This window comes from Strongylocentrotus purpuratus, unplaced genomic scaffold (genome assembly GCF_000002235.5).
Source record: "Strongylocentrotus purpuratus isolate Spur 01 unplaced genomic scaffold, Spur_5.0 spur5_scaffold_3, whole genome shotgun sequence".
In the NCBI taxonomy this organism is placed as follows: domain Eukaryota; kingdom Metazoa; phylum Echinodermata; class Echinoidea; order Camarodonta; family Strongylocentrotidae; genus Strongylocentrotus; species Strongylocentrotus purpuratus.
In genome coordinates, this window is record NW_022145609.1 from 12,663,720 (window position 1) to 12,724,128 (window position 60,409).

The following is a 60,409-nucleotide window of genomic DNA, read 5'->3' on the forward strand; positions in this document are numbered from 1 at the left end:
ATTTTGAATTGATGCATTAATTTCACTTTTTAAAGAGATACAGTATTAGCCTCAGTATTGCTCTTCCGGCATAATGTGATAAAAAAACTGTTGAGATAGCAAGAAAACAATGCACAAATAAAAATAGAGACACATCACACATATTTCTAGGCAAATATGGTACATGATTTAACGTATTTTAATGTCATTTTATGTCCTCCAGATTCAATTTTTTTTTTTCTTCTCCAGAATGCGGGAATATCCCGCAAAAAACAGGGCACTTGGCAGGGCTGCATTTATTAGCATGTAAAATGTCAAGGTTATGTCCAAGAAAATGTCTAAAATATTGTCTTTCATCACTAATTATGTGCAGTATTACAAATTTATATTACATGTACATTGTACATGTAGATTGTCCGTATGTACAGAAATCAGTTTTAAAGTGTAGTTACACATTGCATCTAAATGTACATAAGTAACTTAGGATAATAAATATGACTACTACAGGGACATTCAATGGTAGGTTGAATGGGTGAAAAGAAAGATTTTTAGGGACTTTTGGAAAATAGAAAGAGCTGGTGAAGCCAGAATACATGGAGGGAAATCGTTCCAGAAGCATTGGTGAGGGTGACTTTGTCTCCCTCAAGTGCGAGAGTCCTCACACTGTCTGGATTATACTTTGCAGAATGTCTCAAGACTCTAAACATAACGAATATGAATTGTCTATACAGTAGGCTTGCGGGTGCACCATGTGAGATAGAGAGAGAGAGGGTTGAGGAGTTCTGAAAAGGACTCTGACTCGGTAATCTTTCTTGGGGATGTGTAGTCCTGAAAAGGACTGTTTGTTACCTTTCTTAACTTATAGTTCTAAGGAGAACTATAGCGCTTGGAGAGAATGAGTGGCTCGACATTTCGAACAGGTCGACTATCCGTCGTCAGATGAATTGTTTAATTAGTGGTTTCTGAGATATCACAAGCTTGGGTCTGTTAAAGCTCATGTATAAGGTTATTATTATAACAGCTACATATACACTCCCCTAAACTATCTCAATGCTTTGCTTCAGACAGCATGTGTGTATGTAGTTAATGCAAGTGTAACAGTCTCAGTAGGTTTTACATGTGTGTTGTGCAGGTTGCCATTGTTATAATTTACATCCCAGGACAGGTACCGGGTGTCTAAAATTTTTCCTTTTGCCAACCTCTCGTATGTTTAATATCGCACTTGAGGGGATAACAAATTCACAGCAGCTTGGTATTGCTTTAATCTTCCTATTTGTCATGTAAAATCAAAGAAATGTGAAAAAAAAAAATTTAAGGGCTTACCGAATGAATTGAATATAATCTTGAATACTTATTGGCATAACGTAAATATTTGTATAGGTTACTTAATACTTCTCATCGTTTATGTATTTTTAAATCTTATTAATAAGTATTTTATGCTGTTATAATTGTTTCATCATGGAATAAATGTTGGTCAGGAACCTTGTAAAAAAACAGCATATGGGCCATTCCATGAGAAGAAGGACATGACATCAAAAAAAGAAATGTACCTCTTATGTTAATTCTTTGATTTATCACTAACCTTATGCCATGGATGTTCATAAAACATTAGGGCCTTTCAAATTCAATACAATTTTTTTTTCATTTTTGTTGATTTCCTAAGATCTCAAACTATCATCAAAAACGTACATGTGGGACTGTAGCTGAAAAAAACCAATTTATTGCAGATTACACAGGATTCTTGTAATATTTTTTCCTGAAAATTTCGCTAAATGGAAAAAGATGAATATATTTCCATATTCTAAGGGGTTCTGTGATATTTAATCTATTACATAGGGGTGAAAATGGCCTCCGGACAAAATGTAACGCGAGTTACCGTAACGTGAGTTACCGACATATTTGCTTCCTGCATTTTACTAGTCCATTGTTTCTTATCTTTAATATTGTGATCTTATACTAGTAAGTCACAACCTACTATCAAATTAAAGTAGGAAAGATTTTGTCAAGATTGTCTAGTAGATGAGGAGAAAAGAGGGTCTCGTAGAATTGACCATGTCCTTTTTTTGTAACGCGAGTTACCGAAATTCAATAATCCAAGAATCTAAAAATGTTTGTTCTTCAATTTTCTTTTTTGTTTCATTCAGTTGTTCTATATCTACCCTGTCCATGTTTGAAAAAAGTATCTTGTAGATCCTAGCAGTTCTAAAGATATAGGCACATTATCGTGTCAATGTACCCATTAAGTGTAACGCGAGTTACCATGGAATGGCCCATATCAGTCATGAGCTGAATCAATGTCATGACAATCCAAAACTGCACTTTTAAAAATGAACACTTGTAGTATCCTCTCCTGAATAAAATCTATTTGCAGCAAAAACTTAAACGGTAAATGCCACTAACGTGAAGGTACCAAAGGCGAGTTCATTAAAGATAGCACTAAATCTTACCATTTGTAAACAAACATCCTCTCACCCTGAGCCTCAATTACATGTAATAGTGCTTAGGCACCCTCAGTTAAGGTGTGTAAATGTTTTTCAAGTACCATGTTATGGATGGTATTCTCTTCATGAAATGTCTTGTAAATGTGCCAATGGTATTGGGGTAACTGTAAAATAAGACCATGTGATGGTGCTGGCTATGCTAATTATGTTTGTCTTGCAATCCTGTATTAAATGTGTGTTTAATTTATTATAGAATATAGAATATTATAGAAATTTGATGTGATCAAAGTGTGTATTAATTATTAGATTTGATGTATATTTGATTTTGACTTGTAATTGTATTGATTCGCATGCATTATATGTATACAGCATTTATATCCAAGTACTTCAATGAAAAAAAGATATTTCAACCCAAAGTAAATTATATCTCAGGACCTGTGTCACTTTTTGTTATATGGTGATTTAATGATCAGGAATTATCGCAGGATAACGAATAAACCATAAAACAATGTACATGTATGTCATATCTGTGCTCATTTGTACTCTGCATGTGGTATCTAATAAGCTGAAGAGTGGAGCAAGAGAAACAGGAGATTAGGTAGACTAAGTGATACAAAGAGAATGATAGAGAGAAAAGGGAGAAAGGAAAAGGAAAGACATAGAGAGGAAAATGGAATAATCATTCTGATTAGAAACAAGTAGCTCTTCAGTCTTGATTAAGTTCTAGCAGAAAGTGAACTAAGGGATTAAGTGGGAGGGAGAGATTTTGTTGTTGTTTTTATTTCCAAAATCAGATAAAAATATTTTACAAAGAAAAATATACAAAATTAAATTTTAATACATGTACATAAATAAAAATCGAAGGAAAGCCCAATTCAGCAATTTTTATGTAACTGTGTTCTTCCTTGAGGTCCTTAGAGAGGGATAGATATGTATACAATTTAGATCTTAGACAAATTAGAGAGCAAGAAATGCCATTAGAAAGGAAAAGGTTTTAGTCAAAGTACCATTTACATACGTGTACATGTAACAAAATGAAAACGGCTTAAACTCAACTTTAGAATGCATGTACTTGATCTACTAAGAGTTAGTAAAGAACATATGCTAACTTAATTGATCGTTATTGCATATGGATGCCTACAATATTTCACAATACACTTTATGGGGAGTTCAGAAATATATCAGATCAAATCACAAATCCGGTTCAGACAAGACACAGTAAACTACCTGCATAATTCAAATGCATCAAATTTCACCTATCGATGAAAGGGAAGGGAAAATATTATGGGGAGCAAGGAATAAAACTTCATGGAACAATATCCTGTATGCATACAAGATACAAACATGTGGAACACACACTGTTTATTTAAATTGCATTTATGTTGCTGCAGTATTTTCAAGTGGTTTACCTTTTACCAGGTTTGTATAATGTTTAATGAATTCCTTAAATTGGCTAATGTTAACATATGGAAGAAATAGTAGATTGCCACAGTTAGCTTTTTTTCACACATACAGTATACATATGCGAACCATAGACTCCAAACAATGTGGCAGTCTGGGGTGCAATCCACAGCAAATATATGGAGTTAAGAAGCTTAGAAATCCTTCAAGGTACAATCGAAATCAGTCAAAATATGATCATGAGCAGATTTTAAAAGTTTATTGTTGTCGTAGGATGCAGTTATCCACCTCAGAACTTTCTCTTTGGTCCATAGGTGCCTCCTGTTTGTGCATCAAGCCGCCTCTGTAGGTCAGAAATGGTTCTCTTGAGAGACGAGATCTGCTGGTCAGCTTCGGCTTTCACATTCGATAGTTTCTAAAATAAATCACAGAAAAGAAGTGGATGTATTTATTCCACTGTCTTTCCCTTAATAGAAGATTTGTTCCTTTATAAATAATGATAAATTTTATATGGTGCCAAATCCACTCTATGGAGTGCTCAAGGCGCAAAAGTCATAGGCATGTATATTTATTTTCTAATTAAGGATTGACGAACTACTATCTCTCTTGAGAGTCGAGATCTGCTGGTCAGCTTCAGCTTTCACATTTAATAGTTTCGAAGATTTGTTCATGTATAAGTCCTTGGCGTATATTTATTTTCTAGAATACTATCTAGAAATTCATCATTGATAATAATGGTCAATGTGTTTATTATAAATCAATCTACATATAGGTATGCAGGGAGACAATAACAGGGGGGGGGGGAGTTAAACACTTTGAAATTAATGATTCATATTATTATTTTTTTTAATTAATGTTTTTATGTTATTGTTTGAATGATGTATATATGGCTGAAGTCGCAACGTGCAGCATCTGTATATAATTCTAATAAAGAATCATACTTTTTTTTTCAAACCACAGCATGGCGATGAAAGGCAAAGTGATGGAGATAGTAAGCTCAATAATAGGAGAGAAAGAGAGAGAGAGAGAGAGAGAGAGAGAGAAAGGGAGAGGGAGATAGGGGAAGGGATACCGGTTGGTTTCTCCAGATGAGCCTGAAAAGAGACCCAGACATGTACAATATGAAGCCTGATAATATAAAGCCTGATATGTGTAGAAAGGTGTCAGGGCCTGAAAACTGGCAATCCTGGAAAGGGGTTATTAGAGAGTAATGGTAGAAGAGCAGAAGAAATAGAAACAGATGCAGAGATCATGGAGGGAACAGAAAGGGAAGCAGGAAGAGAGACTACATATCTAGGGTTCAGTGACATAAAGACGTAAGTGCGTATTTTGCCAAAATGAGTATTTGATATCAAAATGTTCAGAAAAATGTGGGCTTTCCAGGAAACACAAAGACTTAACTCCACCCAACACCCCATTGAAGTCAATGGCTAGTGAAACATAGACTTAACTCCTATAAAGGCCCAAGTGCTCAGCGACACATAAACCACTTTTTCTCAAAATGGCCAAAATGGAGTTACGTCTTTGAGTCACTGACGCCTCAATATGAAACGGAGAGAAACGGAGGCTAAATCACAGGAAAATTCTGAATCGTGCTTCTTACCTGTCTGAATATATCACTGCCTCTGTTTGCAGTCTTTGAAAGAGAAAGTGACGGAGATAGTAAGATCAATAGTAGGAGATAGAAAAAGAGAGTGGGGGAGAGGGAGATAGGGTTGAGAGAGTAATAGTAGAATTAAGAGCAGAAGAAATAGAAACAGATGCAGAGATCATGCAGAGAAACAGAGGATAAATCACAGGAAACTTCCGTTTAATATTTACCTGTCTGAATATATCACTGCCTCTGTTTGCAGTCTTTGAGCTCTGTTGCTGAGCTCTCGTGATTTCTTTCTGCAGCTTCAATAGTTTGGCATCATACTGTGACAAAAGAATATAATTAGAAGAGAGGACTGAGAGAATGCATTGAAAAGCTCACACGCTCTCCCCTCTGTCTCTCTCTCTCTCTCTCTCTCTCACTTATTTTGGGGGCTCTAGCTGGCACACACTATTATTAACAATCTTCAACTAAACTTCTCTTGATACAATATTTGAATTAATATTACACTTTTACATAAGCACTAGAAAGAAATGAAAAGTAAGTAACACAGAGAAATCATTTCCCTAGTTCAAATGACAGTTGTTCATTAAATACCAAGGAAAGGAAGTGACAACTTACATTATTTTTCACAGCTTTTGATTCTTCTCTTTTTAAAAATATTTTGTATAGAATTGTATTATCTGGAAGGGAATTTACACATCTTAATCGGATAAATGGGTCCTAGTTCAGTATTGCACAAGGGACTTTGGGCATAAATGTTGACAGGGGCGGATCCAGGATTTTGTAAATAGGGGGCAATAATGCTTGAAAATTCAGACAACCAACAAAGAGAAGGGATATTTTATTTTGCAGGTGGCTTTAGGGTTTAATATTTGAAGGGGTTCAAACCACAGTTCAGGATGTACACTTTTTTGTGTGTGTACTTTAGAACATTTGTGACCCCCTCCCCCCCCCCCCCCAAAAAAAAAAAAAAAAAAATTAAAAAAAAAAAAAAATGCCCCTGTAACATAGCAGAAATGTGTTTGATCTTATGCAGGATCATATTAACGAAGAATGCTGTTAATAAAAATGGATAGAAACTTACCTCCAGCCTAACTCTAGCCACTTCAGTCTGTTTCTCTCTCTCCAGCTCAGTTAGCTGCTTATGAAGTTTACCAATCTCATTCATCTTGGACTGTAAACTCTCTTGTAATAGCCCAACCTCCTTCTCTCCTACAAGAATTAAATAAATTTAATGACAAAGTCAATTCAGGATTGACTTAAAATAATGCACCATGCTAAAATACTACAATTTCCTTTTAAAATGATGTTAAATTTGAACGGGATGTAATATTATATTTCATACTAACAGATACTTATTGCAATACATTATATACAGAATTTATTACAAAGTTATAACAGAATGCAAATAACGGTCATCCAAATAAAAATCATTTGACTTTCATGACAAAACACAAAAGGGGCCTTTGTTTACCAATAACTGCAATCAGATTAAAAGCTTCTAAAAATTTAAACGTTTGTCTTGATACTTACAATCAACGTTAAATGTTTAAATTACCAGCCATTATCATCTATCACACATAGAATAACATCCCGAAAAGAGTATCCTCCTTTTGAAGATAACTGGTTCTTTTATATTGAATATGAAAAGGTAGTCTAACTCTAAATAATGTTGCAGTAACTTACTCTGTGCTGTGGTAGTCTCTAGAAGTTCATCTATTTCCTGTTTGTGACTTGCTTGGAGATCTTCCATCTTCTTCTCAGACATGGTCATGGCTAGCTTGTGTTCCTGATTAAAAACAAACAAACAAGAACACAAGCTTTACATTAAAAACAGAAATAAATATCTGATATGATTCTTAATTAATCTTCCCAGGTGGTCGGTGGAACGAGATGTAGTCTCAGTGCCAGTGGAACAACCATCGCTACTGAAGACTGAACTTCAGTGTAATAGGTGACTTGAGAAACTTGACCAATGACTCATGATAAGTGTCTGTAAAGGCTGCAGATAAGTTAAAGACTCACATTCTACAAAAACTTATAACATGGCAAATTGAGAAGCCTTTTTCATAAGCAGTGCATTTTGTATCTTGATTAAGAATCTTAAAAATCCATCAAGCTAAAAAGAATTCAAATCGATCTCTGATCTGCAGATGAGAATCATGTGTGAATGTAATGTAATACTTGCAATGTAATTTGACATGGTATTGTTTTAGTTGAAAAAACAAATATCTATGAGAGTCAAGCATTTCTGCCCTTCATATTGGTTGTAATGTTAAGTAAGTTTTTCAAAAACTTTCTTTGTAGGTAAGGATGGTTTCTAAAGCACTTACCTCTCGAGTAATGGCAAGCTCATCTATAACATTTGTGACTTTGTCTTTGAGTTCTTGGTTCTCATCTAAATGTTAAAGATAAAGACAGACTTGAAAATGTAGTATTTTCAAGAAGTTTTAAAATCATACTAACTAGAGATGATGGTAGAAAGAGATAGATAAAAATAAACGGAGAGAAAAAAGAGAAAGAGGGAGATCAAGAGAGGCAGGTAGAGAGAGAGGAGGGGGGCACAGATTGAGTATTTGTTGTAAAAAAAAGTAAACATATTTAATCTTGAATGCAATTCCGTCACCTGTCAATGTTTGTTTTTTCTATAAACCAGCTACACATTTTGAAAAAATCACTTATTTCCTGTCCATGACATTGCTAAATCAATGATAACAATTATGAGTGCAACAACAATTTCAAACAAATATGCAGAATGTATCCCTAATATTCATCATACATCATCTTTATTAGATGTGAATATATCAAAATAAAAAATTGTACAAGCCTAGAAGCCATGTTTTGTTTTCCTTTTCATCAATTCTAGTTACTTTCAAGTTGAGAGACAGTTACAAGAACATAATCCCAAAAAACATTTTAAAAGTCAATCAAAGGGCATTTTTATGTACCTTACTAGCATGTCTAGATTTACATAATAAATCCTTGTCATCTTTAAACCTATTTACGGATGAATGATGCTGAGCTATTCAAATTGCTTTCACATGTAGGTTGGCTTCTTGAAAGTGTTTGTGATTATATTACAGCCTTTATTTCATCAAAGTCCATTTTCTTAGAGTTTTATACACAAATACATATTGAAGATCGAGACACACTGATCAAGAACACCAAATACAAACATTTGGAATACAACCTTCAAGATTACACTTCAGCTTTAACATGTTCTGAAGCTTGGTAACCATCTCTTGAGCTTGTTTGAAATCTGAAAATAAATGTAACAAAATTTCACAAGGATTCTGATGTTCTCTTAAATTCATAGCAGTAGCCAGCAAGATTTTTATAAGCAAACTGTATATTAATATCTATACTATTTTATACCTTTCTAGATTTTTTTTTTAAAGGGACAACCTGTAACACAGCCTCTGAATTGAATTTGAGAAAACTGGACCAAGAAAAATATATATATCTCTGCAACAGATTTTTCAATATATTTAACTCCAATTGGCATCATTCTTAGTTCTTTTCATTTGCCAGATCCTGGAAAACAGTAGCATGATGACCCAAAGTGATGATTTCATTTCAATTCTCATAGAAAGCTATAACAATTTTTTGTTTGTTTTTGTTTTAATTATTAAAAAAACATGTTTAATCAGCTTACAGGTAGGCCTGTAAAATAGACATATACAGAATCAAAGCCTAACTTCTTATTAATAACAAGTTAAAATATCTGTTATAAGCTACAAAATCATTGCATTTCAGAACAAATTTGATTTAGAATTTTGGCCAATTTTTCATTTTGATAAGAATTTTCATGAAACAGGGCCCTAGGTGTTCTTTTGCATCAGTGATATCTTGAAGAAAATCAAGGAAAATTGCACAGACTCTGTGCCATGTTTGTTCAGGGAGGCAGGAAAGAATTCCTCTGACTAGAAAGTTCTCTAGATCACCTTAAATTGTGAGTCTGAGGGAATACCTTTCATTGTTCCTGTATGTCTCTCCTTGGATGATTCATACTCTCTTTGCAGAAGAGCAACTTCGTTCTCTAGACCTTCCTTCTCTTGGATTAGCTTTTCATGAAGCTGTTTGGGAAAACAAAAACATCATGAAATCAATGTAGGAACACTTTTCTTCATTATAAATTCTCAGACATTTATTTTCAGACTGTATGGTTGCTTAAATTCTTTTTCTAGATTATAAATTGGGTATTTGTTTTTTTTTGTATGGGGGGAATCTAGCATTTTTTAATTTGTTTTGAATAACAAAACAATAGATTAACTAATACTAGTACTGTATATATTAATTCAGGAAAAAAAAACCTTGAAGACTATGATAAAGCATTTAACTTAAGTACTGTACCAATCCAATACCGAGAGATTTAATGTTTGTATTATCAAAATATCAAACTTAAAAACAAGAAAAACCTTGACTGAAGATTTGTTCAATAAATTTTACTTGACCTCTAATAATATACTTTTGTCTAGTTCTGTTTCTTTGTTGTTGGCTTCTTCTTCTTCTTCTTCTTCTTCTTCTTCTTCTTCTTCTTCTTCTTCTTCTTTATCTTCATCTTCTTCCTCTTCTTCATCTTCTTCCTCTTCTTCTTCTTCTTCTTTTTCTTCTTCTTCTTCTTCTTCTTCTTCTCCTCCTCCTCCTCCTTCTTCTTTTTCCTCTTCTTCTTTTTCTTCTCCTTCTTCTTCTTCTTCTTCTTCTTCTTCTTCTTCCTCCTCTTCTTCTTTATCTTCTTCTTCTTCTTCTTCTTCTTCTTCTTCCTCTTCTTCTTCTTCTTCTTCCCCTTCTTCTCCTTCTTCCTCTTCCTCACTTCTACTTCTTGAATATTTGTGTGGGTGTTCATTACCGCTATTTGCATGGTAAGCTACTTAATACATACCCTGTGCAAAGAAGTAAACTCCTCCACCACTTTGTCCAAGTCGATGCCCTTTGTTGATGACATGACCTTTGATCTGGACTATCAACAAGAAAAAATATGACAATCTTGAGACTTTTTATGAATCCCCCAAGACCGGACAGAAATAACCCTCTGGTATGGGGAATTCTTTAATAAAACTGACATTTATCAACCTTTCCCAAACTCAGACGGTTGCCCTTGGCGCACCTCTAACAGATTAGCAATTTTCACCGAAATCCACGAAAAAGTTTGTCCCCAGTTTTTCTTTATCGAGATCTAAGAGTTTGATTCATCAATTAGACATGTGAAACAGTATAGATCTAATTGATATAATATAAGATTATAATTCTATTTGAAAAATGATTTACTAGGGGAACAAGAAGAATCATTTATTGTCTTGCCAGGGAAAAGGGTAAGAATTTACATGAATTCTGCTGCTGTTTTATAGTGACACGTCTTGGAGGAGTTATTGGTATGGGAGCCAGTGGAGTGCACATGGTTGCAGTCAGAGATGTAACTTGAGGCAGTCAGTGTACCCAGACGTAGTCTCAGCAGAACAACCATCGATATTGCAGACTGAACTGAAGCTTTCGTTCTACTTTTTGGACCTAATGTCATGAATCAAATTTTGGAGAATTTCCACCCGATTCTTTTCATTAAAAATTGGCAAGTCATAGGGATGAAAATCTCCCTCCAGGACATGCTTGAGGTAATTTCATCTTTACCCAACCCCCAACAAAAAAGACAAAATTCAGATAAACCTAAACCAGTTTGCACAAAAGTGCAAATGATATACTGGTTGCTAAAGCCTAGACTATGCCACAATAATGTAAATAATAAATTCTTCTAGATCAAAACATGATGATCTATTCGTTTTAACGCTCAAACAATCTAGCTCTACACCTACGGTTCTAGGACTAGTAGTCCGGGCCCGGGCCTAAGTCATGAAGTTAGGCCTAGATCTAGTTTCACTTTGTACATGTTGTATGTATGTACATGTAGCAGAGCTAGTTTAGAACTAGGGTCTACGCAAAATCTTAGTACAGATCTACATCAATATGGGACAGGCAGTGGCGTACGCAGGATTTTTACAAGGGGGGGGGGGGGTTTTAAATTTGGCCGAAAATTTTCCAACGACTCAGCCAGCCACTGAATAAGCGGGGGGGGGGGGCAAAAAAATCGCAACGACTCAGCCAGCGGCTGAATAGGCGGGGGAGGGGGGGGCGGGGTAAGAAATACCAAAGCAAACCGCAAACCGCCCCCCCCCCCCCACCCCTGCGTACCTGGGGACAGGGAAGCCTTATTTACAATTACAGTCCTCCCTATACAACTATTTCTGTGACTAGATCTAGACCACTGTGCAACGTCCAGGTTTAATTACACCAAGATACTTTTATTTACACCAAGATACTATTACTAGATCCGTCGAGCCCAATGACGGCACCGCAGCTCAGGCAGCTCGCAGATCCTGCCAGAGGGTCACCATCGGCTTGGACTCCCGAGCGGCGAGCCAGGGAATTTGTGACAGAGAGATAGTGTTGAATGAAATTTATTCACAATGTCAATACTTGTCTATTTTCAATAATTGTCCTCCTCTTGTTATCATTCTTTCCAATGTTGCGCGCGCTCTCTCTCTCTCTCTCTCTCTTTGCCAAATTTTGAATTTTGGATCGAATGCTATATACTTACAAGATTGCTTGCAAATATGGCACCTGTGCTCGGAGAGTTTAGCCAGCTATTAAATCAGCTAGCAAGCGATCGAGGGGACGGAGCCCGGCGCTTGCGTCCGCGGGGCTCGGGCAGGCCGCGAAACTGCGGGTGAGGCCCCATCTAGTACGAGGCCCATGCAGGCAGGTACCTGTGAACTCGTGATCTACCGTAGATATAGAACCACCATTTGGACTCCGTAGCTCCGGTCGGCTCGCGCTCCGCGTGGAGTGCCTAAAAGCGTATACCATTACCAATTGTTCCTAAGCTACGGCTCCCACCCGGCCCCCCCCCCCGGCACCCCCCCCCCCCCCCGGCACCCCACCTTGGCTACCCACTATCTACCAAAAAACACAACCACAACAACCCACCACCACCAGTCCACCAACCCCGACGGCCACCATCACCAATTACCCACCACCACCACCACCACCACCACTGCCACCACCAAGCCACCACTACCAACACCACCGCCACCACCAAGCCACCACTACCACCAAGCCACCACCCCCAAGCCACCACCACCAAGCCACCACCATGCACCACGTACCACCACCACCACCACCACCACCATGCACCCCATCAACACTCCAACCCACCACCAACAACAACCCAACCACCACTATGACAACCCCAACCACCATCGCTTTGACCGAGCTTCGCTGCCTCTTAAACGAATTGGATGTCAAATTATTTTTTTGGTCAGATTTTATGTATACAAAAATAGAATGTATTTAAACTTTAGTCAATTTCTATGTTTTTAATATTATTTTATTTGTACACGGCGGAGAATCTTTGTGCTACTCTGTTGAGATAAAATGAATTAATTGATAAATAACTAAACTGTTGTAAAGGGAACTACAGGTATAACAAGATTTTAAATAATCTCAAAATGCACAAAGCAACAGGAAATAAATTTATATCATCAATCAAAGTTGAGTCCATGAATTTTTTTTCGACGAATTTGTAGGCCTATCAGGCGATCAATGTTTAACAGAGGTGAAAGATTTTTATCACCATTGAAAATTGAATTTGACAGGTGGGCATGTTGACGTTAATATATTTCCTGTTCTAATGATTTTCTAAGGAATTGACAATTGAAATTCAGTCGTAGCAAGCTGTGCTCTTACGCTATATCTTAAGTGGTCTAGCGCCATCTCTTGTTTAAAACATTATAATTTAGTTTTTTTTTTTTTTTGCTTTTTTTACCTGACTGCTAGAAAGCATGTGTATTCTTGTAAGCAATCAACCAATCAGCGGACCTGATAATGAAGATTAATGCGCCTCACCAAAGCTAGGTTTCGAACTCATGACCTCCCGGTCATGACCAGGCTGCTCGACAACTGAGCCACTGCGTCTCCTTCAAATATTCTTAGTGTTTCTTTGTTTTACTCTCGTAAAAAGATATATCTGGTTCCAAAACATTTTGTCCCTCTAATTTAATAAAGTCGTCCTTCGTCTAGCGTCATCTATTGAACATTGTAATGACCATAAAGTTCTAAATACCGGTAGTGTTGTATAATTTTTAACCCTACTTTATTAACTATGCAATAAGCAAAACTGATATCAAAATTCGCACCTGCATGTGGTACCTTATACTTTACATAATACAATTGTCCCCCCGCCATCATAAAATTAAAAATAGAAAAATAACAAAACTCTCGGCGGTAATATCATAACTATACATCTGCGGGACCATATCTGCCTGCATGCTGCATGCCAACTGGAGAAGTAAATTGGAGACGAGGTTGTCGATAGAGCTACACGCCCTCTATCTATATCATTGAATGGAAGTTGGCCGGATTCCAGCCGGAAAACCAATTTGAAGAATGTAAAAAGTATAAGGGTCTTAAATTAAAATTTCAATAATGCAACTAAATAAATTATTTATTCACCTGATTTTGAACAAAAACGAAAAGTTTGCCAAAATAAAAAATTATATTATTTTTTTATATCAAACTAGAAAAATTAAGGTTAAAATAGACGGTCATTTTCCTATTACTCTCTATGTGTCATTAAGGAAAATTTGGAGGGGGGGGGGGGGTAACTTTGGATCGGTCCGCTAGCGCTCAGAGAAAATACGTATCAAAGAGATTAATGGAAGTTCAAGAACAAGGTCTAATCTTTCGAAAAAATGCTATTTTATCAAAAGTTAGATGGTTCTTCGATAGCAAACTAGTCTTCCTGCAGACAGTCATTTTCCTAACTCTAAGTGTACAACATATGGAAAATTGAAAGGGGGGGGGGGGGTAACTTTGGATCGGTCCGCTAGCGCTCAGAGAAAATACGTATTAAAGAGATTAATGGAAGTTCAAGATTAAGGTCTGATCTTTCGAAAAAATGCTATTTTATCAAAAGTTAGATGGTTCTTCGGTAGCAAACTAGTCTTCCTGCAGACAGTCATTTTCCTAACTCTACGTGTACAACTTATGGGACAATTTGGGGGGGGGGGGGGTAACTTTGGATCGGTCCGCTAGCGCTCAGAGAAAATACGTATTAAAGAGATTAATGGAAGTTCAAGATTAAGGTCTGATCTTTCGAAAAAATGTTATTTTAACAAAAGTTAGATGGTCCTTCGATAGCGGACTAGTCTTCCTGCAGACAGTCATTTTCCTAACTCTAAGTGTACAACATATGGAAAATTGAAAGGGGGGGGGGGGTAACTTTGGATCGGTCCGCTAGCGCTCAGAGAAAATACGTATTAAAGAGATTAATGGAGGTTCAAGGAAAAGGTCTAATCTTTCGAAAAAATGCTATTTTATCAAAAGTTAGATGGTTCTTCGATAGCGGACTAGTCTTCCTGCAGACAGTCATTTTCCTAACTCTAAGTGTACAACATATGGAAAATTGGAGGGGGGGGGGGGGAGTAACTTTGGATCGGTCCGCTAGCGCTCAGAGAAAATACGTATTAAAGAGATTAATGGAAGTTCAAGAACAAGGTCTAATCTTCCGAAAAAATGCTATTTAATAAAAAGTTAGATGGTTCTTCGATAGCGGACTAGTCTTCCTGCAGACAGTCATTTTCCTAACTCTACGTGTACAACATATGGAAAATTGGAAGGGGGGGGGGGAACTTCGGATCGGTCCGCTAGCGCTCAGAGAAAATACGTATTAAAGAGATTAATGGAAGTTCAAGATTAAGGTCTGATCTTTCGAAAAAATGTTATTTTAACAAAAGTTAGATGGTTCTTCGATAGCGGACTAGTCTTCCTGCGGACAGTCATTTTCCTAACTCTAAGTGTACAACATATGGAAAATTGAAAGGGGAGGGGGGGTAACTTTGGATCGGTCCGCTAGCGCTCAGAGAAAATACGTATTAAAGAGATTAATGGAGGTTCAAGGAAAAGGTCTAATCTTTCGAAAAAATGCTATTTTATCAAAAGTTAGATGGTTCTTCGATAGCGGACTAGTCTTCCTGCAGACAGTCATTTTCCTAACTCTAAGTGTACAACATATGGAAAATTGGAGGAGGGGGGGGGGGAGTAACTTTGGATCGGTCCGCTAGCGCTCAGAGAAAATACGTATTAAAGAGATTAATGGAAGTTCAAGAACAAGGTCTAATCTTTCAAAAAAATGCTATTTTATCAAAAGTTAGATGGTTCTTCGATAGCGGACTAGTCTTCCTGCAGACAGTCATTTTCCTAACTCTAAGTGTACAACATATGGAAAATTGAAAGGGGGGGGGGGGGTAACTTTGGATCGGTCCGCTAGCGCTCAGAGAAAATACGTATTAAAGAGATTAATGGAAGTTCAAGAACAAGGTCTAATCTTCCGATAAAATGCTATTTTATCAAAAGTTAGATGGTTCTTCGATAGCGGACTAGTCTTCCTGCAGACAGTCATTTTCCTAACTCTAAGTGTACAACATATGGAAAATTGAAAGGGGGGGGGGGGTAACTTTGGATCGGTCCGCTAGCGCTCAGAGAAAATACGTATTAAAGAGATTAATGGAAGTTCAAGAACAAGGTCTAATCTTCCGATAAAATGCTATTTTATCAAAAGTTAGATGGTTCTTCGATAGCGGACTAGTCTTCCTGCAGACAGTCATTTTCCTAACTCTAAGTGTACAACATATGGAAAATTGAAGGGGGGGGGTAACTTTGGATCGGTCCGCTAGCGCTCAGAGAAAATACGTATTAAAGAGATTAATGGAAGTTCAAGATTAAGGTCTGATCTTTCGAAAAAATGTTATTTTATCAAAAGTTAGATGGTTCTTCGGTAGCAAACTAGTCTTCCTGCAGACAGTCATTTTCCTAACTCTACGTGTACAACCTATGGGACAATTTTTTTTTGGGGGGGGGGGGTAACTTTGGATCGGTCCGCTAGCGCTCAGAGAAAATACGTATTAAAGAGATTAATGGAAGTTCAAGATTAAGGTCTGATCTTTCGAAAAAATGTTATTTTAACAAAAGTTAGATGGTTCTTCGATAGCAAACTAGTCTTCCTGCAGACAGTCATTTTCCTAACTCTAAGTGTACAACATATGGAAAATTGAAAGGGGGGGGGGTAACTTTGGATCGGTCCGCTAGCGCTCAGAGAAAATACGTATTAAAGAGATTAATGGAAGTTCAAGATTAAGGTCTGATCTTTCGAAAAAATGTTATTTTAACAAAAGTTAGATGGTTCTTCGATAGCAAACTAGTCTTCCTGCAGACAGTCATTTCCTAACTCTAAGTGTACAACATATGGAAAATTGAAAGGGGGGGGGGGGTAACTTTGGATCGGTCCGCTAGCGCTCAGAGAAAATACGTATTAAAGAGATTAATGGAAGTTCAAGAACAAGGTCTAATCTTCCGATAAAATGCTATTTTATAAAAAAGTTAGATGGTTCTTCGATAGCGGACTAGTCTTCCTGCAGACAGTCATTTTCCTAACTCTAAGTGTACAACATATGGAAAATTGAAAGGGGGGGAGGGGGGGGGGGTAACTTTGGATCGGTCCGCTAGCGCTCAGAGAAAATACGTATTAAAGAGATTAATGGAAGTTCAAGATTAAGGTCTGATCTTTCGAAAAAATGTTATTTTATCAAAAGTTAGATGGTTCTTCGGTAGCAAACTAGTCTTCCTGCAGACAGTCATTTTCCTAACTCTACGTGTACAACCTATGGGACAATTTTTTTTTTGGGGGGGGGGGTAACTTTGGATCGGTCCGCTAGCGCTCAGAGAAAATACGTATTAAAGAGATTAATGGAAGTTCAAGATTAAGGTCTGATCTTTCGAAAAAATGTTATTTTAACAAAAGTTAGATGGTTCTTCGATAGCAAACTAGTCTTCCTGCAGACAGTCATTTTCCTAACTCTAAGTGTACAACATATGGAAAATTGAAAGGGGGGGGGGGGTAACTTTGGATCGGTCCGCTAGCGCTCAGAGAAAATACGTATTAAAGAATGGAGGTTCAAGGAAAAGGTCTAATCTTTCGAAAAAATGCTATTTTATCAAAAGTTAGATGGTTCTTCGATAGCGGACTAGTCTTCCTGCAGACAGTCATTTTCCTAACTCTAAGTGTACAACATATGGAAATTGGAGGAGGGGGGGGGGGGGGGAGTAACTTTGGATCGGTCCGCTAGCGCTCAGAGAAAATACGTATTAAAGAGATTAATGGAAGTTCAAGAACAAGGTCTAATCTTCCGATAAAATGTTATTTTAACAAAAGTTAGATGGTTCTTCGGTAGCAAACTAGTCTTCCTGCAGACAGTCATTTTCCTAACTCTACGTGTACAACCTATGGGACAATTGGGGGGGGGGGTAACTTTGGATCGGTCCGCTAGCGCTCAGAGAAAATACGTATTAAAGAGATTAATGGAAGTTCAAGAACAAGGTCTAATCTTTCAAAAAAATGCTATTTTATCAAAAGTTAGATGGTTCTTCGATAGCGGACTAGTCTTCCTGCAGACAGTCATTTTCCTAACTCTAAGTGTACAACATATGGAAAATTGAAAGGGGGGGGGGGGTAACTTTGGATCGGTCCGCTAGCGCTCAGAGAAAATACGTATTAAAGAGATTAATGGAAGTTCAAGAACAAGGTCTAATCTTCCGATAAAATGCTATTTTATCAAAAGTTAGATGGTTCTTCGATAGCGGACTAGTCTTCCTGCAGACAGTCATTTTCCTAACTCTAAGTGTACAACATATGGAAAATTGAAAGGGGGGGTAACTTTGGATCGGTCCGCTAGCGCTCAGAGAAAATACGTATTAAAGAGATTAATGGAAGTTCAAGAACAAGGTCTAATCTTCCGAAAAAATGTTATTTTATCAAAAGTTAGATGGTTCTTCGATAGCGGACTAGTCTTCCTGCAGACAGTCATTTTCCTAACTCTAAGTGTACAACATATGGAAAATTGAAAGGGGGGGGGGGGGTAACTTTGGATCGGTCCGCTAGCGCTCAGAGAAAATACGTATTAAAGAGATTAATGGAAGTTCAAGATTAAGGTCTGATCTTTCGAAAAAATGTTATTTTATCAAAAGTTAGATGTTCTTCGATAGCAAACTAGTCTTCCTGCAGACAGTCATTTTCCTAACTCTACGTGTACAACCTATGGGACAATTTGGGGGGGGGGGTAACTTTGGATCGGTCCGCTAGCGCTCAGAGAAAATACGTATTAAAGAGATTAATGGAAGTTCAAGATTAAGGTCTGATCTTTGGAAAAAATGTTATTTTAACAAAAGTTAGATGGTTCTTCGATAGCAAACTAGTCTTCCTGCAGACAGTCATTTTCCTAACTCTAAGTGTACAACATATGGAAAATTGAAAGGGGGGGGGGGGTAACTTTGGATCGGTCTGCTAGCGCTCAGAGAAAATACGTATTAAAGAGATTAATGGAGGTTCAAGGAAAAGGTCTAATCTTTCGAAAAAATGCTATTTTATCAAAAGTTAGATGGTTCTTCGATAGCGGACTAGTCTTCCTGCAGACAGTCATTTTCCTAACTCTAAGTGTACAACATATGGAAAATTGGAGGAGGGGAGGGGGGGGGGGGGGAGTAACTTTGGATCGGTCCGCTAGCGCTCAGAGAAAATACGTATTAAAGAGATGAATGGAAGTTCAAGAACAAGGTCTGATCTTTCGAAAAAATGTTATTTTATCAAAAGTTAGATGGTTCTTCGGTAGCAAACTAGTCTTCCTGCAGACAGTCATTTTCCTAACTCTACGTGTACAACCTATGGACAATTGGGGGGGGGGGGGGGTAACTTTGGATCGGTCCGCTAGCGCTCAGAGAAAATACGTATTAAAGAGATTAATGGAAGTTCAAGATTAAGGTCTGATCTTTCGAAAAAATGTTATTTTACAAAAGTTAGATGGTTCTTCGATAGCAAACTAGTCTTCCTGCGGACAGTCATTTTCCTAACTCTAAGTGTACAACATATGGAAAATTGAAAGGGGGGGGGGGGGTAACTTTGGATCGGTCCGCTAGCGCTCAGAGAAAATACGTATTAAAGAGATTAATGGAGGTTCAAGAAAAGGTCTAATCTTTCGAAAAAATGCTATTTTATCAAAAGTTAGATGGTTCTTCGATAGCGGACTAGTCTTCCTGCAGACAGTCATTTTCCTAACTCTAAGTGTACAACATATGGAAAATTGGAGGAGGGGGGGGGGGGGGGGTAACTTTGGATCGGTCCGCTAGCGCTCAGAGAAAATACGTATTAAAGAGATTAATGGAAGTTCAAGAACAAGGTCTAATCTTTCAAAAAATGCTATTTTATCAAAAGTTAGATGGTTCTTCGATAGCGGACTAGTCTTCCTGCAGACAGTCATTTTCCTAACTCTAAGTGTACAACATATGGAAAATTGAAAGGGGGGGGGGGGGTAACTTTGGATCGGTCCGCTAGCGCTCAGAGAAAATACGTATTAAAGAGATTAATGGAAGTTCAAGAACAAGGTCTAATCTTTCGAAAAAATGCTATTTTATCAAAAGTTAGATGGTTCTTCGATAGCGGACTAGTCTTCCTGCAGACAGTCATTTTCCTAACTCTAAGTGTACAACATATGGAAAATTGAAAGGGGGGGGGGGGTAACTTTGGATCGGTCCGCTAGCGCTCAGAGAAAATACGTATTAAAGAGATTAATGGAAGTTCAAGAACAAGGTCTAATCTTCCGAAAAATGCTATTTTATCAAAAGTTAGATGGTTCTTCGATAGCGGACTAGTCTTCCTGCAGACAGTCATTTTCCTAACTCTAAGTGTACAACATATGGAAAATTGAAAGGGGGGGTAACTTTGGATCGGTCCGCTAGCGCTCAGAGAAAATACGTATTAAAGAGATTAATGGAAGTTCAAGAACAAGGTCTAATCTTCCGAAAAAATGCTATTTTATCAAAAGTTAGATGGTTCTTCGATAGCGGACTAGTCTTCCTGCAGACAGTCATTTTCCTAACTCTAAGTGTACAACATATGGAAAATTGAAAGGGGGGGGGGGGTAACTTTGGATCGGTCCGCTAGCGCTCAGAGAAAATACGTATTAAAGAGATTAATGGAAGTTCAAGATTAAGGTCTGATCTTTCGAAAAAATGTTATTTTATCAAAAGTTAAATGATTCTTCGGTAGCAAACTAGTCTTCCTGCAGACAGTCATTTTCCTAACTCTACGTGTACAACCTATGGGACAATTTGGGGGGGGGGGGTAACTTTGGATCGGTCCGCTAGCGCTCAGAGAAAATACGTATTAAAGAGATTAATGGAAGTTCAAGATTAAGGTCTGATCTTTCGAAAAAATGTTATTTTAACAAAAGTTAGATGGTTCTTCGATAGCAAACTAGTCTTCCTGCAGACAGTCATTTTCCTAACTCTAAGTGTACAACATATGGAAAATTGAAGGGGGGGGGGGGGTAACTTTGGATCGGTCCGCTAGCGCTCAGAGAAAATACGTATTAAAGAGATTAATGGAGGTTCAAGAAAAGGTCTAATCTTTCGAAAAAATGCTATTTTATCAAAAGTTAGATGGTTCTTCGATAGCAAACTAGTCTTCCTGCAGACAGTCATTTTCCTAACTCTACGTGTACAACATATGGACAATTGGGGGGGGGGGGGGGTAACTTTGGATCGGTCCGCTAGCGCTCAGAGAAAATACGTATTAAAGAGATTAATGGAAGTTCAAGATTAAGGTCTGATCTTTCGAAAAAATGCTATTTTAACAAAAGTTAGATGGTTCTTCGATAGCGGACTAGTCTTCCTGCAGACAGTCATTTTCCTAACTCTAAGTGTACAACATATGGAAAATTGAAGGGGGGGGGGGAACTTTGGATCGGTCCGCTAGCGCTCAGAGAAAATACGTATTAAAGAGATTAATGGAAGTTCAAGATTAAGGTCTGATCTTTCGAAAAAATGCTATTTTAACAAAAGTTAGATGGTTCTTCGATAGCAAACTAGTCTTCCTGCAGACAGTCATTTTCCTAACTCTAAGTGTACAACATATGGAAAATTGAAAGGGGGGGGGGTAACTTTGGATCGGTCCGCTAGCGCTCAGAGAAAATACGTATTAAAGAGATTAATGGAGGTTCAAGAAAAGGTCTAATCTTTCGAAAAAATGCTATTTTATCAAAAGTTAGATGGTTCTTCGATAGCGGACTAGTCTTCCTGCAGACAGTCATTTTCCTAACTCTAAGTGTACAACATATGGAAAATTGGAGGAGGGGGGGGGGGAGTAACTTTGGATCGGTCCGCTAGCGCTCAGAGAAAATACGTATTAAAGAGATTAATGGAAGTTCAAGAACAAGGTCTAATCTTTCAAAAAATGCTATTTTATCAAAAGTTAGATGGTTCTTCGATAGCGGACTAGTCTTCCTGCAGACAGTCATTTTCCTAACTCTAAGTGTACAACATATGGAAAATTGAAAGGGGGGGGGGTAACTTTGGATCGGTCCGCTAGCGCTCAGAGAAAATACGTATTAAAGAGATTAATGGAAGTTCAAGAACAAGGTCTAATCTTTCAAAAAAATGCTATTTTATCAAAAGTTAGATGGTTCTTCGATAGCGGACTAGTCTTCCTGCAGACAGTCATTTTCCTAACTCTAAGTGTACAACATATGGAAAATTGAAAGGGGGGGGGGGGGGTAACTTTGGATCGGTCCGCTAGCGCTCAGAGAAAATACGTATTAAAGAGATTAATGGAAGTTCAAGAACAAGGTCTAATCTTCGAAAAATGCTATTTTATCAAAAGTTAGATGGTTCTTCGATAGCGGACTAGTCTTCCTGCAGACAGTCATTTTCCTAACTCTAAGTGTACAACATATGGAAAATTGAAAGGGGGGGTAACTTTGGATCGGTCCGCTAGCGCTCAGAGAAAATACGTATTAAAGATATTAATGGAAGTTCAAGAACAAGGTCTAATCTTCCGAAAAATGCTATTTTATCAAAAGTTAGATGGTTCTTCGATAGCGGACTAGTCTTCCTGCAGACAGTCATTTTCCTAACTCTAAGTGTACAACATATGGAAAATTGAAAGGGGGGGGGGGGGGTAACTTTGGATCGGTCCGCTAGCGCTCAGAGAAAATACGTATTAAAGAGATTAATGGAAGTTCAAGATTAAGGTCTGATCTTTCGAAAAAATGTATTTTATCAAAAGTTAATGGTTCTTCGGTAGCAACTAGTCTTCCTGCAGACAGTCATTTTCCTAACTCTACGTGTACAACCTATGGGACAAATTGGGGGGGGGGGGGTAACTTTGGATCGGTCCGCTAGCGCTCAGAGAAAATACGTATTAAAGAGATTAATGGAAGTTCAAGATTAAGGTCTGATCTTTCGAAAAAATGTTATTTTATCAAAAGTTAGATGGTTCTTCGATAGCAAACTAGTCTTCCTGCAGACAGTCATTTTCCTAACTCTAAGTGTACAACATATGGAAAATTGAAGGGGGGGGGGGGGGTAACTTTGGATCGGTCCGCTAGCGCTCAGAGAAAATACGTATTAAAGAGATTAATGGAGGTTCAAGAAAAGGTCTAATCTTTCGAAAAAATGCTATTTTATCAAAAGTTAGATGGTTCTTCGGTAGCAAACTAGTCTTCCTGCAGACAGTCATTTTCCTAACTCTACGTGTACAACATATGGAAAATTGGGGGGGGGGGGGGTAACTTTGGATCGGTCCGCTAGCGCTCAGAGAAAATACGTATTAAAGAGATTAATGGAAGTTCAAGATTAAGGTCTGATCTTTCGAAAAAATGTTATTTTAACAAAAGTTAGATGGTTCTTCGATAGCAAACTAGTCTTCCTGCAGACAGTCATTTTCCTAACTCTAAGTGTACAACATATGGAAAATTGAAAAGGGGGGGGGTAACTTTGGATCGGTCCGCTAGCGCTCAGAGAAAATACGTATTAAAGAGATTAATGGAGTTCAAGGAAAAGTCTAATCTTTCGAAAAAATGCTATTTTATCAAAAGTTAGATGGTTCTTCGATAGCGGACTAGTCTTCCTGCAGACAGTCATTTTCCTAACTCTAAGTGTACAACATATGGAAAATTGGAGGAGGGGGGGGGGGGAGTAACTTTGGATCGGTCCGCTAGCGCTCAGAGAAAATACGTATTAAAGAGATTAATGGAAGTTCAAGAACAAGGTCTAATCTTTCAAAAAAATGCTATTTTATCAAAAGTTAGATGGTTCTTCGATAGCGGACTAGTCTTCCTGCAGACAGTCATTTTCCTAACTCTAAGTGTACAACATATGGAAAATTGAAAGGGGGGGGGGGGTAACTTTGGATCGGTCCGCTAGCGCTCAGAGAAAATACGTATTAAAGAGATTAATGGAGGTTCAAGAAAAAGGTCTAATCTTTCGAAAAAATGCTATTTTATCAAAAGTTAGATGGTTCTTCGATAGCGGACTAGTCTTCCTGCAGACAGTCATTTTCCTAACTCTAAGTGTACAACATATGGAAAATTGGAGGAGGGGGGGGGGGGGGAGTAACTTTGGATCGGTCCGCTAGCGCTCAGAGAAAATACGTATTAAAGAGATTAATGGAAGTTCAAGAACAAGGTCTAATCTTTCGAAAAAATGCTATTTTATCAAAAGTTAGATGGTTCTTCGATAGCGGACTAGTCTTCCTGCAGACAGTCATTTTCCTAACTCTAAGTGTACAACATATGGAAAATTGAAAGGGGGGGGGTAACTTTGGATCGGTCCGCTAGCGCTCAGAGAAAATACGTATTAAAGAGATTAATGGAAGTTCAAGAACAAGGTCTAATCTTTCAAAAAAATGCTATTTTATCAAAAGTTAGATGGTTCTTCGATAGCGGACTAGTCTTCCTGCAGACAGTCATTTTCCTAACTCTAAGTGTACAACATATGGAAAATTGGAGGAGGGGAGGGGGGGGGGGGAGTAACTTTGGATCGGTCCGCTAGCGCTCAGAGAAAATACGTATTAAAGAGATTAATGGAAGTTCAAGAACAAGGTCTGATCTTTCGAAAAAATGCTATTTTATCAAAAGTTAGATGGTTCTTCGATAGCAAACTAGTCTTCCTGCAGACAGTCATTTTCCTAACTCTACGTGTACAACATATGGAAAATTGGGGGGGGGGGGGGGTAACTTTGGATCGGTCCGCTAGCGCTCAGAGAAAATACGTATTAAAGAGATTAATGGAAGTTCAAGAACAAGGTCTAATCTTCCGAAAAAATGCTATTTTATCAAAAGTTAGATGGTTCTTCGATAGCGGACTAGTCTTCCTGCAGACAGTCATTTTCCTAACTCTACGTGTACAACATATGGAAAATTGGAAGGGGGGGGGGGAACTTTGGATCGGTCCGCTAGCGCTCAGAGAAAATACGTATTAAAGAGATTAATGGAAGTTCAAGATTAAGGTCTGATCGTTCGAAAAAATGTTATTTTATCAAAAGTTAGATGGTTCTTCGGTAGCAAACTAGTCTTCCTGCAGACAGTCATTTTCCTAACTCTCGTGTACAACCTATGGGACAATTTGGGGGGGGGGGGAACTTGGGATCGGTCCGCTAGCGCTCAGAGAAAATACGTATTAAAGAGATTAATGGAAGTTCAAGATGAAGGTCTGATCTTTCGAAAAAAATGTTATTTTATCAAAAGTTAGATGGTTCTTCGGTAGCAAACTAGTCTTCGTGCATATTTTTTTATTAAAGGGTCGATAAGACATGAGGCCCTATGCACTGGCGTACTGATTTGTCTCATTTTAGGGGTAAATTATGCGTTTTTATGCTTCTGTTTGAAAATTTCAAATTGCCTAACATACAGTCAGGAAAAAAATATGCCTATCGAGAAGCCTACATGTCAGGGACTGCAGAACGGGGGGCTCGGGGCTCGAGCCCCCCCCCCCCCCCCCCCCCCCCAACCCCCACACTTAAACAAAAGTATGTTAAAAAGAAAAAGAAACAAAGAGAGAAACTAAGAATAAATGACCTGCCAGTGTCACAAAAAAACCTGAGCTTACGGGGGCTCGGCCCCCTGGACCCTACCAAGGGACTGAGGCGGCCCCTGGATGCTCATCTGACCGTAATAATAGTACCTAAAGCCTCTGAGCTTCCGGGAGCTCTGCCCCTGGAGGAGGGACCCGGATGCTCATCTGATCGTCATTAAATGCCTAAAATCCCTGAGCTTCATGGGGCTCGGCCCCCTGGACTACCCGCCATTAAGTGAACTGCCAGTGTCACAAAATATGGTATCTGAATATGCTTTACTGACCGTAATGTTATGCCTAAAAACCCTGAGCTTCCGGTGGATCCGTCCCCTGACCCTCGCCAGAGCGAGGCCACAAGCCTATGCAGGCTCGGGTCATTTCGCTCGCTACGCTCTTCCGGATCATTAATACTCCACTCTGAAAAACGTTCCGCGGGGCCTGCATGTAACATGTAAGAGTGGTGGTGATGCATATTTTTCTTCTGCCCCCTAACGTTTTCGCTCATTACGCCTGGAAGGTAAGCCCCTCCCCCTGGAATATTTGCCCCCCCCCCCCCAATCCCAAAGTTCTTCCGGAGCGCCCGGCCATGCCCGCAAACTGAAGGGTATAAGACATTAAATTACGGTCATATGGGCAAATTTGGATACCTTATTTCTACCACTGTCAGGTCAATAGTTGGCGTGGAGTCCAGGGGGCAGAGCCTCTAGAAGCTCAGGGGTTTTAGGCATAAAATTATGGTCAGTTGAGCATATTTTGATACTTCATTTGTGATATTGGCAGGTCACCTTTCTTTCTTTCTATTTTCTTTAACATACTTTTTCAAAACAGTGAGGGGGGCTCGAGTCCCCAGGCACCGCTGTTCTGCGGACCCTGACATGTAGGCTTCGAAATAAGCATACTTTGGGCCTGACTGTACATTTGGGAATTTGTCATTTTCAAACAAACGCATAGAAAGTTTCGGCAACATTAATATTGTAAATCACTATAGTATAAATTGAAAATAAACCTCGATTGAATTTTATTTGAGACAACTGCCCCCAAGGCCTCCCCCCTCCCATCAGTACGCAAGTGTGTATGTCCTTGTATATTTCGTTTCTTCCAAAATACAGACCAGGGGCCCCGTCTTATTGAGAGTTGTGATTATTTAAATCAATCGCAAGTCCTCCAAACAATCGCAATTTCAACCACTCTTCTGCAAGGTTCTAGATTGCATAAAAGTCAAGAGGTTATAGGTGTCTATTACCTGTAAATCCTGGCAAAGGCTATGCCCCTTATTCCCGTCATATAAGGTCTATGACGGGAATAAGGGGCATAGCCTTTGCCGGGATTTTGGCCCCTGGACCCTATACCATTAGATTACAAGTGGTTCCCAAGACAACCCTTTATCCTATACAATTATCTTCATGAGAGCATAATTATGGTTGTAAGAGAGAGCGAGAGAGAAAAATAATCCGGTAGGGCCAGTGCAAATGTTGATGGATAGATTTCTATCGCTCAAGACGACTATCTTAAAGGTTCTGAATTGCTAATACTCAAGAGCAATAGCGGCACCGCCCAAAGACCCCTCCCGGAAAGGTTTTAGAGTACCTTGAGATCACACATCTTTGTCCCGTTAGGGATGGGTTAAGCAATTATTTTTTTTAATTTCGAAATGGGTAGGGAGATTTTCTCAATTTTCCTGGGAGAGCCGCCCCCAATTTCACTTGAACCGAAAACCCTGCATTTTGTTGAAAAACCTAGACGCTCTATTGGCAATCTATACCACTCGTGACGGCTATCGGGAAAGGTTATGAATTGTTATAACCGGGGGCTTCGCTCTCGGACCCCAGAAGGGGCTGCAACTCTCCGTGGGGCTCTAAGGTGGGCCCGCGAAACCCAAGACACTCAAGACAGTTATCGTGAAGGTTCTGAATTGCTAAAAATCAAGAGCTTCAGGGGGCTCCATCCACTGGAGCTCCGGAATTGACTCTTCCCCTAATATAGACATGGGTAATAAACTTCTTTTTTGGGGGGGGGGAGGATAGGGGTGGGGGAAATGTTAAGCATTATCCAGGGGGCGCCGCCCTCCGTCCCCTTGAATGAATGCTTTATGAAGTTTTTGAAACCGAGAAAAGAGCCATTCCTTCCTTCTTCTTTTTCCAGTTTTCTTTTCGTTTCTTCTAATTTTCTTTCCTTTCCTCTCTCCTTTTTCTACCTTTTGTGTGTTGTGTGTGTTGTAAAGTTTGAGCGCAAGTTTTACAATTACCATAGACAGTTGGGAAGACCCTAAACCTACGCCCCCACCTCCAACAACCATGGCTTTGTTTCAAAAGAGCCGAACCATCAACAAGGAGAATAAAAAACAGTCCCTTATAGGTATATAGTGAGAGTTTTTTGTTTAAAGGGTTTTAGTATGAGTTTAAAAAACAAATGGCTTTATAAATCAAAGCAAACGAAGTGGAAGAGGGACAAACCTCGCTATTCGTAAGGACCGCTATTCAAAATAAAGGTTTTCGCGTCATGTAGCGTACAAAGAGGTAATGCGATCCGAATATGAACCAAACATTTACATCCTTTTTGTTGGGATGTGGTTGGGGGTAGTGGACGTGTGGTCAGGGGCGTCGCTAAAAGGGGTGTGAGACACCCCCTCCCCCCTCCCCCCACTTGTCAAGATATTGTCGGTAAAATCGCGCTGCTGTCGGGAAAAATGAGAAAAGGGTAGGGGAAATGAGAGGGAAAGGGAAAGAAAAAAAAAAAAGAAAAAAAAAGGAAGAGAAGAGAAGAATGAAAGAGAAAATAAAACAAGTGGAAGGAGAGAAAACAAAGGAAAAGAAAGAAAAGAAAGAAAAGGAGAAAGGGAAAAAAGAGAAGAAAACAAACGGGGGATGAAAGAGAGGAGAGAGAGAGGAGGGGTGGAAGTAAGAGAGAGGGGATGTTTGGTGGAGTTGCCACGTCCAGAGATCAAGAATGATGCATACGCATAGATATGTTGCTGTGTGGGGTCCGCTGTTTCGGTATTCTTGCTCGATCCTCGTTTACTATATCAATGCAGAAGTTAATTCGGTGGGATGTATTATGTCGGTCGGCCGGCATTTTTTTCCCCTACGAACTGTGACTTTATATCGGACAAAGAAACATTTTTGAAAATTCAGACAATGATTATTAGAGTCGTGCAACGAATCGTCTACTTTCTAAAATAATTTAATGAAACGTTAAAGCTTCCGCGCTTTGCGCGGGAGGGGGCAACCGAATTAAGACTAGGATTAGGAGTCGAGAACGGTACAACCAATCGTCTTCTTTCTCAATGATTTAATGAAGCGGCAAAACTTCCGCGCCTCGCGCCGTAGGGGGGAAACTGAATTCAGACAAGGATTAAGAATCGAAAACATTATAACGAATCCTCTTCTTTCTCTAATAATTTAATGAAATGTCAAAGCTTCGCTCAGGAGGGGGGCGCAACTGAATTCATGCAGACTAGGATTAAGAGTCGAGAACGGTACAACGAATCGTCTTCTTTCTCTAATAATTTAATGAGATGTCAAAGCTTCAGCGCTTCGTGCGGGAGGGGGGGGGAACTGAATTCAGTCTAGGATTAAGAATCAAGAACGGTACAACGAATCGTCTTCTTTCTCTAATAAATTTAAAAAACGGCAAGGCGGAAGAGGCCGGGAACTGAATTCAGACAAGGATTAGGAATGGAAAACTGTACAACGAATCGTCTTCTCTTTCTAATAATTTAATGAACTGTCAAAGCTTCAGCGCTTCGCGCGGGAGAAGGGGGGGGGGGGTGAATTGAATTCAGACTAGGATTAAGAGTCGAGAACGCTACAACGAATCGTCTTCTTTCTCTAATAATTAAAAAAAGGCAAAGCGGAAGAGGCCGGGAACTGCGATTGAGAATTTCTTTCTCTAATAATTTAATGAAATGTCAAAGCTTCAGCGCTCCGCGTGGGAGGGGGAAAAACTAAATTCAGAATAGGATTACGAGTCGGGAAAGGTATAACGAATCGTCTTCTTTCTCTAACAATTTAATGAAATGTCAAAGCTTTCGCACTTAAAAAAAAAAAAAATAATAATAATAACAACATTTATAATGCGCACATATCCACCCCAAGAGATGCTCAAGGCGCCTAACAAGGTAAGTACATTGAACGAAAATAATTTAACATAATCAAATATAATTCAACAACGTTAATTACATCATATTTTGAAATACACTACGTCTTAACTAAGGAACTCAGACATTAGATAGGTTTTCATTTGTTTTTGGAACACATTTTGATTGGCTGACATTTTGATTGAATGGGGTAGGGAGTTCCATAACCGGGGTGCAGCAGCTGTAAAAGCTCTGTCTCCCCAACTCCTCTTTGTTCTATTGTGTTAAATTTGTTGAATTAGAGGAACGAATACCTGCACGAGAACTTAAAGAGATATTAAAAAGAGAGGAAATATATTCAGGGACTGATCCATTTAGTGAACGGTAGGTGAGTAGTAGAATTTTATATTTGATACGCTGTTCTATTGGAAGCCAGTGAAGTTTCTTGAGTATTTGAGTAGTATGGGTCGATCGTTTAGATTTAGTGACAAGGCGGGCAGCTGTGTTTTGAACCTTTTGTAGTCTGTGAATTTGGTATTTAGGAAGTCCATAAAGGAGAGAGTTACAGTTATCGAGATGAGATGTTACAAAAGCATGAATCAATTGTTGAGTGGTTTGGGGGGTTAAAAATTTCCTTATAGCGCGAAGATTACGAAGATGATAATTGGCAGCTTTCACACATTTTGAAATATGTGCATCAAGAGACATGCTTGTATCGAAAATGACACCAAGATTTCTTGCCTTATCTGAAGGAGCAATGTGCACAGAACCAACACATATATGAGTTATAACAATCTTGGAAAGTTGTTGTCTGGAGCCTAACAAGAGAAATTCTGTTTTATCGTCATTTAGTTTGAGATAGCAATCATTCATCCATTTTCGTACATCATGAATACAACTTTCAAGATCTTTGACACGTTAATTTAGCTCTTAGCCCCGTGTTTATAGGGTGAAATGTGTTGACATTGGGACATTGGTATTAGTATATTTGTCGGTAATAATATGGGTGGCTAGTTTTGTCGATAATCGGTGGCCTCTACACCCCCCCCCCCCTCTCCGCCCCGTTGAAAAAGGTCTAGCGACGCCTTGTGGTGATGGGTCAGAAGGTTTTGATAAGGTCTAGTGCGGAAAATAAATAAAAATAAATGCCGTGATGAATTTGTTTTTGTTTATAATTGGGGTGGGATATCTAGCCCTCCTCGTAGCAACAAGGGGGCAGGATATAATGAGGAATACATAACAAACACCAAAAAAAAAAACGGAATGTAAAATACAAATGTGCATGCAGGTTCAGGAAAGTTAATATTAATTAATTCGAGACCTGATAAATCCTAAGCAACAGATAAAATACACGTATTAATTATTCAAATACACGTATGCATCCATACAGGTTCACACACAAAATATAAAGAGTCAATGACATTAAATAGCCAAATCAAAATAAAAAATTACAATAAAGGGAACAAAACAAACGAGGAGTAAGGCTGACGTGAATTGTCATTAAACAAGATAGATCATTATAAAACAAACACATCTACATTATGAAATATTTCCCCTCGCCTTCTACGCTTATGATGACGACTCGGACAGTCAGATGTCAGACATTCATATTTATTTATATGGGCCTGATGAGGTGGTTTCCTTGTAAACTATCTCGTCTTGTCACGAAAGTAAATTTTCACAATGTTTGCGACAAATATTCGGGGCCATGTGTCGCCCCCCCCCAGAGCTACGCCATAGCCAACATTTCCCTTTCTTATCATTTTGTTTGCTATGTAATTTTTATGACTAGCAACCCTCTTCTCGTATTATGAATAGCGACCCTTATTTCGTATTATGAATAGGGACCCATAGGCCTATGAATTTCGACCCGATTTTGTATTATAGCGAGTACGACCCTCTTCTCATATTATGAATAGCAACCCTCATTTTCGATTATGAATCGGGGTCATTAAATATGAATGATGACCCTTATGAATAATGACCCTTTTCTCAAATTAAGAATCAACAACAATATATCCAAAGAAATCTAAAGAAATCGGGAATACAAATAATAATGTTGATATTAGCAAGCTTGAAGTAAATATAGGAATTAGAAGAAGAACAAATATTAATACGTGCTATTTCTGTTTTTAAAATCCCCACTGTACTACTTGTAGCTAATTGGCCCTCTGGCAGGCGCGGATCCAGGATTTCTTAGGGGAGGGGGCCCAACTTTTTTTTTTTGATCCTCGAAAAAATTTCAATTTGCACCCCCCCCCCTTGAGCGCCAGGGGGGGGGGGGGGCCCAACCTCAAAAAAAGGTAAAAATCACGTGATTTTACATGATTTTTTTCTCAAGGGGGGGGGGGGGGGCCCGGGCCTCCCGGCCCCCCCCCCCTGGATCCGCCACTGCCCTCTGGAGAGAAAAACAACGTCTAAACGGTCTAAACAGTTTTCCACATTATTTTGCGTGGCAGCCCAAAAGAGGCTGACTGAATTTAGAATGATGCAGTGACATTATTTTGTTTAGATAGAATTTGATAATGGTGCATACCGTGCAGGGGCGGCGATTTCCTTTCAAGACCGGGGGGGGGGGGGCAAAATGCGAGGGACGAGGGAGCAGTGGCGTAATGAGGAAAAACGTTTGGGGGGGGGCAGAAAAGAACCGGCATCACCATCACTCCTACATGTTACGCAGGTCCTGGCTAAAGTATTTACGATCAGGTAGATCAAGCCGAGCGAAGCAAGTGGACCGTAAGGTCCAGGGGGCAGAGCCCAAGGAAAGTCAGGAAAAATGCCATTTCAGCAACATTTGTAAATCACTGATATCGAATTAGAAATAAACCACGTTTGAATGAATTTTTTTGAGGGGGGACTTCCCCAAAGCTCCCCCCCCCCCCATCAATACGCAATTTCGAGGGAGCATAGTGAATGAGAGGGACTACCCCTTACGGATTTTTGAAGTTTTGGTTGTATTAAAAAATTATATTTCTTAGCAAAACTATAGTATAAAAACAAGCAATAAACTTTTTTCACACTTCGTTTTGCTCAGTATTTACTTATACATTTAGAAGGTTATTATGCAAGGGAGCGTAGCTTCCGGGTGAAAAGATTTTTGCATTTTATTTGTCTACACGCTGCACTTTTGGGCCCTCCAGAACCTAAGTTTGTTGCAGTCTTTATTATTTGCTACCTTTTTCGGGGGCACTTTTTCAAATTTTGAGGGGGGAGGGACGATCCCCCTTTAAAAAAATTGAGGGGAGACGTGCCCCCCCCAAAAAAAAAAACGTTCCCCGCCTCCACCCGCCCCCACCGCCCAACGCCCCCCCCCCGCCCCTGATACCGTGCATGAAGCCAGGATTTGTTTACTATTACAGCACTCGACTGATGGTCAACACAATTCCGAAAAATACTCTAACACTGAAGCAAACAAGAAAGGAAAAATTTAGAAACAAAAATATAATAATGACCCGGGGGCTCGTTCCTAGAAACCAACGACAAGACAGTCATAACTTTATCCGCCAACTACGGAGATGTCTCTGATCTTCCTAAACCGTTTCACGAAGAGCTTACTAGCTAGTATCTCGTGAGATCGATATTATCGGCGAGAAGAGGAGCCGAGAATTAGCCTTAGTCGCAATACCACCAGATTATTACAAATTAATATTAGGGAAAATGCAATTATTTAAATGAATTAGTAATAAAAAAGATTGAAAATGATACCAAGAAATAAGAGATCCAATATACTTCCAAATTTGTGTTGATTAAACAATTGAAGTACTTGTAAAATATAATTGTGAGTTTTTCATTACATGACCAGTGAATCAGTTTTGTTGTTGAGATGGGCACCCCCCGAATATTTTCATTTGATAGTTTATAAAAATACACCCTTATATTATTCTTTGAAAAAATACGATGTAATGAAATTTGTGTTCAATGTTTTTGGCGTCAGCACAATATAAAAATTACAAAACTTCAATATTTCAAAGGTTAAAACATATGTTTAAACCATTCACTTTACATAATTGAAAATAGAATTCATCTCGAAATTAATATGGGTCTGAAAACTAAAGAATACACTTCAAACTATGGCTTGCCTGCCGTGGCAAAATACATATCCCTTCGACGAGTTTACAATGTGGAAATAAAGGCGTATAATCAGTTTATTTAAGTGGAAAAATCCTTAAATACAAACATGGCATATTTTCATGAGATTATCAAATACAAAAACGATAATTCACTGTTTAAGTGAATGTGTAGAAAAATCTTAGTTGGAGGATTTATTGTCCTTTTTTGCCAGCCATAGTCTACCCAATAAATGACATGTGATGGCGCTGCCCATCGACTAAATAGTTATGACAGAGATACGACGGTGTCAGAGGTGTCATAACTCCTTAGTCAGGATGTTGTCGTTGATCTTGGCAAAGAGGGCTTGGTGAAACACATAGCGGACAAGTTGTTCACTAACGCTGATTTAGTCAAGAAGTTAGACTTATGACGGTTTGTAGGAACGGGCCCCTGGATGAGAGACTACGTAACTTGTCCTGTAAAAAAAATGAATATACTTCGTATACGTTTTTAGAATAATGCTCTTTCGCACCAGTGGGATTCGCATTCGGCGACAATCTCCATGCCTTTTACACTATAATGAATCGCTAGTTTCATAAAGTCATCATTAAATTGGCACCGTTAAATTGGCCTTTTTCGGATACCAATAATCTACGTGATTCCGGCCAGGATCAACGCACGATCTATATCTAACAACATCATAACCAAATCTCCAATGCATTTTGTACGTGTAACCTTTTACGTGTATTGTCTATGAAGCTGACTGATAGTGGGCAGAGCAAATACAATATTGTCAAGAATAAAATTGAAACAACGCAGCAGAGACCTTTATTTTGAGGGAAAAGTGTACATGGTGTGACATGAAAGATTATAGTACTTGAAGGTCTAACAACACAGCGACATCATGTCTGTATCCGCTCTATTCATTCTCGATTTGAAGGGGAAGGTGAGTTTCTTCATTCTTAATTCTTGTCGATGTCATCTTGAAAATGAAATGTTGAAATGATTGAAAGCATCTCGAAAATTGGAGGGGGGGGGGGGATTTGTTGACACATTTTTTTATTGCATATCTTGATATAGGGTCTCTAGTTTTTGATGACTGTAATGAATTCAGCTGAAGTAAATCTCTTGAATCTTATGTGGAAAAAAAGTATGAATGCCGGTTATTGAATATTGTTGTTATCAAACGTCAGAATGTTGTTTAACAAAATTATGGTGGGGGAGCCCTATTTCACGCTGGGCACCGGCACCTAGTCCTAGAGGTCCACAATTTAATAGTTACTCTGATACTATTCCTCATAATATTATAAGGGATAAATATTTATCATTGTTACTTTTTGTTAGTGCTATTTGATGCACACTTTTTATAAAATCCAAAGCCAAAAGTGACCGCTTGATTTTGTAAAGCGTCCGGACCCACTACCCCCCCCCCCCCCAATCAATAATAGTTGAAAACCATTTCTCTTAGTGTTTGGATCCCTTATGGTCAAATTTAAATCTGTCTTTTTCGAGGAATAGACAGAGGTCCTGACTTCTTCATTAATATTAACGAGACCGACACCAGACCAAGAACAGACCAAACAAAATAAACAAAATGGGCACATATTGGTTGTTATGGAATCGGTTAGGAGGTTGTTTTGCAATGTGACTGAGATACATATGTATAATTGCATATAAATCATTTTTTTAATCACAAATAAAACCTTCTCACCCCTAGGTCCTCATCTCACGGAACTACCGAGGTGATGTGGACATGTCTGCCATCGATAAGTTCATGACTCTAATGATGGACAGAGAAGATGAGGAATCGTTATCACCGATCATCATCCATGGCGGGGTTAACTACATGTACATCAAACACAACAACCTATATAGTATCCTTTTATAAAATGATTCCATGTTTGTATTGATTGCATCAAACATTATAAATCAGTTACCCTGGTATTTCATGTATGTACATGTAGGTACCCTACACAACAAGTAGACGTAAATGTCTTGTGTGATGGTCTTAGGCTAAAGAGCCTTGATTACCTTGAATACCAAAGCTTCTGGAAGAAAGCTGTCTCCAGCTGCCAAGCTTCCAGGTCTAACTTCAAGGGGGGGGGGGGGGGGGGGGATGTCCCAGCTTCTGGGTCTTGCACCATAGTCGTTTTACATCTATATCTTGCTTGCTGGGTCATATCAGGATTGTCATAATAAGAGTGTCTACTGGGAGAAGGGTGAATTATATTGCCTTATCCAAAGGTATCTTTATACTTTTTAATTGTAATATATTATGTTATTGTTTTATATCATTTATTGGTCACAGTGACAGTGTTTCTCGATAAATGCAAATGTTAAGACAATTTAGGACATTCATTTCGTTCAGGTTTATTTGTTTGTTGACCTTAATCTCTTACCTATCAGTTGTCACAATATCAAAGAAGAATGCCAACGTTGCCCTTGTATTCACCATCCTTCACAAAATTGTTGAGGTGAGATATTCTCCTATTCTTACATTGTACATGTATTCATTGCAATTATTGTTTTGTAGTGTCATGCAGAAATAGCAAAATAAGTACGGCTCTGCCCTTACTTTTTGCTTTTTTTTCACGGGGTGTCCATATTAAATTTTGTTCTGTGTGAATAGTAATATCGGATATTTATATGGCTCACACATCCATTATGCAAAGTGCTCAAGGTGTTCCAAATATTACCCGGCTCTGCTAGCTAGGCTGCCAATTTTGGCTCTCACAGCATTCAAGGAATTCCTTCCTACCGTTACCCATTTAACACCTGGCTGAAGAGTGGCAAATGTAGATTAATGTCTTGCCAAAGGACATTAGTGCTGCGGTGGGAATCGTACCGCGGACCCTGTGATCCACAGTCCGACGACTTGTCCACTAGACCACAGTGCCTCTGTTTAATTCCAAATTTTTTTTGGTCCAGAGTTAAAATTGGGGCCATATGAACCAGGTTTCTCTCAAGTCTAATGAATAGAGTACTAAGCTTTAACTTGAATTTTCATGCAGAGACTGGACATTTGTACATGTAAACCATTATATGTCAATCAATCTGATAATTTTTAAATTTTTATGTAAAGTAACATCCAAGTGATATATTTTCACTTAATATCAATTGTACTGTAAGATTCTCCTGTGCTTCTATTTGCAAATGCTCAATGGAGAATACTTGCTTTCTAAAGCAGAGAACCATCTCATAGAGACTGATAATTAAAACCGTCATACCAGTCAATAGTATCTGATCTTATTTACCGGTAAACTTGCATGAAGTAACCTTCAAAATATATCTTTTCACTTTGGACCTTTATCTTTTCTCCTGCAGGTTTTCATAGAGTACTTCAAGGAGATGGAGGAGGAGAGCATCAGAGACAACTTTGTCATCATCTATGAATTACTGGATGAACTCATCGACTTTGGATACCCACAGACCACAGACAGTAAAATATTACAGGAGTAAGTCTCATTCTCATTTCCTCCATTTTAAGACTAAGTTAGTATTAAAAACCTGGGTTAGGCCGATGACCTCATTGACTTTGGCTACCAACAGACCGCAGATAGCAAAATACTACAAGAGCAGGTCATGTGTTGGGCAATTCCACGGTAACGGAAGGACACTCAGACAAGATTTTTGAACTTCAGGTTCATACTAAAAGAAATGTTTTATTAGTATGTATTAAACTATGGGGAACAAAATGTGTTTCAGTCAGGTGGAAAGCTTCATCAACTTCACAAAGTTTGGATAAACACTAATTAACTGGAAAAACCATGTCCATTTTTATGTCCTTCCGTTACCGAGATAATTAATATGCACATTCTTAAACTACTTAACTATAATGACAATTTTTGGGGGGAGAATTAAAGGCACTTATATAGGTATTATATCTGTACTGTTTCACATCTTATACTAATAAAACAGTTCTTTTAGTATGAACCTGAAGTTCAAAAATCTTGTCTGAGTGTCCTTCCGTTACCGTGGAATTGCCCTGTTGTATTTTATCTCTGCAATATAGCTTGGAAGTTGAAGTTGGCCTTAACAAAAAAAATGGGGAGAGGACCAGTACAACACTGAAGATAAAGTCTAATTGCATGTGTAACAGAATGGACAAAGTTTTTTTTAATTGAAAGGAAAGTATGAATAAAAATTAGAAACATGTCTTATTTTATGTGGATAAACTTGATAAAAATCCCTCCCACAGTCATATCTCCAAAAGCTACAATTGGACAAGATTTTATTATATTTGATTTCATTCTTAATTTTCATGTCTTTGGCAAATCTTTTGTTTTATTCTAAAATTTCAGTAGTGTTTTGGAAATTGACATATGCAGGATATAAAGTTCAGAGTCATAATTCTACTGTAGTTTGCATTACCTAAATATTTCTAATTTTGAATGAGCAAAATAGATGGATTGATAATGCTCGACAAACCAAACAGATTGGCCAATATTGTTAAGAAGAATGTGCAAACAAGCATGAAAATACCAAAACAGATTCACCTTCATGTGGGAGCCATACACATACTTTCTAAGCAGCCTATAAACCTACGTAAACTATTCAGTAGATTGAAATAAAATGAATTTAAAGATAAAGACCAGTTATGGTCATGCAATTGCATTGTGAAAGAAGCATTGTGGAATCGATCAGAAAAGGTTGATTATCTAGCATATAAGTATTGGTGTGTACTGCAAGGTTCTGAAATCATCAAAATGATAAGAAATTTGTCCCAGTCTTCGTAAAGTTACAAGCACTGTACACAGAAAGATGTATATGCGACTACGCACACGTGCGCGACACATGCGTTTATCTCTCACACACCAATAGATAAACTAATTTACCAAATATATCAATTAGTAGGCGGTTTCCCGGCAAATTTTTCATCATCATGTATTAGTCAAAATATACTCTTTCACATGATTGGTAATAAGAGCTTCCATTTCATTTTTTGAAATTGGGGCGTTTCCAATACTGGCCTTTACCATTAAAAAATAGTCTCCTGGGATTTATGCTGTTACAATGTCATCACTTCCTCTATGTAAAAAATTAATACTCAAGTTATTCTAAAAAAAATTCGTCATTTTCACAGATACATCACGCAAGAAGGCCAAAAACTAGAAATAGCCCCCAAACCACCCCCAGCCATCACCAATGCTGTGTCGTGGAGGAGTGACAACATCAAGTATCGCAAGAATGAGGTCTTCTTAGACGTTATCGAGTCTGTCAACTTACTGGTAGGGTTAACAATTTCTCTTTCAGATTTTGCATGTTTTTTTAATTATTTATTTATTTATTTATTATTTATTCATCACTTTCAAGAAATATAACAATAAAACAATATAATCATGGTGATAAAAAATTAGAATGACAAAAATTGTACAAATACAATTTTTTTAAAAGCAATATTCTGAGTGCAAAAGGTGGCGGCCAGGGAAGAAGAGAGTAACACATCATGGCACCATCGCATAAAACTTACCACTAATGATAACTTTCAACCTTTGCCATCAATATTAACTACCTTGGCAACATTACTCATTAGCCAATCAGATCAAGGTTTCCATGGAAGTTACCATTTATGGCAAAGTTATCAACAATGGTAAGCTTTATGCAATGGGGCCCACCAATGATACTTTAACCATCCTTTGAATTACAAAATGTTGTATACAATTTAAATTGATAACTTAATGTTCCTTTCCAATGTTGCTTCACCTTTTGGTTTAACTCATGTATTAAAGCATAGAAAGAATTATGAAGTGAAAACAAGTTTATTTTCAGTTCATTACTTTGTGTTTATAATTTATCATTATGGAGAATAAATTTGAAGAGACATTGCTGGAGAAAACACCACCTGTGTCTGCTCATACCTATCCCTGCACCCACGGTGGAAAGACATGTCTATCCTGCATATGGGGCTTGTCAGTCATAGGCAAGGCGGAAAAATCTATGTATGGCTTTACCAAAAAGATAATAATTAATAGTTTTAAAATCTTTTTCTTATACATTTAGATTGTGTGCTTCATGCTCAGTTATTTAAATTATCTAAATGTGGTTGTGCTTATCTACTGTTGAGATTGCATTGAATTTAATAAATATTTTGTAAATGATGACTCATGCGAGCCAAGGTAGAGCTGCTTTACAAGAAAAGCTACATGTATGTGCATTTCCAATCGTACAAAGTTCTTAAGTATGAAATAGAAACTAGCCGTTTTTTTGTTTTAACTTGCTATTTTGTGTTTTATTTTCAGGTGAATGTGAATGGTAATGTACTGAGAAGTGAAATCGTAGGCTCCATCAAAATGAGAGTGTTTTTATCAGGGATGCCGGAACTCAGGCTTGGACTCAACGACAAAGTGCTCTTTGAAAACACGGGCAGTAAGTAAAGTATATAGTCGCATATTGAAAGTGTAGGCAGTAAGTACCGTATATAGTCGCATATTGAAATTATAGGCAGTAAGTACCATGTATAGTCACAAATTGAAAATGTAGGCAGTATTAAAACAATGTATAGGCTCTTTAAAGGACATAAGTGATTTAAACTAACACTGTATGTTCGTGTTTTTTTTTCTAGAAGAAAAACAAGCGCATAGGCAGTACCTTTATTTGCCTTTGAGGGCTATTGAATAATTATGAACTTGTAGTACCATGATATTCAACCCTAAAGAAATAACCACTGGCATTATAATTGGAATGACTCGCCTATTGTCATATGCAATAGGATAAACGTATTAAGTGCATTGCTTTGTTGGCAGTGAAAGTGAGAAATCAACCAGTAACCAAATTTTTAGCAGGAATAAAAAATGATTGATTATTACATGTACATCACGTTCTGGTGTAACTGTAAAGCATCGATCTGCTTGGTGTATGAACTTTTTTGTTGTTTTACCAATAGATTGTATAACAAAGCAATTATTTCTAATTTTCAGAGACAGATATATTGAAGAGACATTGAAAAGAGGGTTGTGAATTTCAGTGAAAATAATATAATTTTTTCTTAATCATTAATTGATTAGTTTATTTTGTATATTGTTCAGCCTTTTGTATACTTGTTGTTAAAATATACTTTGAAACAGCTGCCACTTTACTTTAGTACTACAGTTATTTTTACATCATTGTTGTTGTCATTTTTAAAGACAGTTATTTTTACATCATTAATTTGTTTTATTTGAACATTTTAATGTTCTCACGTCATATTTCTTCATTTAATGTCCTTAACATTTACTGCATGGTTCCTCCATGACTTTTTTTTGTGAGTCTTGTAAACGTTTGTTTGCACGATTATTGTTTTTCACATTTTCATCTTTCTTATTTTCATGCACGTACACAAGTAGAACAGAAGCATGCTGTATGTCCAAATAGGTTTTGAAGAAGCAGTACCGATAGATGTTTCAGTTCAAGTACAAAAGGAGCAATAGCTAAAGTCGTATACTGTATAAAGATATTTTCAAATAAATTGGAATATCATATTGTTAATTTTTGCTTGAATCTTAATGTCTCTTGTGAATTGACATGAGTTTTCATAAATACTACACAAATATAATTTGAACCATTGTATTCAATTCCATCTACATGTTACAGCTGAAAACAACTTCCAAACATTAACTATGGTTTCCGTTGTCATAGGATGGACATGATTAGTTAACAAAAACAATGATTAATTGTTTTTATGCTTCCACCCACCGAAGATGGTGCCAGAGGCATACTGTTTTAAGCTACAGCGTCACTTAAAATATGGTGAACTTGAAGAACTTTTGATTTTGTATTGCTTTATTGTCAATCTTCAATAAAGGAACACAGTATAAACATAAAGAATTGCACAGTCACAGACATATTATAAGAGTAGTCCAGGTCATGGCTCATAACTGCCAATGCAGGACATACAATACAAAACATATAAGACGTAGAGACGTTATAAAACATGATTGCCGAATAAATGAACAAAAAAATGATAGGTTTTGTGTATTTTTGAGGTTTGGAATGTTGTAGTATCACTCTATCTCTGTGTTTGATGACCTCTTATGACTATACAGCTCTGTCTTTGTTTGACCCCCATCCTCCACTCTCTCTTGTCTGTCACCTCTCCCTTTCAAACGTCCGTCCGTTCGTTCGTTCGTTCGTTCATCCTTCTTGCCAAACCTTGACCAATCCTCCAATTCTCTTGACCACAAGGAGGAAAGAGCAAGTCAGTCGAGCTGGAAGACGTCAAGTTTCACCAGTGCGTGCGTCTCTCCCGCTTTGAAAACGATCGTACCATCTCCTTCATACCGCCCGACGGGGAGTTTGAACTCATGTCCTACAGACTCAACACCCATGTGAGTGACTGCCCTAGTTAAACATCTTGACCAAGCCCACTCGCTCAGTTCAGTTGACTTTTCCATGAATGGCGCTGATTCTCGGAGTGAGAAAGGAATAAAGCCAACTTTGCGTAGATGGCCGTTTGTTCAAAACATAATAAACAAAAAAAATTACAGTTAACGAGACACTTTGAAAGAGTTTGTGAATGGTCCAGATTTTTAAATGCAATATGTACTGTATAATGGAGACTGTTTAAAGTTTTGTGAAAGGTCTAGATATATAAAATTTGCTTTCTGCAAAGTTATCCAACAGAATTCATTAGGTATTCCTATAGTAAATTTCTGTACTGTTACAAAACGCTGGTTTGTAACAGTGATGATAGTGATGATGAGGATGAGGATGATGATGATAAGAGTAACGATGGTGATATTGATGGTGATGTCGATGATGATGATGATGTTGATCAGGAAGAGGATGATGACAATGATGGCGGTACCTCAATCTGAATCTTGCTCTCAATCATTCACCCCAAATATTAACCTCTACAGGTCAAACCTCTAATCTGGATCGAGTCGGTCATTGAGCGTCACTCTCATTCTCGAGTGGAGTACATGATCAAAGCAAAGAGCCAGTTCAAGAGGAGATCGACGGCAAACAATGTGGACGTCATCATTCCAGTCCCTAGCGATGCAGACTCACCCAAGTTCAAAACGACGGTGGGCTTTGCCAAGTACATGCCTGAGAAGAATGCTGTGGTTTGGCATATCAAGTCTTTCCCGGTGAGTGCATCATTAGGACCGACTTTCTTATCCAAATTGTGACATTTAATTGCATCCCATTTCATTCCAATGTGAAATTCTAGATGAAATGATTAGATTTTCATGAAAGAGACTGATTCGTTTTCAAAACGTGACATTTAAATTGTGTTACATTGATTTCCCATGTTTAAACTACATGAAAATAGCAATATTTTGTGACAAAAGCTGGTGTTCGTTTACAAATCGTGACATTTATATTTTGTCACATTTAGTTCCTATGTTCTAAGCTATATGAAAAGAGTAAATTTGTATGACTAAGACTGATTTTCGTTTTTGAATGGTGTCACATTTAGTTCCGATGTGTAAATCTGTATGAAAGAGGCAAATTTTCATGACAGAGACTGATTCGTTTTCAATTACCACATTTAAATTGTGTCACGTTTAGTTCCTTTGTGTAAAACTTCATGAAACGAACAAATATTCATGACAAGGGAAAATAATCTTTGATCAAGAACTCTTTGCATGGCCTCATTAGTGGGGCAGCAAAAAATCAAAAGGTCTAGAAGTTTGTGGTAGATTGAAAATTCAAACAGAATTGTGTTAATACAGTGCCACGGCTGAAGCCTTAATATATTTCTTGTAATAGTACAAGTGGGACTGAGTAGATAATTAGACAATTGTGAGAACATGAAGTAAAACTTAAATTCATTGATTTCTTTTGTCGTTTGTTTTGCTATGTATTAGGGAGGCAAGGAATTTCTAATGAGAGCTCACTTCAACCTCCCCAGTGTGCAAGCAGAGGAAGCAGAGGGTAGACCTCCAATCAGCGTCAAGTTTGAGATACCTTACTTCACAACATCAGGCATTCAGGTGAGCCATCTTAGATTACAAATTTTCACAACCAATCACAACCCTTTCAAGATAATTTCTCATGTTTTATCAGTATAAAATATATATTCTATGAAATCTATGTTTACATAAAATCATCTTCATTTGGAGAAATCATTTCTTACCTTAGGCCTGTATGTTTACAATCTATATTAAATCTTGGAATGTCTGCCATTGTGAACTGTTCTTTTAAATGCAGAAAATGGATATCGGTGAACTCCATTTTGTAGAGAACTCTTCATGCTATATCAAAGCCTTGTATACATGGACAAATGCAATAGCGTGAAAGTCTCCACATATACACACAACCAGTGCGTTTATCTTCATCACCTTGAAGCAGCACTTACACTGGAAGAAGAAGTGTTTATTTTGATGTCATCTTTATCTTTCAGGTTCGGTATCTGAAGATCATTGAAAAGAGTGGTTACCAAGCGTTACCATGGGTGAGATACATCACACAGAATGGAGACTACCAAGTCAGAGTGCAGTAACCCCCAATCCCACCAATCAAAACAGTCCTCTTACTCACTCGTATCACCATGACATCATCATCAACCAATAAGAAATGAGCTTACATAGTAGGACAGCTTACTGATCCGGGCCCTGTTTCATGAAACTTGATATCAATCACAAATGCTAAGATTCTATGAATGATTAGCTCTTAGCCAATCAGAGGCCACAATTTCAGTAGCTTGTAACAGTTATTATAACTTATTTTCGATAAACAGTCTTATGAAACCGGGCCCTGCAGGTGTGGGTCGCCTTCTGGAAGGAGGCTGGTCTGCCTATGTAGTTAATGTGCATACTCACATGGTGTGTAATGTCATATCTGGAGAGCCAGAAGGGCATTAACTCTATGGAGAAAAAAAATTGAGTTAGTGCCCTTCTGGCTTTCACCAGAAGATGTTATAATTGTCCTTTTGAATTGAAATAATGGATATGCTTTTAATGCTAGTTGCTATGTCCATTATGAAATGGAAAAATGGGAATGCTTGTTACTAAAGATTTATTCCATATGCAATGCAATCATTTATGGAAATGCAAAACATAACACACATGTCTTGCATATATGTACGGAACAATTGAAAAAGTAATGTGGTTATGAAAAACTCTCTTAGTGAAACTTTCCAGGTTGTAAATTTGCAATAGCAAAATTGATATAATATAGTGTACAGATTTTGTACATGTACAGTATGCGAATCTGACTCACTTTGATTTTTTGTTGAAATTTTTAATTTTAGGCATATTTTGAACAACTGGCTCTTATAAAAAGGAGTCACTTTCTTTCCTTCATTCGTTCAGTACCTATATGTCACCTTGGGATAGCAGGCAAATTTAGCTGAGATTAAAGGATATTGAAAAATAAATCATTATATTCTATATTCTAGTTAAACTTAGATTAAAGGATCAACCAAAAAATTGAATTTTCTTTTTGCACAATCTTATTGTTGTGCAGTCTTGATGCTCATGATGGGTATAACAGAAAATTCAGTACCTGGGCTAGGGAATAGAGAATATCATTGGTATGTAGTGAGGTGATGTTGGAGCCAAAGATTGTTGAAAGTGAGAAACTATTTGTGCCCTACATGTATTTGAGTACTCATCCTCGTTCTAGAATCTAGTTCATATTCTATCCTAGAATTATAGTTTCTAATACATGTCATTCTGTTCTTGGCTTGTGAGGCTACTTTTGAGATCTTATTTTTGTGTGGAAAATTCTTCATTCCCTGTCTGGACATAGGATAGCATCTTCTTGTATGTGAGTCGTCAATCACACTGTATTTGCACCTAACTTTATTGTATTCTTCACTCATTTTGAATGGGTCATACGTGCATGTGATACACGACCAATTATTAAAGTAGAATATATCTGTTACGAAAAACAGGATTTATGTAAACACTAATGCTAATCTTGAGTTCTGGTAATGCAGCTTCTAATCTAGAGTACCCAGTAACTAGCCTAAATTGTGTAGGAAATTTTTCTTTCGACCATTAAACGTCGACTAATAACAACAAATATATTGTTGATAATCGCATTTACTAGTAGAGACACAACACACACATATATATGCACATAGGGGACTGCATGTTCCTTTATATTTCATTGCTCAATACTTAACTATTAATGTGGCAGACATCATATATTTGAACTTATGAACATTCAATGCAAGTTTTGTTTTGTTCTGTCAGAAATTCAGAATGTTATTTCCTCCATTACTAGAACTCAAGATTTCCTATAGCTTGATTATTTATTACATGTGATATACCAGTAACTTTTTGTAAGCTGGTTAATAACATCTATCTTATAATTTCAGATCCAGTAAGTACTATTATATACTTTTGGGCATGTTCATGAAAATATATGTCACCTTTTTTTTCTTCTTTTTTCCCCAAGTCTGTAGTATCTAGGTTCAGTCATTAGGAAAATGACATGAGATATAAAACTCTTCAAATTATAATTACAAATCCTGAACCTTTGAATAATCAGAAAAATTATATTTTGTATGTTTATGTTATGTTGCTGCTCTAAATATTGTCTTAAATTCCTTTGTAAACATCACCTATTTAATCAGAAATGGTCAATATGATTTATATTTGTTGATTATGTTGATTGTGTGGACATCGTCATGCATTGTCCTCAAAGCCTTAACTGTATAATAGTTATAGAAGAGTTAAGGGCAGATCTTTTATTTACTTAACACAAACGTTTTCTTAATCATCAAAATCCTTGAAATGTTCCTATATAGTACATGTATGTTTATTATTGACTAAAATTTCAGTAGAACTTCCTTTGTTCATGTCCTGATATTGGGTGACTTTAGGCAATTATGTAAATCATGAGATTATTAGGGATGAACAAATAAATGTACTATGAAGACATGTCATTATTGCTTTGTTGAATGAGTGCATCTGCTGTCTTGTGTGCTATACATTGTTTCACTCTGGGGTTTTGGGGTGTGTTTTTAAGGCCAACATCTTCTCTCTCTCCCTCCTCTCTCTCTCTCTCTCCTCCTTCTTTGTTCTCTCTCCCTCTCTCTCTCTCTCTCTCTCTCTCTCTCTCTCTCTCTTCTCTCTCTCTCTCTCCCTCCCTCCTACCCCTGCTCCTTTGTCTTCCCATTTCCCTCTTAAAAAGCCTGCCAAGAACAAAACAAAAAAGAGGGTAACAACAAGAACATACTAACAAATATACATTTAATTATTTCTCACTGATTTTAATGATGTTTGAGTTCAACAAAAAGATAACAAAAACCATTTGCTTTTCCTGACAGCTCGTAAACATAGCCTTTGTCTGAAAATATGCTTGCAAGCAGACTATCACCATCTGTGCATGTAACCAAAGAAAATTATTAAAATGAACATCAATACTCATTAAAATTTAAGATAAATTTACACTTTCAAGATTTTTTTCATTGAAGAAAATATATGAATTATGAGGATCATATTCCCACATATATGTTCTCTAGAAACAAATTAAATATGGTTGAGAAACAATATCTCATTAAAGAGAATAAACGGTCGTACTTAAAATAGAATATTTACATATTTACACATGTGCAGCCTTTAAAAACAATTCACCTTTAAATGACGCCCAGCAAAGAGAAACTGTTTTCTTTTGTTATAAGTCCGTGAGAGCAATATTGCAATTCCTTCAATTTTCTCAAACTTCCTTTATAACTACCCAGAAATTTGGAAGCTTACTTTTGTAAGAGATCGTCTGAACAAAAAGATGAATCTTGGCAATTGATTTGTGACATCCGTCATTTCCTCATCAATCTTGGTTGCATGATAAATTATTCACAAGTACCAATGAAATACATTTACAGGGCACAATCATATTAAGAAATTAAATCTTTTCAACTTCAACTACTTTGAAACGCAACCTGTACATGAATGTCGATGGTTAAAGTAGTACAAATTAAGAATAACAAAATTTGAACTCTTGATAGTTGACAAGCACTTACACAAATAGAAAGGTCACCCCCACAAAAAAGGACAATGGAAAATGTCAATCACAAAGTAAACTTTTTACTCGTCTTGGTCGGCTAATGAAACAAATATTGGACTGCTACGGTCGACTTTAACCACAGGTACAATGTGATGGTACAAAATATGTTGAAACAATTATAGTATAGGATTTCCATCCATAGCAGACAAAGTGTTACAGAATGGCACTTAAATAAAGGCAAGGTATTCTACTGACACTACTTCGGATTTATGTATACTGCCATCTGCTGCTCACAATGTCCCCATGTGTCGACAACCACGTCCCACAATGCATCACCAACTGATGCTTGGGTATAGGAACCGGAAATCACTCTATGAACAACTTCACCAAAAGATGGCGCAATTGAAAATACATTACAGCAGTGGTAGCGACGATGTCAATAAAATACCCTTCCTTTAATAAAAGAATATGATTATTCATTACTATGAAGTAGGGATTGGAAAGGATGCACAGAAATAGTTTATAAGTCTTGGTCCAGTAATACTGATGTAATACCAAATTAATCCATATCTTTTACAACTTAAGCCTCCTGAATTTGGTGATTACTTTGGGCTTGTGCAACAGAGCCCTGTCAATGAATACATATAGCTCAATGAAAATACAGTCCATGATCAAATAATGTTCTACATGTACATGATATGAGTATGCAAACTTGAAATTTCATAAATATCATATCTTCATAGTTCATCTTCCTACAGAAATTAACTAGATGGAATTTTGACTGCGCGCAGTCGAAAATGATGCCTCCGCCATAGAGCAATTTAAACAAGTTTGGAGTTTAAATCTCCAGTGGTTCTTGAGATATCATGATAACGATCTCAATGTATGGAATTTCATAAGTTGACCTCTGTGACCCTTGACCTTTGACCTACGTGCTCCAAAATCTAATCAGATTGTCTTCCTATGGTGATACACACTATCATTAAGTTTGAAGTTTAAATCTCCAGTGGTTCTTGAGATATTATGATATGGTGATACATACTATACTATCATTAAGTTTGAAGTGAAAATTCTCCAGTTGTTCTTGAGATATCGCGATAACGATCTCAATGTATGGAATTTCATAAGTTGACCGCTGTGACCCTTGACCTTTGACCTACGTGCTCCAAAATCTAATCAGATTGTCTTCCTATGGTGATACACACTATCATTAAGTTTGAAGTTTAAATCTCCAGTGGTTCTTGAGATATTATGATAACAATCTCAATGTATGGAATTTCATAAGTTGACCTCTGTGACCCTTGACCTTTGACCTACGTGCTCCAAAATCTACTCAGATCGTCTTCCTATGGTGATACATACTATCCTTAAGTTTGAAGTTTTTACATCTCCAGTGGTTCTTGAGATATCATGATAACAATCTCAATGTATGGAATTTCATAAGTTGACCTCTATGACCCTTGACCTTTGACCTACGTGCTCCAAAATCTAATCAGATTGTTTTCCTATAGTGATACACACTATCACTAAGTTTGAAGTTTAAATCTCCAGTGGTTCTTGAGATATCATGATAACAATCTCAATGTATGGAATTTCATAAGTTGACCTCTGTGACCCTTGACCTTTGACATACGTGCTCCAAAATCTAATCAGATCGTCTTCCTATGGTGATACATACTATCCTTAAGTTTGAAGTTTAAATCTCAAATGGTTCTTGAGATATCGCGCTAACAAACTCAATACAAGGAATTTCATAAGTTGACCTCTGTGACCTGTGACCTTTGACCTACGTACTCCAAAATCTAATCAGATCGTCTTCCTATGGTGATGAATACTATTCCCGAGTCTTAAGTTTAAATCTTAAATGGTTCTTGAGATATTGTGATAACGGTCAAACGGGACGGACGTACGGACGTACGGACGTACGGACGGACAACCCGAAAACATGATGCCTCCGGCACCACCTTCGGTGGCGGAGGCATAAAAATTATGTCATAGTATTCATCTTCTTATGTATATTGTCACTTTATGTCCAATTTCCCTAGTATAATGAACTAGCTTACATAAAATAAAATAAACAATAGTAAAAAATTATTTTAAAAAAAACTTTATTTTTCATGGCTTTAGATTGCATCCCCAGGAGTTCTAATTCACCTTTGACATTTCCATTTCTTACCCTGTGAATAAGCCATTCCACATTATAACTTGATCAAACTTTTTAATTAAATTGATGTTCAGTCCACAAATTAAAGTAGGCCCATTCTCTCATGAATATATGGGTTCACAAGTATGTCCGCTATGTATTTGCACGGTAGATTGTGAAGATTTACACTTTCCCAATTGTAAGAAAATCAGGTACATGTACGATCAGAGACATGTTAGAAAGTGTCCACAATATGGGCCGGGGGAACTGAGGTACGAGTATGTGAGGTACGGCCGTGGGGAGGGGTTGGGGGTGACGTCACGTTCGCTAGGCATTCGCTTGTTCACATGCATCTATCCAGTCGCTGTATACATCCACAGGTTCAGATAGGTCTGTGTAGGCAGCAAGTCAAGGAATTCAACCACGTGTGAACATGCTCTTGTATAGAACAAGATTTAAAAACAAACATGCAACAACAAACACAACTCGGTCATCAACATTTAATTTAGTAAGAAATGGCAGTGATACGAGGCACATGGAGTGAAAAAAAAGGTGTAGACACAGAAAGAAGACAGAAGAGACAGGAAAGAGAGACAGACAGACAGACAGACAGAGACAGACAGACAGACAGACAGACAGACAGAGACAGACAGACAGACAGACAGACAGGAAAAAGACAGAGACACAGAGACAGAGACAGAGAGAAAGACTGGCCAAAAGGGAGATTAACAGAGGTACATGTATCTACTAAATACCATGACACAGAGAAAAGGAAACTATCTATATTGGAGATGTAGAAAGAGAATTGTTTAGAGAAAGAGGATTTTCCATTAGCTAGGAGAGAGGGAAAAGAGGGGAGAAGGGGCAAAGAACGGGAGAAGAGGGTGAAAGAGGGGGAGAGGGGACAGACAGACAGACAGACAAACAGACAAACAGACAAAGACAGGCATTTGAGGAGTACAGGAGGCTGGTAGGATTTTGTTGGTGTAGCGCTAGTGTCTGGCAGCTCCCGATCACACTCTTGATTATTGCTTAAAATTACCTTGTTTTTGCAGTAATAGCTACTTCAAATTTATACCATGTAAAAGTTTAGGACTCAGTGATCATCATGGTTCTACTCAGAAGAAGGAGTCTGGTCTTATTTTTGAGCAGTTTCTGGATATATTATTTCACTTTTCATTACAATCTGAGAGTCCAGCCAGATCTCCCAGCACCATACTTCCAGACTACTATTGTTCATGGTCATCCACTTGACTCATCACTGACAATAGTTGGTACTCTGAATGGCAGTGACCATCACATTGGCTATTCACTCTTCTTGGAAAGTGAACTGGACAAAGCCACCTGCCTACAAAGGATTCAGGACTGCTACAAAGAGGATCTTACGGAATGTCCTGATCCTTTATCTACACCAATTACTCCATCTATTATAACAATTGCTTCTTGCTTCAAACCCTGACTGTACAGTTACTGCTACAAGAAAATATAGCATAGGGTTTCTTCATAAGCTGAATGCTGGAGTATTTACTTTTCACGAATGCTCACTATCATCACAGTTGTGTTCCGATTTATCGGCCCTAAGCCTGTTAAGATCACCGTGTGCTAAACATGGATGGGGCCTCGTTCACCCTTCAACTTATCGACGACGAACAAGACGCTTATTCAAAGGAGGACACCGCAGTAAAAGCAAGTATGGCTTGCCAATCCGGGTCATTACTGGGTTTCCTTCATCTTCCGATGCACATATATATACACATCCTGAGTTTGTGAAGACGTCTGTGCCCAAAAGTTGCAACATCAACTTGATTACATTGACTGATCAGACTTATTTAAAGGATGACCATCTGTCGTTCTGTATGTTGAATGCCAGATCACTCCGAAACAAATCTACAGAATTCCAGGATTTTATATTGGAAAAAAACTGTGATGTTGTTGGAATCTGTGAAACATGGCTTACTCCGGATGACGATGCAGTCATCGCTGCCATCAAGCCCTCCTGGGTACAGCTTTATACATCTCCCGAGGGCATGTAAACGTGGAGGTGGAGTCGGCCTCCTTTACCGCAGTGAATTGAACGTGATCGTCAACCCTCCATCAGATTTTCAATGCTTTGAAATGTTGTCAGCTACCTTGACTTCCAAGAATACCAATGTGGACGTTGTTATCATATACCGTCCTCCAGGTAACTCCGTAAAGTATACAAGTTTTCTTGACGAGTTTTCAAGCATGCTAGACGAGCGATTGCTAAAACCAATGTCGCTTATCATCACTGGGGATTTTAACATTCATTTTGACAATCTGTTGGCATCAAACACCAAGCAATTCAATGAGTTATTAGCAGGTTATGATTTGGTGCAGCATGTTTCCATACCTACCCACGACAAGGGTCACATCCTGGACGGTTTTATATCTCGTCAATCTGATGACAAGGTGTTCTCAGACCTTCGGATAACTCCAGGTATTTCGGACCATTCTGCAATTTTGTGCAATATACATCTGCACAAACCTCCATCAGTTGCACATCCTCGAGTCATGCGTAACATCAAAGCAATTGACAGAACATCATTTGCAACAGATATGATGAACAGCGAGCTTTCCTCGACATCTTCACCCACTGACGATGTAACAGCTAGAGTCGACTTGTATAACATGGTTCTCAGTGACTTATTAGATGTCCACGCTCCAGCTACATCCCGAACTGTCAAGACACGGGCTCATACTCCTTGGTTTAATCACGAAATTAAAAGTGAGAAACAAGAACGTAGGCGCCTGGAAAAGAAGTGGCGTTTTTCGAAGTTGGAGATCGATCGTCAACTGTATTGCAAACAGAAACAACATGTACACTCTCTTCTCCGCAAATCAAAACATGCTTACTACCAGCAATCAATAAGTGACTGTGGTAACGACTCCAAGAAGATGTTCAAATTTGCTAATGCACTCTTGAATCGCAAACAGACATCTCCACTTCCTGCGAACGCATGCAGCAAATCCCTAGCTTCGCTCTTCAGCCAGTTCTTTGTTTCCAAGATTGACAGTATTCGAAGGCACCTCTGTACCGATGTTGCTCCACCACTTCCACCACTGTCTTGTATTGGACTTGCAACACTTGCAGATACTACTTCAGAGGAAATTGAGTCACTTATCCGCAACAACCCTGTGAAATCATGTGAGCTTGATCCGATTCCAACTAAGCTTCTGAAAGAATGTGCCGCTATCATATCTCCTTACATTGCCAATGTGGTCAACCTGAGTCTGCAGAGTGGGAAAGTTCCGAAAGCCTTGAAGATCGCTCACATTCATCCACTACTGAAGAAGCCTTCATTAGATCCAGAATGTCTCCAGAACTATCGTCCAGTCTCGAATCTACCTTACTTGTCGAAACTTCTGGAGCGGGTAGCCTTCTCTAGATTGTATGATTACCTACAGGAGAATGATCTACTCGACAATCACCAGTCAGCTTACCGTGCAAATCACAGTGTTGAGACCCTGCTCGTCAACCTGTCCAACACCATCCTGACAGAAATGGATGTTGGTAGGATCACAGCAGTCGTGTTATTAGACCTGTCGGCAGCATTTGATACTGTGGACCATCGTATTCTTGTTAATGTATTGTCATCCATTGGAATTCGTGACCACGCACTTGAATGGTTCATGTCCTATTTGGATGAACGGCAGCAATTGGTATGTGTAAATCATGAAAGATCTGATCCTGTCAAGCTCAGTTGTGGCGTCCCGCAGGGGTCAGTCGGGGGGCCGTTGCTGTTTTCCTTGTACATCACTAGGCTCAAGCAAGTTTTACAGCAGCATGATGTCAAGTATCACTCCTATGCAGATGACATCCAGATCTACGCATCGTTCCTTCCCAATCAAAATGACGCAAGTCGGACTGTCAAACTACTCGATGCTTGCGTCAAAGATGTGCAAACTTGGATGAACTCGAACTCACTCAAACTGAATGATAGTAAAACTGAATTAATTTTATTGGGTTCCAAATCAAATCTTGCTAAGATACAGTCGTTCAATATATCCATATCAGATTCTGTAATTCATCCTTCCTCGCAATGTCGTAACCTTGGTGTCATGTTAAACTCGTCTATGTCATTGTCAACTCATGTTTCTAGTATTTGTAAGTCAGTCAGATATCAACTGAGAAATCTAGGTTTTATTAGGAAATACTTAAGTCGTTCAACCACAGAGAAACTTGTACATGCTCTTATTTCATCACGCTTAGATTTCTGTAATTCTATTCTCTATCTGCTCCCTAACACACAACTTTCTCGACTCCAGAAACTGCAAAATACTGCTGCACGTATTGTCACACTTTCTTCTCGTAGAACCCACATCACCCCCATTCTCAAAACTCTTCACTGGCTCCCGGTATGTGACCGAATTATTTTTAAGTTGTTGTTGCTAGTTTTCCATTCCTTGTATGACTCTGCTCCTTCCTACAATATCAAGTTGATTGTTAAGTATAAGCCTACAAGACATCTTCGTTCATCTCAATCCTCCTTATTAGTTGTCCCTAAGACGCGCAGTTCCTGGGGGGATAGAGCATTTTCTCATTCTGGTCCGTCCCTTTGGAATAAGCTGCCAGTTAGTATTCGTAATTTAACTACCCTTCATGCCTTCAAAGTTGCTCTAAAAACCCATCTCTTTCTAAACAGTGCTATCTAATCATGTCAATGTAGCGTTATAATTTGTGTTTTAGTTTACTTTATTTTAGTTAAGAAGTTATATTTTTGTGATAGTATACATGTATGTACAGCGCCATGAGCGTCAGAGCCTGGCGGATACCGGCGCTATATAAATATCCATATTATTATTATTATTATGCAGACCCTAGGTATTTGACATTGCGCTAGCTGAAGTTTTTCTTCTCCATCATCTACAGGCCTGAGTCAGGTAGACATAATGAATAAAAATCTAAAACCAACAACTTCCTAAACAAGATGAGAAAGAGAGAGAGGGGGGGGGGGGGACGTTTGGGCAGTACAGAAGTGTAGAGGTGGAGGGGGGGGTTTGTATGCAGGCAGACCCTAGGTATTTGACATTGCCCCAGCCGATGTGTTTATTCCATTATCTACAGGCCTGAGTCAGGTAGACACAATGAATGAAAATCTACAACCAAAACTTACTAAACAAGATAAGATAGAGAGAGAGAGAGGGGGGGGGGCAACATTTGGGAAGTACAGAAGTATGAAGCGTGGAGGGGGGGGGGGCTTGTATGCAGGCATACCCTAGGTATTTGATATTACGCCAGCTGATGTCTCTCCCATCAACCACAGGCCTGAGTCAGGTAGACACAATGAATGTATGTCAGGATATATCTCATTATCTGATTTTCATTGCGGCCTTGTCAAATGCCCATTACTAATACCCCGTCTCTCTATGTTCTACATTTATAATGACCGAGTTAATGACATCCAAGCAATGCCTCAGTCACACAGCCAGACCGGCTCCCAATAGACACCAGACCGACCGATTCTTTACCATAGGATGTGATATAGGTCTGTTGTCGGTCTGATGTCGGTCTCATTGGTGTGACTGTGAATGTAGTGTGTACATGAATATCTTGCTGTCAACCTCCGAACCGGGTGATAAATAGATAGATAGACAGTGGAATTTTATACTTGGGATAAATATGGGAGTAGATTTTAAAGTAGTTAAGTAGAATACAGTGAACCCTGTATGTAAAGACCACTCAAGGAAGACAAATGCTGTCTTTATAAGCAGGTACATGTAGGCTTTATTTAAAAGTTAGTTTTGTACAGTTTTCAATGTGAAATACTTTTCATGGACAGATGCTCTTTCTATACAGGTGGTCACTGAAGCAGGTTTCTTTGTACCGGTATCAAAGTGTACAGAATGTATAAAAATATCAAAATCTACCTGACACACTAAAAGGCAAGAGAAAAGCAGAGTGCAAAGAGAGGGTATGACTCTATTCATATGTTGTGAAATCTTACAGGGCACTACAGGGATTTGAAAGGTGAAAATCTCAGAACTTGTAAAAGGGCCAAAGTGATGTAAAAAAATTGTAATTGAAAACTCTCCTAAAATTATAGTGGCAAAATAATTGATACACGTATTAGCAAAATTACAGGCATTTTTCATTTCAAATTTGAATTTTGCAACTGGCAGTGTTTTATTCACCCCACTTGTTATGTACAAAATAAGTGCTTCAATTTTCACTCAGAGGGATTTTTAAAAAAAAAGTCTTTTAATCTGAAGTTTGTACACATGCTTTCTTTCATAAACTCTTGCTGCTACAATTTTTGATGGCTTGCAAATCCCTGATAAGCGCTTCACACTTGTTTTGTACAAGAGGTTAAAAAATTGTCCCTACAAATACATTCATCAAAAGGTTCAGTACTTGGTTATGAAAAGAAAACGCATATTTTTAAAAACATCATTCTTGTAAAGGATACAGGTAATACTTGTCTGGAAATCTTCTAAACAAACACGACACGATATCACTCCAACGTTCCGAGTTCGATCCCTGCAAGAAATAAAACAAATTTTGAAATCCATTATCGCTCTTGAAAATATTTTTTCGTATTTAATCATTCATTGCCATGTTCGTGATCAGCAATACCTAGTATAATTTACAAATGTAGTATTATACATGCAAATACAGTTAACCTGTCTATCAGACCATCCAAGGAAGACAAGAAAAGTGGTCTTCATAGGCAGGTGGCCTTTACGTACAAGTTCCTTTAGTACATCTTTCAATGAGAAAAACATTTTCAAGGGAAACAAAATATTGTCTTTGTAGACAGGTGGTAGATACAGATGGTCGATAAAGCAATGGACACAAAATGTATTCTACACAAATATGTATTCACAATTAAACAGTGGAAATATCTTTAGGATTTGTCATCCTTGCCAGATAGCTATGTATTCTTTTCTCTTGTTGTGTAGAAGTAGAAGCCAATACATTTGATGTACGTACATGTAAGTCATATTACCTCCCTGGAATCAATTTCTGTCATCCTCGTAAGGATTAAATTGCTTTTATCTGCTTTTTTACGGACATTACTAAGTTAAACGCTTTGTGTAATGATGGGTTTGAAGTCACTTTGAAGGCCTTTTAATGAAATTTCTTACTCATAAAAATATCATTGTATTTTAGTGCTATGTACCTAAAGCCTGTCATGACTAAATGAAATTGTGAAATGAGAAAAAAAGTTTCATTAACAATATGTATTTTATGGGGCTAAATACTACATTTTTATTTTTTTTAAATTTTTTTTTTAAAGACTGATAACATCAGTACCTGGGTACACTTCCAAAAATTATGTCATTCAGTCATCCGAAAATAAAAATATATGAAACTCCCATTGCTGGTGTAGACGAGGTAAGTTACTCACATTTTAACATCACAGGATTTTTCATGGTTACAGAATGGGCATGTGAATTGAGTCTCCAGTGTTCCAAGCATCTTCTTCTTCTGGGGAGGCTTCTTCTTAGCACGACGTCTACCCATGGTGAATGAGTCTCCTTCAGAAGCTTTACAAGATACTGTCAAATGAAAAAGACGAATAAAATTTAAAACCATTTCTTATTCCATCTTATTCATGTACACATCAAAATATTTAAAGCCCCACTGCACTACTTGTAGCTACTTGCTCCCTCTATATAGGAAACAATGCCTAAGCGGTGCCTGTTGGTCCCCCATGATCGTCTTTTTTTTTATGTTAATGGAGAGCTTAAGGTAGTATCCAAATGCCAAGTCAAGTGATATGCAGACGATGCTGTACTGTTTTTTTAGTAGTAAAAAAAGTGAGGACATTGAATCGGCCTTGAACTTTGATTTAAAACTAGTTTATGAGTGGGTAAAACAAAAAAATCTGGCATTAAACCACAAAAAAACTGCATTTATGTTATTTGGTTCACAAATGAAATTGGCTAAACTTGAAAAATCTATTTGCATTTAACTCGAGCAACACCAAATCTCTCAGGTTTATATCTAGGAGTCTGGCTAGATCCAACATTGAGCTGGAAAGAACATGTGACAAAAACAAGTAAAAGATAGGGTCAAGGATAGCATTACTTGGTCGTTCAAAAAGATACCTACCTTTGGAGGGACTGAAGCTTCTTGCCAATGCATTAATTTTACCTTTATTTGAATATTGTTGTAATACATGGTCTAATTGTTCACAAAATGTCCGAGATGTAATCATTAAACAACACAAGAAAATGGTCAGAGTAATCCTGGGGGCCAATGTAAGAACCCCAACTCAAGAAAATTTGAATAAACTCAATTGGGTAAGTATTCAAAGTAGGTGGAATTATTTCAAATGTAAAATGATTTATTCTGTTTTTGAAAATCAAACTCCTGTCTATATTTTACAAATGTTTCAAAAAACCCAATCTGTACATAACATTAGAACACACAGTGCACAAAACGCAGGATTAATTTTACCCAAAATAAAAACCCAGATGGGGAAACAAAGTTTTTCATTTGATGGTGCGGCTTTCTGGAATACTTTACCTAATTTTTTGTTTAATGCGCCATCAGATTCTTCATTTACTCTTTTGTTTTTGGCGCTATAATAATTTTAATCATTGAACTAGTCCGTTGTGTGTTTTTTTGTTTCTTTCTTTTTTCTGAAATGTTGTAACTTAATTCATTTTGTTTCGATTTGGATTGCTTGTTTTCAATATGTTTGTTAATTTTTGTATTTATGTTTTAAGAATCATTAAAAATAATCATTGAATAACAAAGAAGTATTTTTATATTTGCGCTCACCTAGACAATTTTGATTGAATTTTGAAACTTTGAATCGCCACTATTACGTCGACTGATATTATCGCTTATTTAGAAGCGCTAAAAACAAAAGTAGAACTTACAAATCACAGAATTCGAACAGAAATTTAAAATGTCTACATTATCAATTAACATACCATTGCAATAAATTTTGGCATTGGCACACAAAATGCTGGACTTAGCTCATGCTGCAATCATAATTATAAACCTTTAGTTCAGTCAGGAATCACATGACGTGTACAAGAGCAAGCGCAGATCCATGGGGGAGGGCAAAAGAAAATCAAAATCAAATTAAAAAAATTTAAACAAACTTGCTTGTTCACCGACTGGCTGAGTCGCCGCTAAATATTTCCTGAAAAATTGGACAAAAAAAAAAAGTGCTCTTACCCCCCACCCCCCCCCCCAGCTAATTCACCGGCTGGCCGATTCGCCGCTAAATATTTTCTCACGAATAAGGCCCCCCCCCCCCCCCCCCCCCCCCCCCCCCCCCCCCCTTCTTGCCGCCGGCTGGATCCGGCACTGGGAAATATGAAGATAACACGCAAGGGGACCTGCACCACAAAGAATATAAAGACAGTTTTATACTGTTTCTCTTAATAGCCCTACTAGATAAATTGGTAATATCATTTAAAACAAAGTTTAATGAAAGTTATAATTTAAATTTGTCTTAGGAAATGTTTTTTTCAGACTAAAAAGTGTCTGTGGCATGTGGATCCGAGTCCCTGGGACTTGGATGATGAATCACGATAATGCCGATAATACTTTACTGATGATCAGATGACAAGTAAAGTTTATAAAGAACCAATTCCAAAATTCAGAAATGATTTTCGGTGACTGATGTGTCAGATGTGATAATTCACAACAGATAGGCCAGCACACAAACAAATTACAGTTCCTCTCTCAGCTCTCTTTATCAGTAGGGGCGCTGGTTCGAGAATGAGGATTGTCTTCATAAACGAGGATCGTCTGCATTTTTGCAGACGTTTCATATTTTTGATCGGCACATAGGCGATGCAAAAAACAGATACCGCAATGATTTTTCTTGATTAATTACATTGACTTTGTACAGAGACCTTCACATTATGAGCAATAAATAATAATCCTTGGGAAGACGGACAACCCATAAAAGTAAACAATGAACTAGATCTAGGGTTATTTCCCCCCAGGGAATCCATTTTTGGCATCGCCAGCCCGCAGAGCGCCGATGATAAAAAAACGTCCGCGAAAATGCAGACCATGCTCGTTTTTGAGGACGCATTTTGTCAGCGTTTATGGGGATATCCTCGTTTATGAGGACGATCCTCAATCTCGGACCAGCGCTCCTACTGTTTATACTTTATGTTCATGTGACCTTTGGAAAAGTTCGTTCCCGATTTTGGCGCATGCGCAGTGTGCAATTGAATTACGAACTCGCTTATTAAACTACCAATTTTAAGTGAAATCAGTTGAGTTTTGTACAGTGGTGTCTGAAATGTTGAGAATCAATAGCACAGCTTTTAATAAACAGTCAGGATAGTAATGCAGCTATGTGTGCTTGCGACACCATGCACCAAGGCAAAGCTTCATCAGCCATCAGCAGACATCATATTCATAAACTCAATTTTCAACGTGTGGGACTACTTAACTCAGTCATGTCATTAAGAATCCGACATTAAAATCACTTTACTACATTTTGTCCATTAAATAACATGATTTCAAAACAGCATAACAATTTAAATAGCCTAATCAGTTGAATTTTATACTCTGAAAGCTTGAAACACTAGGTAAACTTACTAAATCAATGTCACTTTGGTAGAAATGTGTTCTTCGCTGATCTTCGCATGTGTGTTCGCTGAAAGTTAAATTGACAACAAAAAAGAAGCGCACGCGCAATTTAATCATCGGATCGAGTCGATCGCGATTGGGCCTGTAGGCCTACTGGGGTGGGGCGAAGGACCGGAGTTGGCTTCAAGCCATGGGAGTGGGGGGGGGGGTGTTAGGGTTGTAAGACAATGTAAGAACATGTCTAATCTGGGATGAAAATAGAGTTTCTTCAGAGATGAAAAATGTGTTACCTGAAAATGTGTAAAAACCCTAATATCAATTCAGGCCGCTTGCCCGCTTCTGATACCCCCCCCCCCCCCCC

The 60,409-nt window shown here is 38.0% G+C and overlaps 3 protein-coding genes and 1 long non-coding RNA gene across 5 annotated transcripts; 1 reads left to right on the forward strand and 3 right to left on the reverse strand.

The window, feature by feature from the left end:
• Positions 1 to 3,425: 3,425 nt before the first annotated feature.
• On the reverse strand, positions 3,426 to 8,673 carry LOC587721 (coiled-coil domain-containing protein 152-like). Its single transcript, XM_030996813.1, has 6 exons — positions 8,609 to 8,673; positions 7,752 to 7,816; positions 7,105 to 7,207; positions 6,503 to 6,630; positions 5,643 to 5,738; positions 3,426 to 4,236 (listed from the first exon to the last, which is right to left on the reverse strand). The coding sequence occupies exons 1-6, from the start codon at positions 8,655 to 8,657 to the stop codon at positions 4,111 to 4,113; spliced, it is 567 nt and encodes a 188-aa protein (XP_030852673.1). The 5' UTR covers positions 8,658 to 8,673; the 3' UTR covers positions 3,426 to 4,110.
• A 732-nt stretch (positions 8,674 to 9,405) lies between these two features.
• Positions 9,406 to 12,162, reverse strand: LOC105443613. Its single transcript, XR_972808.2, has 3 exons — positions 12,008 to 12,162; positions 10,301 to 10,378; positions 9,406 to 9,494 (listed from the first exon to the last, which is right to left on the reverse strand). It is a non-coding gene; the product is annotated as an uncharacterized LOC105443613 (long non-coding RNA).
• A 22,049-nt stretch (positions 12,163 to 34,211) lies between these two features.
• Positions 34,212 to 46,310, forward strand: LOC115917987 (AP-1 complex subunit mu-1). Of its 2 annotated transcripts, none has more exons than XM_030996249.1 (10): positions 34,212 to 34,439; positions 35,211 to 35,367; positions 35,900 to 35,967; positions 36,818 to 36,948; positions 38,577 to 38,721; positions 39,733 to 39,859; positions 41,654 to 41,796; positions 42,328 to 42,558; positions 43,282 to 43,407; positions 43,818 to 46,310. In XM_030996249.1, the coding sequence occupies exons 1-10, from the start codon at positions 34,398 to 34,400 to the stop codon at positions 43,914 to 43,916; spliced, it is 1,269 nt and encodes a 422-aa protein (XP_030852109.1). In that variant the 5' UTR covers positions 34,212 to 34,397; the 3' UTR covers positions 43,917 to 46,310. The 2 variants fall into 2 exon arrangements, with proteins under 2 accessions (XP_030852109.1, XP_030852110.1); XM_030996250.1 differs by having other exon boundaries at positions 41,657 to 41,796.
• Positions 46,311 to 49,472: 3,162 nt separating this feature from the next.
• On the reverse strand, positions 49,473 to 60,121 carry LOC115918980 (transcription elongation factor 1 homolog). Its single transcript, XM_030996210.1, has 4 exons — positions 60,058 to 60,121; positions 56,885 to 57,035; positions 55,943 to 56,013; positions 49,473 to 49,906 (listed from the first exon to the last, which is right to left on the reverse strand). The coding sequence occupies exons 2-4, from the start codon at positions 56,998 to 57,000 to the stop codon at positions 49,842 to 49,844; spliced, it is 252 nt and encodes an 83-aa protein (XP_030852070.1). The 5' UTR covers positions 57,001 to 57,035; positions 60,058 to 60,121; the 3' UTR covers positions 49,473 to 49,841.
• Between the last annotated feature and the right edge of the window lie 288 nt (positions 60,122 to 60,409).

What these genes read in the sequence shown, in the direction of transcription:
- LOC587721 (XM_030996813.1), bottom strand. Translation starts at nt 8,657, where the DNA reads ATGGTTACCAAGCTTCAGAACATGTTAAAGCTGAAGTGTAATCTTGAA. An exon ending in GCTGAAGTGTAATCTTGAAG is followed by an intron (nt 7,817 to 8,608) that starts GTTGTATTCCAA and finishes TTTAACATTTAG; the next exon opens with ATGAGAACCAAGAACTCAAA. An exon ending in TGGCTAGAGTTAGGCTGGAG is followed by an intron (nt 5,739 to 6,502) that starts GTAAGTTTCTAT and finishes CTTTTGTCACAG; the next exon opens with TATGATGCCAAACTATTGAA.
- LOC115918980 (XM_030996210.1), bottom strand. Translation starts at nt 57,000, where the DNA reads ATGGGTAGACGTCGTGCTAAGAAGAAGCCTCCCCAGAAGAAGAAGATG. An exon ending in AAATCCTGTGATGTTAAAAT is followed by an intron (nt 56,014 to 56,884) that starts GTGAGTAACTTA and finishes TATTTCTTGCAG; the next exon opens with GGATCGAACTCGGAACGTTG. An exon ending in TTTCCAGACAAGTATTACCT is followed by an intron (nt 49,907 to 55,942) that starts GTATCCTTTACA and finishes CTGCCTACACAG; the next exon opens with ACCTATCTGAACCTGTGGAT.
- LOC115917987 (XM_030996249.1), top strand. Translation starts at nt 34,398, where the DNA reads ATGTCTGTATCCGCTCTATTCATTCTCGATTTGAAGGGGAAG. An exon ending in TTCTCGATTTGAAGGGGAAG is followed by an intron (nt 34,440 to 35,210) that starts GTGAGTTTCTTC and finishes TCTCACCCCTAG; the next exon opens with GTCCTCATCTCACGGAACTA. An exon ending in TCACAACATCAGGCATTCAG is followed by an intron (nt 43,408 to 43,817) that starts GTGAGCCATCTT and finishes TTTATCTTTCAG; the next exon opens with GTTCGGTATCTGAAGATCAT.